At 33.8% G+C, this 64,265-nt stretch overlaps 7 protein-coding genes across 11 annotated transcripts; 3 read left to right on the top strand and 4 right to left on the bottom strand.

The window, feature by feature from the left end:
• Positions 1 to 10,431: 10,431 nt before the first annotated feature.
• On the bottom strand, positions 10,432 to 12,847 carry PAP28 (purple acid phosphatase 28). Of its 2 annotated transcripts, none has more exons than XM_088875249.1 (4): positions 12,540 to 12,843; positions 12,283 to 12,430; positions 11,434 to 11,861; positions 10,432 to 11,184 (listed from the first exon to the last, which is right to left on the bottom strand). In XM_088875249.1, exons 1-4 carry the CDS (start codon positions 12,729 to 12,731, stop codon positions 10,723 to 10,725), a joined length of 1,230 nt encoding a protein of 409 aa, XP_088731375.1. In that variant the 5' UTR covers positions 12,732 to 12,843; the 3' UTR covers positions 10,432 to 10,722. The 2 variants fall into 2 exon arrangements, with proteins under 2 accessions (XP_088731375.1, XP_088731376.1); XM_088875250.1 differs by having other exon boundaries at positions 11,043 to 11,199; positions 12,540 to 12,847.
• A 9,942-nt stretch (positions 12,848 to 22,789) lies between these two features.
• LOC105173903 (transcription factor bHLH35) lies at positions 22,790 to 25,188 on the top strand. 3 transcript variants are annotated; one of them, XM_011095810.3, is made up of 6 exons: positions 22,790 to 23,055; positions 23,142 to 23,355; positions 23,611 to 23,841; positions 23,970 to 24,140; positions 24,910 to 25,001; positions 25,090 to 25,188. In XM_011095810.3, exons 1-5 carry the CDS (start codon positions 22,898 to 22,900, stop codon positions 24,997 to 24,999), a joined length of 864 nt encoding a protein of 287 aa, XP_011094112.1. In that variant the 5' UTR covers positions 22,790 to 22,897; the 3' UTR covers positions 25,000 to 25,001; positions 25,090 to 25,188. The 3 variants fall into 3 exon arrangements, with proteins under 3 accessions (XP_011094112.1, XP_011094113.1, XP_011094111.1); XM_011095811.3 differs by having other exon boundaries at positions 22,791 to 23,055; positions 23,196 to 23,355; positions 24,910 to 25,188; XM_011095809.3 differs by having other exon boundaries at positions 22,793 to 23,055; positions 24,910 to 25,188.
• A 2,413-nt stretch (positions 25,189 to 27,601) lies between these two features.
• LOC105173901 (basic helix-loop-helix (bHLH) DNA-binding superfamily protein) lies at positions 27,602 to 30,532 on the top strand. Its single transcript, XM_011095808.3, has 5 exons — positions 27,602 to 27,780; positions 27,867 to 28,026; positions 28,381 to 28,611; positions 28,740 to 28,910; positions 30,220 to 30,532. The coding sequence occupies exons 1-5, from the start codon at positions 27,710 to 27,712 to the stop codon at positions 30,307 to 30,309; spliced, it is 723 nt and encodes a 240-aa protein (XP_011094110.1). The 5' UTR covers positions 27,602 to 27,709; the 3' UTR covers positions 30,310 to 30,532.
• A 735-nt stretch (positions 30,533 to 31,267) lies between these two features.
• On the bottom strand, positions 31,268 to 44,079 carry ATLIG4 (DNA ligase IV). Its single transcript, XM_020697744.2, has 27 exons — positions 43,470 to 44,079; positions 42,294 to 42,385; positions 41,911 to 41,996; positions 41,663 to 41,799; positions 40,607 to 40,681; positions 40,343 to 40,434; positions 39,744 to 39,815; positions 38,988 to 39,067; positions 38,862 to 38,899; positions 38,769 to 38,775; positions 38,489 to 38,644; positions 38,145 to 38,220; positions 37,821 to 37,945; positions 37,709 to 37,743; positions 37,568 to 37,626; positions 36,545 to 36,628; positions 36,135 to 36,230; positions 36,014 to 36,062; positions 35,635 to 35,722; positions 35,270 to 35,470; positions 34,789 to 34,914; positions 34,594 to 34,693; positions 34,406 to 34,511; positions 34,111 to 34,232; positions 33,840 to 34,004; positions 33,086 to 33,241; positions 31,268 to 32,352 (listed from the first exon to the last, which is right to left on the bottom strand). Exons 1-27 carry the CDS (start codon positions 43,806 to 43,808, stop codon positions 31,446 to 31,448), a joined length of 3,669 nt encoding a protein of 1,222 aa, XP_020553403.1. The 5' UTR covers positions 43,809 to 44,079; the 3' UTR covers positions 31,268 to 31,445.
• A 705-nt stretch (positions 44,080 to 44,784) lies between these two features.
• Positions 44,785 to 46,531, bottom strand: LOC105173900 (Tautomerase/MIF superfamily protein). Its single transcript, XM_011095807.3, has 3 exons — positions 46,231 to 46,531; positions 45,530 to 45,730; positions 44,785 to 45,115 (listed from the first exon to the last, which is right to left on the bottom strand). Exons 1-3 carry the CDS (start codon positions 46,339 to 46,341, stop codon positions 45,080 to 45,082), a joined length of 348 nt encoding a protein of 115 aa, XP_011094109.1. The 5' UTR covers positions 46,342 to 46,531; the 3' UTR covers positions 44,785 to 45,079.
• A 372-nt stretch (positions 46,532 to 46,903) lies between these two features.
• LOC105173898 (RNA-binding KH domain-containing protein PEPPER) lies at positions 46,904 to 51,740 on the bottom strand. Its single transcript, XM_011095803.3, has 6 exons — positions 51,236 to 51,740; positions 48,813 to 49,062; positions 48,236 to 48,384; positions 47,896 to 48,147; positions 47,598 to 47,792; positions 46,904 to 47,257 (listed from the first exon to the last, which is right to left on the bottom strand). Exons 1-6 carry the CDS (start codon positions 51,605 to 51,607, stop codon positions 47,075 to 47,077), a joined length of 1,401 nt encoding a protein of 466 aa, XP_011094105.1. The 5' UTR covers positions 51,608 to 51,740; the 3' UTR covers positions 46,904 to 47,074.
• A 3,242-nt stretch (positions 51,741 to 54,982) lies between these two features.
• On the top strand, positions 54,983 to 62,195 carry LOC105173897 (dihydrolipoyllysine-residue succinyltransferase component of 2-oxoglutarate dehydrogenase complex 2, mitochondrial). 2 transcript variants are annotated; one of them, XM_088875775.1, is made up of 15 exons: positions 54,983 to 55,141; positions 55,336 to 55,408; positions 55,542 to 55,616; positions 56,306 to 56,366; positions 56,452 to 56,479; positions 57,114 to 57,184; positions 57,882 to 57,959; positions 58,097 to 58,152; positions 58,417 to 58,461; positions 58,562 to 58,837; positions 58,934 to 59,028; positions 59,669 to 59,759; positions 59,840 to 59,950; positions 61,335 to 61,529; positions 61,629 to 62,195. In XM_088875775.1, exons 2-15 carry the CDS (start codon positions 55,358 to 55,360, stop codon positions 61,818 to 61,820), a joined length of 1,425 nt encoding a protein of 474 aa, XP_088731901.1. In that variant the 5' UTR covers positions 54,983 to 55,141; positions 55,336 to 55,357; the 3' UTR covers positions 61,821 to 62,195. The 2 variants fall into 2 exon arrangements, with proteins under 2 accessions (XP_088731901.1, XP_088731902.1); XM_088875776.1 differs by lacking the exon at positions 54,983 to 55,141 and adding an exon at positions 55,194 to 55,217.
• Positions 62,196 to 64,265: the final 2,070 nt, after the last annotated feature.

The raw sequence follows: 64,265 nt of genomic DNA, 5'->3' as shown, positions 1-64,265 counted from the left end.
ATAGTGTTCGGCTAATAATTATATTGTGAGAAAATTAATATTTTACATTTTGCAATTTAAGTGAAAAAAATATAGCAATAAATTTGATGTAGAGAATAATTGAAATTAAATTATGGGCAAAATAGATAAATAAATATATAAATAAGTTTTGTTATTGTAAACAATTCAATTACTATTAGTTCTTCCATAATTACTATTTGTGGGGTTTGATGCAAATTGGAATTCACAAAAACAGGAAAAAGTGCTCCTCAAAAAATACAATTTTGAGCCCACATTTATTTATTTCATCCTTATATATATATATATATATATATATATATAGAGAGAGAGAGAGAGAGAGAGAGAGAGAGAAATTCACAAAAAAAAAAAAAAAAAAGTGGTCTTCTTCTTAATATAAAGGGGAAAGAAAGGTGGCGAAAGGAAAAAGAAGCTGCAATGCAATGAGAGAGATAAAAGAGAAAGTCTTATATTTTTGCCTTTTTCATTATTCTTTTTCTTTTTTCTTTTTCCATACAAATGTTTGTGTGTATATATGTTTTTTCTATTTTCCTTTTTTGGGTAAAATTTTAGTAGCTGTGACACGCAATTTCTGTGTACATAAAATAAATAATTTTTCACATTTTACAGTATATTATAAATAAGATAAACCAATAAATCACATTTAAAAGAAAAAGAAAGAAATAAAAGAAAACTAACTAAAGATATTAGTCACACAATAAAAGAATTGGTGTTATAAAAAACATAATAATTAAAATAATTTTTAAAAATATCTAATTAGGGGTATAATTGTCTTATTTAAAAATTAGTGTGGTAGTATCATAATCATTGTTTATGAATGTGGAGAGCTTTTCTTTTTTTTTTTTTGGGGGGGGGGGAAGATAAGTTTCATAGATAGAAAAAAAAAAAAAAAAAAGAGAGATACAGTACAACAATGCTCGTATAATCCGTTATCCCTTGACAGGCCAAGGGATATGACATAATCTATAAAGTGCACTAATGCTAATAGAACTGGGAAGATTTTTGCTAAGAATCCGTAGTCTGACGTCCTCTATGATCAATCTAGCTAATATAGCCAGCGTCCTCAAAGTGTGCTCGAACTGAGAGCCTTTCTTTCTTACACTCACAACGGGTGGTTCACTGTAACAATTTTTAAGTACAACCGCTAATTATATAATTCTAAAAATTAATTGTAACAACTTTCTTCTTTTACAAGTGGCTCTTTGTTATTTTAACACCATCACACAAATTTATTATTGTGTAATACTTTAAGCTGGTTTTATTTTATTTATTTTTTAAAAGATGATTGATTAATTTATATATTTTATTTTTTGCTATAGAAAATTTATAGAGAGAGGATCGGAAAAAGAAAAGAAAAAAAGAGGGGAATGATGGTAGAGAGACAGCGTTTTATTCCTCAACTCCCCCAAAAGCAACTCTCTGTCTGCTCTCCCCATAATTATTTATTTGTTGCATCTCTCTTTCTCTCTCTCTCTCTCTCTGCGCTTTGCGTTAAACAAAACCTTTTTATTGTATTGGAATTATAATAATAATAATAATAATAATAATGTGATGACAGAATGAATGAAGATTATATATATAAAATAGTTAATTATGATATCGAAAAACCCACATATTAATATAACAACTTTTTGGTAAATCAAGACAAGATATTAGATATCTTCTCTTGAATTTCTGAATTGCATGCCTTCCCATCTTTTCTCATTCACGCTACCCCCCCCCCCTCTCTCTATATATATATTCCCCTCTTTTATCTAGGGATGATTATATTCCGTTCTCCCGAGATTTTATATAATTATATATAGAGTTAGTATGTATTTCTGAAGTTTGTTTTTGCATAACAAAAAGATTTTTTTATTAATTAAAATCCACTAAATTTGTTGATATTAGCAAGAAATCGAACGAAAGTTCATACTTACCCCCAATTGATTTATTATTCACTTGGTCCATGTTGAAGACATTGCACATGCTCTTTTCCTTAACAATTTTAACGAAAATAAGTAGTGGGACATAAATTGTATTTTTTTTTTTTTTAATTTGTGGCACTAAATTTGATGTATCGTAAAATAATAGGACCAAAACCACGAATGAACTAAGTTATGGGATGTAAATTATAATTTTTCCAATAACTACGCATGTTATCTATATGGTTGTTTGATATTAAATGTACGTAAAAAAGACAAGTATAATACACTCAATTTGAATTAGAATTTTTAAATATGTATTACTATATGAAAAAGTATTCATTAATATTCCTTTCTCAATTTATTTTATGAATAAATGTTGACATAACATCTTATCAAAATTATCATCTATAAATAGTAATTTTTGTTTTAAATGAATAGTTATAATTAGAAAAATAATTAGGTAGATGAATAATAGCAACTTTTTACAAAGGCGGGTAACGATAACTAATGGCTTTTATTTAGTCAAGTCATAGATAACGTCTACCTAATTAATATCCCAAGTCGTGTAAAGTTTTTGAGATTACATATAAATCGCCTTTTAATGACTATTATCATTTTACATTAACAGAATCAAACATTTCAGAAAGCTAAAAAACCATTCTCATCAATAAATGATTATTATTAATCCCTTTTATTTAATGATCCTCTTATTTTTTAAATTCTGGAAATAAATTGAATAGTTCCGATTCCGCTTACCTCCCACGTCACATGGGCCGTAGATCACTTGTGGGGTATTTACACATTCTCTACGTACCGATGCAGCTCCCATATTGATAGAAGAATACAATACATCAAGAATTTAAATCAACGAATACGTTTAAACAAGATAAAAACAAAAACAAAATTATTTGTTGTTTATTTTATAATTATTTTGGATGGAAATTAATCTAAAAATACTAAAAAATCTAAACAAATAAATTAATAAAAAGAAAAGGAGGGTGAATAAATGGGATTCAAATCATTGGAACATGATCCTTGATGAGTTCATAAAGTTGATGAAAGCAAATTAAAGGGATGAATTTTTGTTTGCTCTTCTTACAAGAAAAGTATCATCAATTGATCATGAATTGATTGAGACTATAATTATATGTATATATATATATATATATATATATATATTCTTGTTTGTGGTCTGAAAGGTGCAATCTTTGGAGAGTCCAATGATTTGGTTTGCATGTTCCAGGACAAATATTCCACAAAAGCATCACTGTAAAAATCATAAGCTCTCTCTTCAATCCTACATTTTTGGCCCACCTCCCCACAACACACTAAAACATTCTATTTCTACATTTAAATTAATACTATTGCAAATTATAACATTTTTCTTCTTTAACCACATTATGATGATTTTTCCCAGTTGTGTTTCTCATATAAAAACAACAAATTAAATTATTCAATATTCAACTTTCAATACAAATTTCAAAAATACTTCTTCTTTCTATAAGTTTTGAGTCTCGACTCAATAAGTAGTGAGACGATAAGTGAGATAATGATTAAATATTATATGAAACAATTAAGATGATTGAGTCGATGTACATTTGATTCAATTAAGTTTTATTAATAATCAAATATTTTTCAAGCGTGATATATATTTTCTACGTAAGAGATATTAATTAAAATAAATTTGAATAATAATATGCACAATAAGCTTTGATTCGATTTACATGCCTAGCGCTAATTAGCGAACAAAATTAGGATTTAAAGGGTAAACACAAAGATTATAATTAAGATCAAGAGTTGTATAATAAAGAGTTTGAATCTTTGATTTGTGCGTGGGATGTGGAGTCTTCAACCTTACTATATGTACTTTTTTGAAAAATAAAATAAAATGTCTAAAAACTTTGTTTAGGCCAATCAATTAAACATTGTTTTAAGAAGTAAACTTGAGGCATCAAGACTTTATTCGAAAATCGCATAATCATGGGTATTTGTCGGCCTCTACGGTATAATTATTGACATTGCATATGCAACAAATTAAAAATAATGTTATTATAAAATATTTGTCGTAATTAATCATAATATATATATATCTATGTTATATGATTAGTAAATTAAAGTTTTCAGTTAAAATTTGCAATCACACCGAGCCCTCGATTTTTATCTTTGAATCTTTGTCATATTTCCAGCTTTTGGGGTAATAAATTTTGTAGAAAGTTGGTGATGATGATGAAATGTACTATACATTGAGGACCATTTAAATTTTGATGTTGATGATGCATATAAATGAATGCCAAAGTCCCAAAGTCATACAATATATGTAGCAGCTAGTGGAAATTATGTATGGCAAAATGATATTTTTTATTTGTATGTAGTCATAGTACTGTATTTTTGGTCTTATAATTTACTTTATTTATATATTTAATTCTTTTTTGACGAATTCAGTCATGAACATCTCTTATTTAATTATTTTTTTGATAAATTTAGTCCCGTGTTGATAATTTTAATCTTAACGATCTATAGTAGGACAAAAGTAATATCTAATCCAGGGTGAATGGGACCAAAATTATCTATACATAACTGAATTTGTTAAAAATGGACAAAATGTGAGATATTCACAACTAAATTGGTCAAAAAAAAAATATTAAATTGTGTAAATAGAGTAAATTACAGGACAAAAAATACTAACGACCTATAGTTAGACGAAAAAAATAGAATTTTGCTGTTATATATATTCAGACAATTCTCATATTACAAAAGATAGCAACAAAAAGCTGATTAGGATGGATGAGTTCTGAGGACCATCAAAATGACTTTTACATTATTATATGTTATTATTAATAATTATTACTAATGAGACGAAATTGTTTTATTTACAAGCAATCCTAACTATAACAGTTGTCATTATACACAATTGGTGAAAAAACAAATATTATAGCGATAATTAAATCTGTTATCGCTATATTATTATTGTAAATATATCACTTATTATCTATACTCACAATTTTATATATAACTCTTTTGCCATGAACCGTTTAATTAAGTGACAAAATTGAATTTTTCGTTGTAACTTATATTTTATTTTATATATGCACATAAGCATACCATAAATATGTTATTTATTTGAATATAAAAAATATTTTATATCCATAATATGTATATATAAAAAGAAATAAACAAAAAAACATGAATTGCAATAGAAAATTGAAATGAAGCTCCAACTCCAACTCATGATATTGATGTGTGTGTGTGTGTGTGTGTTTGCATCAAAATACCAAAATCATCTTTTGCTTTTTCATTCCCCCTTTCCTTACTTTAATTTTCTCCATACGTACATTCCATTCCTCTGCCTCGGCCTTCGAGTTCCGGATTCATACTTCATAATAATAATAATTATTATTATTATTTATATTTTCTATATGACATTTCAATTATATTAATATAAATATGTGTGAATTGTGATTGATTGTTGCAATATATATATATACATATATATATAATTACAAATTCTCTTTTGTTGTTTGGGAAAATTATAAATACTTCTCTAATTTTAACGTTCGTCTAATAATATCCATAATTTTTTTGTGGTGAAGCGACCAAAATTTCCTTTTGGATTGTTGAATTATGTCTATAGTTTTTAAAAATATTTTGATGGACTAATATGCTTTAACGATTATTTTTACTTCACATCCTCAATTTTTTTTTATATTTTTTCAAATATTCTATTTTTTAATAGAATATTGAGCAAATATAAAGTAGTAATTTTCACCTCACCGTCTAGGAGCTACATAATTATTTTTAATTTGAGGAGAATATTTATAATTTTTGAAACATCGAAAAGATATCTAATCATGCCAAACCTGAAGGGTAGTTGTAATTTACCATCTATTTTTTGACATCGAATCCCATAATTTATATATTAATTTTGATAATGCCACCTCATCATATTATGTGAATTATGAAAAATGTAAGATAATAGAAAAAATAGAAATTAAGAAGGAAAAAAAGAAAAAAGAAAAAAGAGTGAGAAAAAGTGGAGAGGAGGGGAAGGCTTTTTTGGTACTGAAATCAAAGAGGTTGATTAAAGGTAGGGTCAGCAGTAAGCAAAGAAAGTCATGAGAGACAATCAGAAAAAGGATAAAAGTAACTTGTTTTCCCTTTTTCTTCTTTCTTTTCTTTTTTTTTTTGTTAGATTATAAATAAAATTTTTAAAATTTATCATAATTATAACTATTTTTTATTTATTTAAAAAATTATAAATATTTTTTAAAATTAAATAATTATCTAATAAATACTTCTCTTAACAACATATTATAAGGGATATTTATTAGACGATCGTTAATTTTAAAAGAGTATTTATAAATTTTTAAATAATAAAAAATATTTATAATTATAATAAATTTTATAATTTACCCTTTTTCCCTCTCTCTCCATTTTGCATGCAACCTTATGCCCTCATCATTACTCCCACCTTTATACTTTTATTTTTTTTAAAATGTTGGGATTTTATAAATACATCAGCACATGAGATGTTATTCATTTAATTAATTAATATTATCACAATCAAATAAAAATGGAACAGAATTAATTATGATATTATTATATTCTTAATTAGCAAAATTAACCATTAATAAATAAAAATGTTTCACATAAGTAGTATTTATTATCTACCAAACCGCTGTCAAAATTCTAGATTGAAAATAAATTAGGGATAATTATATTTACATCCCAGATGATTTATTTATATAAACCATCCATATCTTTTGAATAATTGTACATACACGCATCAGAAACCTCAATATTTTTTTTACAGAAATCATTCCTATTTTCTAAAAAATGTCAATATCATTAGACAAACTTCTTGACCGTTAGAGGTAATTTTTGTAATTACACAAAAAAACAAAAATATTTAGGGAGTATAAATATAATTATGAGCATAGATTATTGAAGTTGTCCGAATATAAAATAATAAAAATGAATTGTTAGAGGTAGAAATTTGGGTTGAATCAACTCATCTGCATATATACAAAGTCAGCAATAATTGTAGATTCTGATAAAGAATGAGGACAAATTGATTCTGAACCTTTATTCCTACAAGTGGTCGCCCACAAACATGCCATCCAAATAAAAATAATTAAAAATAATGAGGTGTAACTAATAATCATTTCTAATTTAATAAAAAATAAATAAAATTATGACTGAGATTGGTAACATCACTATTTTTGCTGCATGCCGGTCTTCCGAAAAGTTTAAGCGACTTATAAATTTTAAAGACCTTTACAAAATAAAATTGTAAGGATTCATATATACAAATTTAAAATGAACAATATTTCATGTAAAAAATCAAAATCCTAATCTATATATATATATAGAAACAAACACTTATACGTTTAAACATCACTTCTTGGCTCAAAGTGTTTGGGTGGAGACAAGAATTTAAGCTAATTCATTTTCATGAAAATTAATGATTCATAAATATAAAACCATGTTAAAAACTTTACCAGATTGAAACCTTTTAACCATTCTACTATGCGTCATGCTGTCTCCACAACACACACACACACACACACACTGCATGCAGACAAAACAACAAAACATACAAACAAGAATGTATATGAATACAAATGAAGGAATAGTAATTTGGTAGGTATGCACGTACGTAAGTAGCAGTATATATAAAGTGTGTGTGTGTGTGTGTGTGTGTGTCTCCTGAGATGGCAACACAGTACGAATGATTAGGGTATGTATAAGGGGTGTTGGTATGGGAATAGACTAGTCGTGAAGCTGCTGGGCATGTAAAAAACAGAGATGTATGGACAAAAGAGCAGATCGGAGGATGTCTTTAATTTGTTCCAAACTATTATTATGTTTCATCTGTCGGAGGGAGGATTATTAGCTTTCCCCCAATCTGGACATTTTTACTGCCTAAGTTCCTGTTCAAAACCCATCACACCATTACCTTTTACTGCACCTACCCCTTCACGTTTGGAGCTTGCACGGCTTTTATACTAGCACACTATCAATTTATAATAAAAGATACGAACTAAATAAGTGGTGGCTAAATTATCATCCAACAAACCATAAAATAATAATAATAATAAGGATAAATTACAATACGCTTTGTCATAATTATAAGAGATAATTACATTCTTCTTTTATGAGGTTTGGTATAATTATACATAAACTCCATGTGGGTTGGGTCGGGGGAAAATATTATTTAGCCGCATAAAACAAGGGTAGAATTTTTTTTTGTACCCACAATTATGATAGATGATACTTTTAGTCCATAAAACACAAAATCACGTCTTTTTAGTTCTAAAAAATGTGATTTTGGATTTTTTTAGTCTCAAAATTACAATGTCTTTTTAGTTATAAAACCACAAGATATGTGACTTTTGGGACAAATTAATACCGACGGTCACTGAAAAAAGTATTTGTTAGACATCCAATAATTTCAATATTTATAAAATTTTTAAATAATAAAATATATTTTTAATTATGACAGATTTCAAGAAAACGAGTTTATTTGACCTAAATAATAGTAACAATGCATCGTACAAATAGTTGTAATGATGTGTAGAAAAAATGAATGTGGTGTAGAGAGCAAAACAATAAATATTGATGCAGAGTGCAGAGAAGATGAAATGGAGGAGGTGCAGAATTTAGCAGGAAACTAAAGTAGGTTAATGATGAAGATGAGAGTAAGTTAGGATGGAAATGAGTGACATTCCAATTAGAGTGAAAAAGGCGTAATTAATGCAGCAGCAGCAGCAGCACTACTATACTGTTGGAGTCAAAAAGTTGTCATCAACTTTACATCTTTGTTGGATCTTTTTCAGTATGTCTGTCTCTCTCTATATATACACTTTACTACGTACGATAAATGTATGTATACGTAGTAGTGTAGTGTAGTGGAGTGGATGAAAAATCAGTGGGTTTCATGAGGTTGGAATCAAGAAAAGCTTTTCCCGTATCTACACATTTTCATGCTGAGTGGATCCTCCTGATCTCCTGCATGCTGCACATTTACATTTTACTAGCTACCTATACACATATATATGTTATGTTTGTGTGTCTGTCTCTCTCATCTCTCATCTCTCTCTCTCACTCATCCAAGAATTTCAATCAAGCAGATGACAAGTGAGATAAAGGCCGGGAGGTTCTTTTTATCTTGAATAGAGTGTTTATTCTCCCCATTTTTTCATGACACACACACCCTTTTGTTAGAATTATAATAATTATTAAAATGAAAGAAGCAGGGTTAGAGAGAGAGAGAGAGAGTGGGGGAAAATGACAAAAGGAAACAACCCCAATTACCTAAAATTCCATCTTGTCTGAATTTCTGATGCACAAATACCGTATCTAACATTCATTCAAGAAAACGCATGCCCTTTAATATCTATATATTCATTTCTGACATCCATCAAATTTCTCTCTCTGGGCATATGGGCTCACCTTTTCAGCAAGCATGGATTGATTCTCTTTGCTGTTAATCCATCACTTTTCTCAAGAGATAGTACTAGATTCTGCATCTCACTTTTCACTTATTTTAACATTATATATACATATTTACATCAACAAATTCCTATTACTAACATCACATGATTCTTACTGAAATTCATATACACTTCACATAAATAGAAACCCATTTATTCATATGTAATACTATTAGTAAAAAAGAAGGTCAAAATCAAGAAACATGGTGATGTGAGTGTCTCCAAATATGAGTTTTATGCTGTATATATACACTAATTTGCATGGGGTGGGGTGCGGGGTGGGTTGCAGCAGTGAGAGTCAGAAAGACTTTAATTGTGATGATTGGTGGGGTGAGGTGGGAAAATGGAATGTGGGAATATTTGTTGGCTTTTTAGCTTCTTAATTTGCTACTTTTTGGGGGTGGGTTTGAAAGAATGTTTCTTTGCTTCTCACTCTCAACTATTGTCTTTCTTCTTCTTTTTTCTGCCTTTTCCCCACTCCATTTTGCCTTTTTATTTACTACTAACATTTCTTTCTTTCCTTTTTTTTACCACCACCACTTCTCCTTGTGCCTATTTTTTTTTTTATGTTTTAAAATTAGTTTATATATAATTAACATTCCACTTTTAATAACATTGTTAACTACCATTAAACTCATGTTAAGTTGGATGTATATGTATGATTGTCGCACACCCTTTATTTTAAATAAACAAGTGAGATATGTGTCAATCATCTGACTATTCAGTACACAATATGAAAGGTAGCATACCTAAATTCAAATTTCATTAGCCCCATAAGATTTGCACTTCCATATTGGGACAAAAGGCCCAAAGAATTGTGTTAACCCAATTCCTGGGCAAATTTGGTGTCCACTGAGACAGTATTGATCATAACATGGTCTTGGTGTATGTACTAAAACACAACACACGCCGATTAAGAAACATAGCTGAAGCACAATATTAGTCGCACACGAAAAACGACAGACATCCAGCATTATGGGAAGAACTTCAACCATAAAGGCAGCACCAAGAGCTAGAAACACAAGCAAGAAATGCAGATATTTGCTTCCTCAAATGTCATAAGATTTGACTACAAATTCATACGTTTATGCGGAAAAAACTATTAAAACTTGTGACTTTCTGCAATTTCAGAATGACTTTACGCCTCCAACAGGTTAATTAGTTTTCCAAATTGCCCCTCTCTTCAAATGGAAGCATCTCTCTATAACCTAAAGATAGATCCATGTGAAACAAAGATTCAACAATACATGAAATTGTTATCCGTGGTACATTAGAGCTGCTATACATCATGGCATCATATCCTTCTAAGGCCTTCTCTCCCAAAGGATTTGTTCGTCAATTTTGCTCAGCTTCTCGTCATCAAGTCGTTTCCACGTCTTGATCCTTCCTACTCCACTCCATGACTTTTCCCCTTTCGCAAGTTCTGCCAAAATGACTCTGCTTCTTCTTGGCCATCCAGCCTTACCATAACCATGATACCCAAACCCTCCACCATAACAGAACCATAGGCCTCCAAGAGTCCCACAGAAGTCATTTTTGTGATCATGACCTATGAACACAGCTTTCACATCTCCCATAGAGACAAGTGTATTAAGAACTCCCGAGTTTACTAGGGAACATGCTACCCATTCTCGATATTTACCAACCACATTGTAGATAGGACCTTGTTTGATTTCAGGAATTGGAATGTGGAAGAATGCTAATGATGGGCTGATTGTTGAATGTGGAGAAACTATAGGTGATTCCTTGCTGTCCAGCTTTTGTTCCTGTTAGTGTGTTGCCTGCAACATGTTAATAATCTAAATCTGCAATACAGCCTCCTGAGAGTTGAATGAAATAAAAAAGATTGCAGGATGTATGCCTATAAACACAATAAAATTAAACCATAATATTCTAGAATTTAATGGATAATTATATATAATTTCATACAAACCGAAAATGTTTTCAGAAAATTATGCAAGTGTGCAGAATTACGCGACTGACTGAGAATTGTTTGAATCTAACAGATGCTTTACCTGAACTTTCTGAGAAACACGACGAAGCCAGTTAAGTTGGGATTCTTTAATCCAATCATAAGTCCAAATCCCATCAACGAAGGCTCTATCCCCACTGTCAAGAAAATAGAGATTGAGGACACTGCTATTGGCAAAACTGGAGCCTGGAGCACCCCATACTCTCAGATCAAAGTTTCCAAAGCCATCGATTTTTGGCACTGGATGCTGTTTGTTGTGATTGGAGGTCTCTTCAACTGACGGAAAGGTCTGTGATAGAGAAAAGTCCATAAGGGATATGAAAGACATAAGCTCTTCGCGAGTCATGGTGGATTCTTGATCGTGATTCCCTAAAACTGCTGCCCAAGGAATTCCAGATTTCATAACCGGGCCAAAAGCTTCAAGCAGAGATTCTGCAGCATCAGAAGCGCTACTCCCGAATATGTTATCTCCTGGATTGCACAACTCACATAAATCAGAAGAAAAACTAATTGCATTCACTTATACAGTTTCCTCACAAGGAGATTAAACTTAACTTTACTTCATCTGTGTCCTTTAAACCTTTGCATTGAGAATCAGCCCACATAGTCCTTCACTCTCAGCCCCAAACCATAAACACCTATAGTTACAAATTTTTAGCTAACATCATTTTTAACAAATTGTCAATCACCAAACAACCCAAGCAAGAAACACATTGCTTCATTACTCCTTTGTTAATTTAACGAGAATGTCTCTATAAATCCAAATACTGCATACAAGACACAACTACCAGAATCCTAGTTTTTCACACAACAACACAGAATTTGAATTGAATCTGACACGACACAAGCAAAATCCATGTATCTAGAAATAGTAACATTAAAATTCGAGTACCAGTAAAAGCGACAAAATCAGGGTTTTCAAGCTGAATCATCTTCTCAAGAAACCGAGTCGTATTCAAGTCCGAGCAGTACTCAAACTCACTCTCCAACACATCTCGGCAACGAGTCAACTTCCCATTCCCGAAATGCATATCCGCCACCTAATATCAAAAACCCATAATCATCACAAAAACAAATAAAATTCAGAAACAGACCCATAATTCATCAGCATTTCTAAAACCCAGAAGACTGAATCATCTTTAAAATCACCTGGAGGATTGTGAAAGTCCCATCAGCGCGAAATCGCAGGGGGAGGGGTGCGACTCTCTTGACTCTAGCATTCTGGTGGTCAAGGGCGAGCTTGGGAGAGATAAATATGGTGTTGAGAACATGTACGGAAGCAATTACGAGGCAGAGGTAAAGGAAAGAGTGGATCCATGACATGCTATTACCGGGATCCATCTTTTGCTCAAGATTTCCGTTTTAGAGATTTCTTGTCATTTCCGTTTGCTTTTCTGTTTCTTCCATCTTAACTGTGTTTTGATCAAATTCAGAGTTTTGATCAGAGTTGGGCCATACGTTATTGGACTTCATCTGGCTGTTGCTTTTGGACTTTTTTATGCATTACAATTTGGACATTTTAAGTGTTATGCAGGTGAAATGATGTATTTGTCCGAACGAAAAGGTGACTATTTAATTTGAAAAATCATAACCTTTTATAAGTATATATATATATATTCAATTTGTACATGTGCGTTCAATAATATTTTTCCAACTTTAATATATTTTTTATTTTATTTTATTAAGGGAGTTCAAATAGTATATGCACCATCATTTCTCAATATTTGTAATACTACAGACAGTTGGATCATTGTATTTTGGGAGACAATTGCCATCAAACTATAAGTACATGTGCAGACAATTGTAGTTTGAAGAAAAGAGTCCAATTCTTGACCCTGATTTGAGTTAACCCACAATTACGTACAGAGTTAATTACAATATTTTTGTTTTCATATAAGTACAAAATTATTACATGAGAATGTTAAATGAGATGTGACATACTGAAAATTTATGTAATTATTTTGCTAGTGTCGGCATTTCTCATCTAACCCTAACGAAAGGAGGTCGGATTAAAAAGTGAATTTTTAAAGAAAGTGTAAGTATACTTTAATTTTTTAATGATTTATGTTATTTGATCATACATTAAAGATAATATATAAAAAGAAACAAAAAATAATTATATGGGCTAGGGGTACCCCTACATCTAATATCATGTAAATTTTTGTCCAATTCATACCGATTATTACTGTCGGAAGACACACACTATTATGTGAAATCTGTTCAATTGATTTAATTATATAGTTCGATCGATTTTCGGAGGACCCTCATCAACAAAATTGTCCTAATTAGACAATTCATAATTAAACCATTATAATTTTTTTTTTCTTGAACATCATAATTTTTTTTATCTTATTAGCCTATTATTATATATAATTTAATAGTTTAATATTTCAATCAATTGATACAATTAATTAATTAAAAAATTACGAGGACCGATTCGAGTCCTCGCCTACTGGCTTTTTCATTATTTTAAACACAACGATAAGATTAATGATTGGCAGTAGCTGCCAATAATAGTTTATCTGATTACAAATTCAGAGTTCAATTCTGAAACTTCCATCATAATGTAGTCTTTCTGGTTCTGGAGTAATGACAGAGAAAGGCTAACCGACATCAATTTTTTCTTTTTTCTTTTTTGGGATTATAGAAATCTTTAATATATTGAGAAAAATAATCAAGAAGTGTGTTACCTAAATATCAGTCACATCCCAACGGGACATAATTTAGCTGGTAAAATCACGACCAAATGATTAAGGGTTCGGGTGTCATCAATGTGTTGGTGGTAGTCTACTTTAATAATAGTATTTGGTTTACTGTATACGAGTTATTTATTTGTTATATATATTCGATATTGATAATTAATATAAATTAATTTTTTATAGTTGAAATTCATGGTGTAATCAATTTACTAAAAAAAAAAACAATTAGATCAAAAATTCCTCCAACATAGATATGAAGTTATGTAGGCAAAACTACGTATTGTGCTAATAAGGTCTTAGGTTTAGACCCCATCAATATTTAGGATGTTATTCTATTTTAACAGAAGTTAACGTTCTACTTTAATAGTAGGTGTTGATTTGATATGATTATTTGATATTGATAATTTGTATATGATATGTCATAATTGTTGATAGTTGTTAATTATAGTTGTTAGTTGGCAAAACTGAGTCTGCGTGACGTTAGAGGTCATGGGTTTGAACCCTACTTTATGCGTGAGAAGTTGTTTTACTGAATAGTAGGTAGTATATTTGATACTACTATCATAGTACGACTGTTGTAACGGTTTTTTAAATATTGATATCCAACATGAAAAATTGTAGTCAAATTATTACAATTATTAATAATTCATTCACTCCAAGTAAGAATTTCATTTGGTTGAGGGATGAAGACAAGATTTGGTCCCTCTTGCAGGAGAAGACAAAATGATGATTAGGATGAGATTAATTTACCCAAATCCTTTGATTAAATGAGGAAATGTTTGATTAATTAATAAACATAATTAGGAGGAAAATCTTTCTAAAATCCAATATATATAATATAAAAAATGAGTTTAATTCTTGTTGGTTGCAACTTCCCAATTTTAGCAATATTTAAATTTTTCAATCTTTAACCCACCATTGAAAAACATCATTCTACACCTTAGATTAGAGGGAAACATAAATCACTTACACTATCATTACACATCACAACAACCACTGTAATAATTATGGATATACATTTTTTTTAATTAGTAATTACTAATTACTAATACTGTTTATAAATTATAATACTCAAACACAACGGGTTCTCCTAAAATTCATCATAATTACAATTATTTTCTCGTTATTTGAAAAATTACAAATATTCTTTGGAATTAACGGTCACCTAACAAATACTCCTCGTAATGGCCTATTGTAGGCGTATTTGTTAGACGTCTGATTCCAAATGAATATTTATAATTTTTCAAATAACGAAAAAATATTTGTAATTATGACAAATCTCAAGAAAAATATATATTTATAATTATAAATTGAGCCGGATACATATATATATATATATGTTTTCCTAATTGGAGGATTGTTGGATGAGAGGAGTATGGTAAAACCTACTAACTTGATGTGCTCTCAAACGATCACTACTGTATCGGCAATAAAACCTAGTTTAGCTAATCAAGTCTTGATAGTAGGTAGGAATCCATCTAAAATAATAAAAACTGTTGATTAGTAATGAATATTTAATTCTGATAATTAATAATATATATTAATTATCAAATTTTATAATATATATATATATATACCTAATTTGCTTGGAAAAAAAAATCGTGCTTTTTATTTTTAATTATTTCCAGACAAGCGGAGCCAATAACAATAGGGTGAATGAATAATTACTTGTATGATTTTGAATTCATGAATTTTTTCTTCTTCTTTTTTCTTTTTTATAGAAATGGTGATCGAATTTACATCAATGCCAATAAATTGAGAGATACATCGATTCAATCAATAAACTCACATTAAGTGACTAAAATACTCATTACAATAAATTATTTAAATAAAGTGAGGCAAATATGAGATTCAAATCTATAACCTCAATTTTATTCATAAAATTTCAATCTTAATCATTAAATTATGACATTATGAACAGTGAAGGCATGACTTTGAAATAGTAGACGTTCCTTGGTCGACATTTGTGTTTGTAATTATTTGTTAGTACAACAATTTTTAAAAAAAACATGCGACAGTCGTCAGCGTTCTATTATCATGTTAGACCATAATAATAACTGATAAATTATATTATTCTATTATCATTTAAAATCATCGACAAATTAAATTTGTCGATGAGGTATTGTCCGATTAATAAGATTGAGGTGTTACAAATAAAAAGTTATGATTAGGAGTTCAATTACAATGATTTACATAAATTGAGTTCACATAAAATGAGCTAAATATCCAGAGGAACTCCAATCCACGACCTCAAACCTGTTTAAGGTTGAGGTCCCATGAACAAATTTAAATTTATAGATTCGAGGCTCACTGAACGTGTGGGTATTTGTATGACTTTATGTGAGTGCTTGTAATTTATTTATTGTTGTTAGTCATATTAATATATTGATTAAATTTAGGTATTAATCAGTGTATCAAGATGGGTTATTGTAATTTGATTTATCGTTATTAGTCAAAAATAAAATAAAATAGGAGCTCGATGAATATGAGCATATGTCTACTTCTATATATAACAGTTTTGTGTTTCTTTGTCTCGTATGTATGTATTTATTAATTTAAAATTTTGAATGGTCGATATACTGAATTAAATTGAATGTATTGAATGATATAATGAATTGCATATTTTTTTAAAAAAAATATTCAAATCCGAATATGATTTTGATTAATGTTGAACTCTGTTGGACTAGTGACAAAATGATAAATATGCATAAAAAGTCCAACTTATATTGAATTGAATTATATTGAAGCTGAATTAAATTAATTTTCATTAAAAACTTTATATAAAGTGAATAAAAATCAGAATAGTGTGGAGTCGAGTGAGATAATTGATGCTAAACCAAGTGTACCAACCTTTACAGCACGTGGGTCAAGTCTTCGCGGTCCCGCACAATAATGCACATGACCGATGCCAAATTGGGCGCATGAAAATTGCCGCCTGCAATCCCACCTACGCGTTTCCACTGAGCGTCAATGGGATCGAGCGACGACCCACTCCTTGCGACTATAATTTTATACTGAGAATTAGTTTTATAAAAAAAATTATAAATTTAAATATAGTGAATGTTGAGAGTATTTAAAATTCAAATAAAAAATAAAAAAAGTATGATATTAGTTACCAACTGTTGAACTTGGTATAAATTTTGAAAGCCATGTTTGTGCTTTGAATTGCGCAGAGTTTTAGTTTTGGATGGTGTGTCCACAAATACAGTCAGGAATACAATGGGTGGGGAGTAAGTGAGCTCAAGCACAAAGTTTCAGGCACTAAAATGCAGTGTGAATCAGTATTTATTTGGAATTTGAGATTCACCAACAGCCTCACTTAGTCCAATCACATCAAAGTAACGTAATTAAAAAAAAAAAGTCATCGATTATGTAGACATTATGCGTCTTATTTTATAATAACATCAACGGGTCGATTATACAAAAATGTCATAATATTTTTTCCAAAAATTGTACAATATCTACCACGCCATTAGAATATAATAACAACTGAATCTAAATTTTGATAATTTAAATATTTTTTTAATTATATACTGAAATTGACATTTAAAATATTCTTGTATCACTCACTTACAATTGATAACTTTGAATATATAATAGGATAAATTACATTGATACCTTCAGAGGTTATGTCAAATTACAGCTACACCCTCTGAGGGGCGTTAAGGTAATATTTTTTGGGGAATATTTGTGTAAATTTTGCATTTGAATAGAGGGTGTGTTTGTAATTACAACTATAATTTCAGAAAGCATACCCATAAATTAGGAAAAAGAATAGGGAATATTTGTATATTATGATCTAATTTAAAATAGATAGAGACTTATTTAAATATGTAATGCCGTCCTTGGACATTACTCTCATGATGTTCGTGTTCTATACTGTTTTTGAAAGTCTAATGCGCGTTTTTCGTTTATAAATCATTTTTCAGCAGTTGAAATTATTGATTTTGCATTTCAATATTTATATATTTATAGATTTCACCAAAAAAGAAAAACAAAATCGGGACGACGTAATATTTGTCTCGAGGCGCACATGCCCCTGTACGATTAGAAGAAATATGACTTTTCAAACATAATTAATTATCATAATGATTAAAATAAAAAATTATGATGAATAATAATTAATCACACGTAGACAACAATTGTTAACAAATGTTGATTATTCGACATTGAACCCTTTACTCGGCCATGGTAATTCGTTGTTTTGTAGAAACGATATCCAAAAAATATACATAGGTCTTATCAATTAGGTAGGGTTTAGGTCTTACCTATTAAATTTTGTGGTCTATACATATATATGTATAATAATAATAATAGATTTTAAAACAAACAATTTCTCAAAATTTAAATTTACATCAAAATCAAACAATAAAATTTCATAAACCGAATGAAACAATTATTATGTGGTTTCTGCAATGATCTTACACAAAAATATGTTACTAAATTAACTTATTAATAGCATTTATGAGCAGCCGATTCGGTATATAAAAATTTAATTATTAAAAATTTTGAACATGTGAAAGTAAGTATCATTGAAATTTAAATAATAATCTCGACTTTGTGCAATCAATGAATTAATATTAATTAGTTACGAAATCGAGATATATTCAAACTAGTAACATTAATTATGAAGATAGATTTGATTTCAACACAACTTTTTTATTCATTTGAATTAACATTCAACCTTGACTTGATGATATTTTCACTATTTGAAGTCAAATTGATTTTATCTATTTCATATATTCAAAGAGTTTAGCTAATTTAAACTTTGTTTATAATTTTAAAATTTTTGAAACTATCAAGTCAAGTTTAATTAATTTCATCAAAAAGTTATGAAATAATCTAACAAAATGGTCAAAGTATTAATACATGAAAAAAATATAAATAAAATATATACTAAAATAATTACACAAAATCTAACAACTTTTAAATATTAAGTAAATACAATCGAATGATTATCAAAACTTTACAGATTCAATTATTTCACGAGTATTTTAGAATACCAAAATTTTATTGACCATACCAATTATTATTTCAGGGTATAAGATTCGATTCATGAATGTTCGTATAATTGGACACTTCAAATTCAAAATCAGGGTGAATTTCAGATGTAACGGGTCGAATTTCAAATCCAATCAAAAAAAAAATTAGGTGGGAATTAAATTCTTGGTAGACAGGATGGAATTGGAATATAATAAAACTAATTAGGTTGTGATTTGTAAGAAAGATAGATAGGTATGAAGTACGAGAATAGGACCATGTTTCATACACCTTGTGGGGTATTTCTTGATGCAATTAAATGACAATACTGACAGGTTCCTACCCTTCCCCAATTCCCTCCCTCCAAAGTAAATAATGAAATTGATTTGAATATGACATTTAACATTTGAAACTTTTAAGAAAATTTTATATTTTCTTTCCCATTTTATTCAACTTTTTTCCCCTTAAAAAGCTATTATCGAAAAAAAATCATAATTGATATGACTTGTGATTCGATCCGTACCCTATTTTCTTGACGTATTATCCGCTTTAGATTCACGTAAGCATCATGAATTTATCTTGAAAATGCGTCTCGCTAGAGAAACGGGGCCTTAGAGCTTATAAGCCGCTTAAGTTTCTTGCCAGCAACCAATGTTGAACGCTTGTCTACATCAACAACCCCTAAACGAGGGTTTTGGATGGATACATGGCTTTGTTCTAACATTAGTTAAAGACGAATAGCTTGAGCCATTTGGAAGCCTCAAAGTCTCCTCCCCTAGCGAGGTGTCTTTTTAGAGCAATACCATAAAACTCATTCGTATAAGATCACAACGAACAATATTTCATACAACGAAATACTAATCGAGTCGGAAACCACATTAATAATCATTAATAAATATACATATTTATCATTGTTTTTTATGTTATCCAAGTTTAGTATATGCATTTTTATATTGTAGATATATATATGTATATATGTGTGTATAATTACCTAGTCTAATCAAATTAGGGTTCATGTATCCCCACTAACAACTTAAAATTCTTTTTTAAAAAAATAATTACAAAGAATAAGTGAAACACACACGACCCAACATTTCCCACTTGTTTCGCTCTCACAAGAACCCTAAAGAAAACCCCCCACAGAAAGTGGTCCAGACACTCCTAATTCTTAGTGTCTTGAAAAAATTAATGTTCACATCACTACTAGTGCCACAAAATACTGGATTTAATTCTTTCAGTTCTTTACGGTACGAAATTTTAAAATTGGTCTCAAAATTTAAAAAAAAATTTGACATATTTAATTCTATACTTTATAAAATAATCCCAAAATTCGAAATACTTAATATATTTAATTTCGAGTTTCGGGAAGATTTTGAAAATTCAATAAAAGGTTGGGGTAAATGTTTCGAACTTTTTTTTTAATTTTGAGATCATTTTGAAAATCTGTAATAAGAGATGAAGAATTTTCATTCCCAAAAATAAAATCTTTTTCTTCTTTTGAGACATCATGTTGAGTAAATATCAATATATCAATTTTTATTGTCGATAAGTCTTCACTATACATTACGCTTCTCCTATCACTAACATTTCTCATGACTGCTGAGCTCGTAAAACTCATATTACTCGTGTCTAAAATTTACGATGAATTCAATAACGTGATGAATATAATTATGTTCTATTTATATATATATATATATATATATTTAGAGAGAGAGAAGGGGGGGGGGGGGGGGGGAGAATTCGGCTGGATGGACGGAAAAGACAGTGGTTATAGACCACGCTTTAAACTATGGTAATTCTTACATGCTTTTGAGATGCTATACCATATAATACACAAACGCTCTTTCTCTCTAAGTAAGACCATTTTTTGTAGTCGGTCTTCCCAACTAAAAGGTCAATTAAAACAACTGTCTTTTTTTTTTTTTTTTTTTTTTGTGGGTTCGTAAGACGTTGAAGTGTGTATTGAGGAACGGGATGAGTATTTTTTCTATTATATTTGGGAAAAAAAATTTGAATAATTGTGAGTGAGTTTCGGCACGGATTGGATCTCGTCAAACTTAAATTGATTACACGACAAGTATGATGTTATGTGATTGATGTATAACTTTTAGAAAGTATATTTATTATGTGATTGGTTCGATTTGATTAAGTCTAATACTGTGAGATGGGTGTGAAAAATTCCTACTCAAATCAACTTTGGCCGACAAAATAAATATAAACAACAAATATATTATACTTACAATATAATTTATTTAAAATAAACTAAATTCGATTTGTATTAGAAATTTTACGGGTGGGAAGGGGTACATAGCGTATGGACAGGTGGCGTGACAAAGATGATGGTATTGGTGTGGGGGTTTCCACTCAGTTTTGTTTTCCATGTGATCGCCCCTACACACGTGGCACATGCTGAAATGACATTGCGTCTGATTGCTGACTTCGCGCCCAACAAAAAAGGTCAAAGTTAAGTAAAAACTTTAGTGGTAATGCTGCTTTGTCCTTTTTTTTATTATTATTATTTTTCTTCCCTCTCAACATATGTAATTTTATCATGATTTTAAGATATTAATTAATATTTAATAAAATACATTGTTTCCATAATAATGTACAGAAATTTGCATAAAATAAAATAATAGTCATAGGTTTTAGTGAAACTCAATTATAGGGAAAAGTATTATTTTAGTCCGCTAAGTATGCCTAATTTTAATTTGTCCGATAACTATGTCCAATTTTGTTTAGGTCCAATAACTTACGAAATTGCTTACTTTTAGTCATCTGGCAGATTTTCGGACAATTTTACCCCTATGCAACTTTTGAAAGGCAGTTTTAGTTCATATGCACTCATAGGGGTAAAATTGTCCGAAAATCTGCCGGAGGACTAAAAGTAAGCAATTTCGTAAGTTACTGGACCTACAAACATAGTTATCAGATTAAAATTAAAATTAGGCATACTAAGCGGACTAAAATAATACTTTTTCCCTTAATGATATGATGATAAAAGATTAATGAGGAATGAAGGAAGTGAAGATGATGATAGTGTGTGAACTGTGAACCACTCACTTTATTTTCTTAGTGTGATTATAAAGCAGCTTCTTTAATTAAGACTTTTTATGAGGAAAAAGAAGAGCAACAGGTCCCTTGTGCTTAGAGAAGAGGCAATTTACTCATTCGGGCAGAATATGTGTAATGACTGTTTTGCCCTCATTTGTTAATATGGATTAGATTGCTATTTTGCAATTGGAAAGTCAATTTTCAAATATATAAGGGTAAGTTTGTGTTGAGTAAAGTGGTAAAAATTGTGGAGAGATGAGAAGACGAATAACCAAAACATAAAATTCCAAATCAAGAGACGAATGACCAAAACATAAAATTCCAAATCAAGAGCACATGATATATTATAAATTAATTTGAAATTTGTGTGGGAGCATTAAATAATCTTAGTAAGTGTAGAAATTAATATCTGAATGTAATTTGATAAAGATGTGGAAACATAATTAAATTCCAAATAATAAATCCACCCAACTTACTTAGTAGAGTTATTGTAATACAAGAAATCAATTTGAAATTTGTTTGGGAGAATTAAATAATCTTAGTAAGTATAGAAATATGTGAGTGTGTGAAGATGTGGAAACATATGAGGGACCAACCACCCTAATATTATCCTATGTTTTCACACACAAGATTCCATAACACACAATCTCATTCTACTATGATGCAACGCCGCCCCGTAGACCAACTTCTGTTGTCCGTTGACGCCCAGGATCATTCACAATACTCATTCCTTGCCACCTATTATTCATCATCTCCATTCTTTCTATAAATACATACATGTACATGATTCTCTCTACTCTCAAAACACAACCATCATCCCTCTCCCCTTTCATTTCTCATTTCTCTTCTCAACCCAAATTAACTATGGAAGATTTCGACGATTACAACAACTATTGGGAAACCGGGATGTTCTTGCAAACCGAAGAACTTGACAGGTACTCACAAAGGGTTCATCTTCTATTTTCTATTCAGCTTATGTTTAATTAAGCTGGATTGACGTGATCCGTTCTAACGGTTGCAGTTATTTCGACGAGCACATATCTGCATATTATGACTCGGGTTCTAACGGTTGCAGTTATTTCGACGAGCACATATCTGCATATTACGACTCGAGCTCACCCGATGGAGCACAGTCATCACTTGCCTCAAAGAACATAATCGCGGAGAAGAACAGGAGGAAGAAGCTGAATGAGAGGCTGTATGCACTAAGAGCAGTGGTTCCAAACATTTCTAAGGTATTTTATCAGCCCCATCATTCTAAGTGACATCTGCTGCATCATCATTGCCCCATGGCATCGGGGCACCAATCAAATTCATGATCCATCATACATGATTAAACATTATTTCAATTATTAGTGTCATCACATTCTGATCTGACAGTATAATGAATTAGTGCTGATATGAGCAGACGTATCGAAATTATTAAATATTAACCTTGAAAAAATTGAGAACAAAAAATGACGACGACGATGATGATGATGATGATATAGATGGACAAAATATCAATAGTCAGAGATGCAATAGACTACATCCAAGCACTGCATGATGAAGAGAGGAGAATTCAAGCAGAAATATCAGAGTTGGAGTCGGAGAGGGCAACAAACTTTGAGTATGAACAAGAGGCCACTACATTTTACTCAAAGCCAAAGAGGACAAGAATGGAGAATTACTATGACTATAGTGCCCCAAGATTAATGTCATCACCCATTGAAGTTCTTGAGGTACTGTACTGTACTGTACTAGTTATGGGGGGCTTTCCTTAACTGAAAAGAACAAAAGAAGGTGGGTGGGGAGTGGGGGGTGTTTTGGGTATAACCCTAATGAAAAAGTTGTGTTTAAATGTGTGCAGTTGAGGGTATCCAACATGGGGGAGAAGACAATAGTGGTTAGCTTGACATGTAGTAAAAGAACAGACACAATGGTGAAATTATGTGAGATCTTTGAATCTTTGAAGCTCAAAGTCATTACTGCCAATATCACTGCTTTCTCTGAAAGGCTTTTGAAGACTGTTTTCCTTGAGGTTATTTTCTCTCTCCTCTCTCTCTCTCTCTCTCTATATATATATATATATGTATGTATAATTTCTTTTTTCTTTGTTACATTTCTCAACACTGATTGAAAATTTTAGACAGATCAGATTCAGATCTAATAATTGCACAATAATTTGGTTTATAGTATTTTAATTAACATGTGGTGAAGTGATCACAATTTCAACGCACAATAGAGCTGGTAATGATAATATGGTAATAAATAATTGATGAGAATTGTTCCATCCTTTTTCTTTTTTCCAAAATTGGGGGCTCCATTGTATGATTTTGCCCCCTTTTGCCTTTTACTTTTTCTTCAGTCACTATATGACAACAAAAAAACATTAAAGTTAACAAATGATTCTTTGTTTTTTTTAAGAAAAAATTAAAAAAAAGAAAAGAAAATTAGAGCTATCCATATTTTAAAGAAAGTAATAATATATGCTTCATTATTGAAAGCAATAATAGTATATTTCTCAAGTAGTAAGCTCAGAATCTCATAATAAATGTATGTAATTAGTCTATTTAAATAAACAACTCTATTATTATTTGAAGTTTTTCAGATCTGAATGCATAACTTACTGTAACATTAAAGAAAACAACTAAACCACTTCATTGCTTGTTCTGAGAATTGTAAGTAAAGATAATCATTGTTGCCTCAACTAAAATACGGATTTGGTAGTTTGGTTGTCTTGATTCAACTTGTTTCTTTTTCTTTACCTATATTAGTAGCACTGATATGTTGTGTTTTTGTGTGTTTAGGCTGATGAGGAGGAGAAGGAAGATGTAAGGCTAAAGATAGAGGCTGCCATAGCTGCTCTAAATGATCCAGACAGCCCTATGAGCATCTAAATGTGTTCAGCTTTTTCACCCCATTGCACTGTATGGTGTTTTCCTTTTTCTTGGTAGTTTTTGGTTGATATCTCTCTCTTTTTTCTACAGTGGTAAGCTTGTATAATGTAGATGTAGCTTGTCTGAGCAAGAATTTCCCAACCACCATTTTATGCAATTAAGGAATCAAGAGAATGGGATGATGGTAAATTTACCAAGTCTATAAATGTCAAGGAAGATCAACTATCAAGACGCATCGCACTCTACAACTGCCATAATGGGATACAGAAAACCATGTTTGGAAATATTGATGTTTCACCCTTAACTTGAGAAACATCAGTCTGAATAAAGTGGGAAGGAACTACTGAAACATTCTTCTTCCCTCCTCTAGATGACTTGGCACGTTTTGGTTTGTCTTCCTGCATAACTGCATAATCCATCACCCTTTGTGTTGTGCCGTTGCTTGAATGTACCAATTCAACAAATGCTGCAACAGGTGAAAAGAAAATTACACATGGAAATCTATTTGACTAGAGACTTTGTAAAACTAATTAGAGTATATAGTGAACCCTAAAGAACATAAGAAACCTAGACGAGCTTGTTATAATCTATTGAAGACCATAAGGCAGTAAACTGATTTCATCCACTCACACTGCACATCAAGGCATTCATGTGCCAAGGTTTGTCGTATGTGACACGATCAATCCGTGGAAATCTCAAACTATATGGAGCAGCAAATACCTTGAATGATAGAAATTGTGGTGCCAAGACCAACTTAATTAAATCATTAGACATTACCAAGCATGGCAAAATACTAGCATGCTGTTGTGCAAAGTTGTAGGCGAGATAAGATATCAAGGAAACAAGGAACTTGGAGCCCAATAAAGCTGCAGAAGCGAGACAATAATAACTATAAAGGAAACAAGAAACTTGGAACCAATCAGGGTCTTAGCAGTTTAGTTTCAGTGGACATGCTCAGGGTTATATGCATTGCACCGGAAAAAGGAAGGAGTTCTACTCTGGACAATACCTCGGATCTGATTGTTCGAATATCACCGGTGATGGAAAATATAATTGATCTGCACATGCAAGACTTACGGGTAAGAACCACAGAAATAAGAGCCCCACCTCATCATGAAAACTTCTGCTCACTTTTCTGGGCTTTCAACCCAAACATCTGGTCTCTCCTTTGAGTTATTTGTAACTTGATAGAAGCTTGGAGGTGGCTTCTTTGGATATTCGTATTTCCTGAAATTGGAATTACCCATGTTTTAATTAAATATTAAATATAATAAAGAAATCCAAGTGGATAAAAAATCAATGAAAAGTTCAAGAATATAACTTGGGTTGTATGGCCACAGAAACACACATAGATTGCGACAGCAGAATTCTTTGATATCATAAGTTAAGAATTGAGTTCCACATTAAAATAACCAACTATAAATGTTAACTAATGCAATAACTTTGAGCTTAATACGAAGATAAATGTCTTCATGCAGGCATCATAATAATGCTGACAAAAGTTTTTTCACCACAATTCCCAACTCAGACATTATTGATCAAAAGCTACCTGAAATAAGGCTTCAATTTGGTGACAACAGCATTAAGCTCCTCATCAGCATTTGACGGGGATAAACATACACACGGAACTATGATTTGTTTCTCATTAGTTCACGACTAAAGTAAGTCAATTATAAAGACTCTAGCTGACACACATGGCACAGACACAATTCTTATTTGCTCGACTATTCAAGATGTTGTGCCAACTTGGAGTGCACGGCAGTTGACACTTGCCTTATTTTTAGCTCATCATTTTTTAAGTATTGCGCTATTCTCTCCTAGTGACAATGAATTCCAACCTACAGTAATGTCCTAAAAATTCTGGAGAGATGAGAAGACGAATAGCCAAAACATAAAATTCCAAATCAAGAGCACATCAGGCCTCTATATATTTGGAGAAATTCCAAATACTAAATCCACCCAACTTGTTTAGTAGAGTTCTTGTAAGGGTGAATAGCAATTTATCCCCTATGTTATTGAAAATGAACATATTACCTCTCTATAAAAAATATCGCAATTTACCCGCCTATACCTTTTAAAATGGAGCAATTTACCTCCTTATACAGGGAGGTAAATTACTTCATTTTGAAAAACATAGAAGGTAAATTTTTGTATTTTAAAAAATATAGGGAGGTAAATCGTTATTTGTTTTCTTCATAAGAGAGTAATTTGCTCATTTACGATATCACAAAGGGATTGTTTGCGCTTTTTTCCCGTTATTGTAATACAACAACTCAATTTGAAATTTGTGTCGGAGCATTAACTAATTTTAGTAAGTGTAGAAATATCTGAGTGTGTGAATTATAATTTGATAAAGAAGTGGAAACATAAGAGGGCGCAACCACCCTAATTTAATTTATACCAAGGAACAAAGATGTTTTCACACACAAGATTCCAAAACAGACAATGTCATTGTACTATGATGCGACGCGGCCCCGTAGACCAACTAGTGTTGTCCGATTGACGGCCAGGATCATTCGCAGAGCTCTCCAAAAACTCACCCCCACTATTATTCCTTGCACCTATTATTGATCATGTCTGTTCTTAGTATAAATACCCCACAAACATACATGTACATGATTAACCAAGCACCATATTCTCTCTACTCTCAAGAAAAGCATCAACACTCTCCCCTTTCATTTCTCAATTCTCATCTCAACCCAAATTAAATATGGAAGATTTCGACGATTACAAGAACTATTGGGAAACCGGGATGTTCTTGCAAACGGAAGAACTTGACAGGTACTCACATCTTCTATTTTCTATTTCGTGTTTGATGGTATCTGATGTTTAAGGTGGATTGATGTGATGGGTTCTGACGGCCGCAGTTATTTCGATGAGCACATATCTGCATATTATGACTCGAGCTCACCCGAAGGAACACAGTCATCACTTGCCTCAAAGAACATAGTCTCGGAGAGGAACAGAAGGAAGAAGCTGAATGAGAGGCTGTATGCACTAAGAGCAGTGGTCCCCAACATTACTAAGGTATTTTATCAGCCCCATCATTCAAACATTTCATTATTATCACTCCCACCAATTGTTCTTAAAATATAGCCATTCTAAGTGGCATCTGCTGCATCATCATTGCCCCATGGCATTGACTATCCTCAATGGAGTTTTCCATCCGATTCTACTTATCTGGGCACCAATCAAATTCATGATATCCAGCATACATTATTTCAATTAATAATGTCATTATATTCTGATCTAACAGTATTATGAATTAGTACCGCTATGAGCAGCTGGGAATCATCGTATCGAGAATTATTAAATATTAAACTTGAAAAATTTGAGAAAAAAGAATGATGACGACGATGATGATGATAATGATGATTATAGATGGACAAAGCATCAATAATCAGAGATGCAATAGAGTACATCCAAGCACTGCATGATGAAGAGAGGAGAATTCAAGCAGAAATATCAGAGTTGGAGTCAGGGAGAGCAACAAACTTTGAGTATGAACAAGAGATCACTACATTTTGCTCAAAGCCAAAGAGGACAAGAATGGAGAATGAGTATGACTACAGTGCCCCAAGATTAATGTCATCACCCATTGAAGTTCTTGAGGTACTGTACTGTACTGTACTAATTATGGGGGGATTTCCTTAACTGAAAAAAACAAAAGAAGGTGGGTGGGAACTGGGGGGTGTTTTGGGTATAACCCTAATGAAAAAGTTGTGTTTAAATGTGTGCAGTTGAGGGTATCCAACATGGGGGAGAAGACAATAGTGGTTAGCTTGACATGTAGTAAAAGAACAGACACAATGGTGAAGTTATGTGAGATCTTTGAATCTTTGAAGCTCAAAGTCATTACTGCCAATATCACTGCTTTCTCTGGAAGGCTTTTGAAGACTGTTTTCCTTGAGGTTATTTTCTCTCTCCTCTCTCTCTCTCTCTCTATATATATATATATATGTATGTATAATTTCTTTTTTCTTTGTTACATTTCTCAACACTGATTGAAAATTTTGGACAGATCAGATTCAGATCTAATAAATGATGATATCAGAGTAACTCAATGACATTGTTAGGAATAATCAATTTGTTGACTTCACATAGTTTTTTAAGAATTAAACCCACGTAAATAAGATAAATTATCCATAAATCTTAAACTAAGAAATATTTTTAATTTGTTTTAATAATTTAAATTTCGATTTACATCGTGGGCCCCAACCGTCTCCACGTGTCCCCGGAAGCTGGTTTTTCAATGACTCTGAAGATCTAAAGACTAAAAAAATACAACAGAAAAGATTTCCTGAAATGGACAAAATGGGAAAAGTTTTGCCTGAAAGAAAAATAATTATTGAAAAAGCAGTTTGTGGCAGACTAACTGCGTCAATTAAATATATATAAACTGGGTCTGGGCCAACAAAAATTATTTATAATAAAATATTTAAAAAAATGTATATAAGGTAACATATCTTGCACTACCGACCAAGTAAAATACAGTATTTAATGTACAACAGCGTAGATAATCTGATAATTGCACAATAATTTGGTTTATAGTATTTTAATTAACATGTGGTGAAGTGATCACAATTTCAACGCACAACAGTGCTGCTAATGATAATATGGTGATGAATAGTTGATGAGAATTGTTCCATCCTTTGTCTTTTTTTCAAAATTGGGGGCTCCATTGTATGATTTTGCCTTTTACTTTTTCTTCAATCACTATATGACAACAAAAAACATTAAAGTTAACAAATGATTCTTTGTCTTATTTCTTAAAATAAACAACTCTATCATTATTTGAAGTTTTCGTATTAACTACTAAAAATGATTTAACAATTAACACTTAGCAACTCAGATCTGAAAGTAAAGTTGGATGCATAACTTACTGTAACATTAAAGAAAACAAGTCAGATAATAATATTTATCAAAAACTGGTATGAAGTATGATGCAGAGCTGATTCATAAAATCCAATATATGGATTTCTGTGGTCCACTCAGGATTCCAACTTCCATAATTGTAGTGAAGATAATATATTCTAGAAAGATTTAATTTCACAGCTAACTGCAACCACTTCATTGCCTGTTCTGAGAATTGTAAGCAAAGATAATCATTGTTGCCTCAACTAAAATACGGATTTGGCAGTTTGGTTGTCTTTATTCAACTTGTTTCTTTTTCTTTAGCTATTTTAGTAGCAATGATATGTTGTGTTTTTGTGTGTTTAGGCTGATGAGGAGGAAAAGGAAGATTTAAGGCTAAAGATAGAGGCTGCCATAGCTGCTCTAAGTGATCCCGACAGCCCTATGAGCATCTAAATCAAAAACAACATAAGCAAAAATGAAAATTTTCTCCTGAAATTTCACCTTCCTGTGTTCAGTTTTCACCCTATTGCACTGTATGGTGTTTTCCTTTTTCTTGGTGGTTTTTGGGTGATTTATGTCTCTCTTTTCTACAGTGGTTAGCTTGTACAATGTAGAATGTAGCCTGTCTGAGGAAGAATTTCCCAAATAAAAGGAGTGGTGTTTAGAATTTCTCACATCTGCTTACTCTTCATTAATAATTAGGATTTACTATCAAAAGACTTATTATAATCGGGTGGTTGAGAGAGGCTTCTGCCTCAGGCAAAGCTGACTCATCACAGACGTACGTTTGAGTTGGGGTTGCTTTCACTCATCAATTTTGTGATTGTTATTCGACTAAGACAGACTTACGTCCATTTTCCATACTAAAATACAGCCACCATTCCTACAGTGTTCAGTTAATTATTACTGACCAAACAGGAAATTGGAATAAAAATTAAGCTCTATAGCTACAAGAAATCATTCAGAGGCCAACGTCATTCACCAAACTTATCATCAACATGTGATTGATTAATGCAGCTGTGATAGCAGTAGTCAAACGTAGATACCTCTGCCTTTTGAATTCCAAGATATCACTACTAAAATTCAATTGAGAAGATGCGCCACTGTTTGGGAACAGGAACGGAATCAATCCAGGCAAACGGACAAGTACTAATCCCTCCTGTACTTTAGTTCATCGATATTGCAACCGTTACAGCAGCGGAATGATTAAACATTACAAGAAGTAGTGGCATTCGAATGATCACAGTATCTTATAGAAGTTCTTACTCTAGCACATTCTTGGCCTTCATTAAGCAACAGACTCTGGATCTCAACGAGGTTATGAGTACGTGTCAGTAGTGGACTGGTAATAAGAGGAAAACCGATCAGCCCACCAATAATAAAGCAAAACAGAAACAAGAACGGGCATGGATGATCTTCTCAAGTCTCTGTGTTATATAAGACTGCAATATGAGAATTTAGAGCAACAAGGTCGATGTATCCAGCAGATAGTTATTTTGAAACCTTATGGGACATTGTGCGGCAAAAATATACAAACAATTTAATGGATATGATTGTATTAATTTACAGAGAACTTATTTATCGTGGTTTCACCAATCCTTGAGCAGTTCATTAGCGACATCCTTGTAGCTTACTTTTCTTTTCTTGACCGGTTTCGTTTCATCATCTAAAGGTATTTTCTCCTCTTCAGGGGCCGGATCAGGATGTCGCGTTTTAACTTCATCAGAAACGGGGATCGCACTTTCAACTTTCTTTGTAGCAAGAATGGGTACCATGTCGAGTAACATAGCTTGAACTGGATCAACAGTGTCTTCTAGTCGGTCATTGTAACAGGTGCTGCCACCGTATCCAGATCCAACTTCATTTGTTTCATCAACCCTTATTCCAGGTTTATAACGTTCCTCAACCCCCAGTTCAGCTTCTTTGCCTTTTTCTGATGTGGAGTCTTTTTCAGCCTCTTTCTTTTGAAATTCGGGAACATGTAAGTTTGCAGTGTCAGAAGGCCCATTATTTGCTCGCTTGACTTCAAAATCTTGTTCCATACTCTGCTCTTCAGAAGAGGGGTCTTTATCTGATTCATTTCCACCGATCTTCGCTGGCTTGTTTCTAATCTGAGCCCTTGCTGTTCTCTTGGGTTGATTAAAACTTGATCTTCCTTTACTTTTTAACATCTCAGAGCCCACATCACTTTTGCCGCCAACTTCAAGTTCTTCCTTGTCATCCGAAGAAGCACCATTATCTGATTCATTTTCATCGATCTTAGCAGGATTCTTTCCAGCTCGTGGCCTTGTTCTTCGGTTGACAACTGATTTTCCTTTTCTGGTGCTCATCCCACTGGGTCTTCCCCTTTTTCTTTTTCCATCCCTATTAGGCAAGCTGACAATTCTTGGCTTGTCTGATGTAGCATTGCTGTTTCTCACACCATAAGAAGATGATACATCCTTCGATCCTATTTCCAAGCTCCGATATTCTTCTCTAGTAAGATCATCTTCATTACTGAACAGCAGAGACACGTATTAAAGACATTTGTAGGTTGTGAAAGGAGAGATTGAGCGAAGCAGTTGATTTGGTGCGAGCAATTTCACACAAAGAGAATGTCTTTTAAGGAACAACACCCTCACTGGAGTTAGAAGGTGAGAAGCAATAATTACCCTGTCCAAATTCCAGATATTTTCAGCCTGTCTAAGATAGCCAAACCATGCTGTAAGAATCCTTAGTGCCAAAGGTGCAAGTAATAGTTATGAACATATTCACCCAACATGGACAAACTGTCTACAATTAATCACATGCTTAACCCACAGAACCTCTCTCTCATTTTCCATTACCCTCAGACCTAGCAACAATAAACCCACAAAAAGTGTATAAAAGATATTCTCTGAAAATGTCTGGTTCCACTTCTCAAGTGATAAGTCCATCTACTTGATGAACCTTATAAGTTTTAATATGGCATTATAAAAGGGGCTTGTACATGCTGCCGTGTTTTTTGTTAGAAATGCACTTCAATGACCATCCAGTAGAAGTGCAGGAAGGAAGAATTCACAAGTACCAAATAGTAACTTTGCAAACCAGACTTCTAAAGATTTATCTACCCAGGCCACCAACATATAACACTTTTATAAATGGACTTTCCCTTAGGTCCATTTGTGATGGGTTCCAAAAATCCTCTTGTTTCCACAGAATTCTTAACCACCACTTACTGAGATTCTAATTATGATACGAGAGCACTTACCTGTCTCCAGCTAAAGACTCCAGAAAACCCTGGGCTCTCAAACTATAACTCTCCTCTGACAACTTCTGGTCCTTGTCAAAACAGTCATCCAACCACCGGGACTCGACAATTTGCAATCTTGTACTCCGCAAGTGACGCTTCTCCTCTTTTGAGAAACTATGAAAGAAAAAAAAGTAACAATCTTATGTCAGCATAAAATATGATGGTTTAACAATCAACAGTAGTGTCAGAGTTGGGGATATAATCCAAGAAAAGTCTATAATGATTCCACTTTGAGTTGACGCGTGATAAAATCACCATGCTATAAAGAAATGATCTTGGAATACTTCTCTTTAAATGTGAATATTATCAGGTTCAAAGGAACTGTATACAAACACTATCAAGAACCAAAAATCTTAATCATCAATACAGTAAGGGGAAGAAAAAGCAGCAATATTCCACTTAACGAATCATAGCATACAGTTGCCAACATTTGATGATGTTCGAGAACTAGAATTTCCATTCCATGCAATCTAGACTGGATGTTAGGCATATTTTCCAGCTGGAAACTTACCTTATCAAAATCCTCTACATGCACGAACCAATAAATGCAATAAAATGTAAATATAAGGTCCATGCTGGAGGTGGCTAAAATAAAATGTAATTGCATGCGCAGGAAAATCTTCTTGAAATTAGATATGATATAAGTGCAGACCAGATTACACATACCAAAAAAAGAATGCAAACAACTATTGCCCGAGAAATTATTGCTCACCTATTCAATATCGTACCAAAGTCCATATCAGTCTGTGGACTAGAGACAATCACTAAATGAGTAGCATGAGAAAGAGTCTCTGCAACACTTCCACCACCATTGCAAATTCCAATCTTCATTCTTCTCATTGCAAGTTCCAGTGGAACTTCCCAGCTCGTATTTTTTCTAAATACAGATAAAAAGAAATATCAAATCTCAAAGTCTTAATGTCTCAAATCCTACCAAGAGGAACTTGGCCCCATACCAAATGAACAATCATCAGACACATTACCTTAGATGGAAGAAGTAAATGCAACAACCATGAAATCGAATCCATTCCTCCCTCGGACAGAATTTTTTCTTGTAATACTCTATTGCTTTCGAATCTTCAGCTTTACCAATGTTGCATAAGATCTGAAAACAAACAAACCCAGAAGAAATGAAAATAAAAAATTGGCATGATCAAGGCATATTCCGTGCACTGGATTTCTGCTTTCTGCCTTCCCTTAAAACTCAAGCAGTCAACAGCTAACCTTCTTATACAGGTTAATTTGGAGGGACTGTGACATGATCTTTAGTCACTTTACCTGTTTAAGGTCTGTCACATTCAGATCCAAATAGTAGGAGTCAGAGAATTCATCAATTTCTTCTTCTAGCTTGTTCTTTGACGCATTGGAGAGAAAAAGGAAGTGCCTTCAAGTAGGACAAAAGAATGGATTAGTAGAATTAATATATGAAGGTAGTCATCCAAGGGGGATGAAGTGCTATGACTGACTTTGGCTGTAAAGGAAGAAGCTTCTTCTGCGAGCAACAGTCGAAGAGCCAAGAGGAATGAATAACATCTCCTTGGTGCTTTGCAGCCTGAAACTTGATCCCTGTATAATTTCAAAACTCATTCCTTCTGCCATATGTACTTGTATTTAAGCTTTTGTTGCATGAGAGATACAGATAGAAACAAGAACTAACTGACCTTTACTCTCAGAGGCAATACAGTGAGTAACTGAATTGTTTAGATTCATAGAGAAAGTGCCACCATTCTCAACCACCATTTTATGCAAGGAATCAAGAGAATGGGATGATGGTAAATTTACAAAGTCTATGAATGTCAAGGAAGATCAACTAGCAAATAAGCACATTATGGAGACCAACATAAACCCAAAATCAAGCATAGCTGTTCATTTGTAACATTCAAGACATGATAATAAACAAACTCCACAAGATTGAGTCTTCCAATATATGAGTCTACCAAACAACCACAATAGTCAGTTCACTTCTTGGAATTAGAAAGGAAATAGTAGTGATTGTGTCATTGGCCTTATTTCCATCCAGAAACATCCTGAAAATATAGCATAAGAAGGTTCTTGATGCATCACTTTTGCTGTGATAAATGAAACCACATTGTATGCAATAATCAAGACGCATCGCACTCTAGAACTGCCATAATAGGATACAGAAAATCATGTTTGAAAATATTGATGTTTCACCCTTAACTTCAGAAACATCAGTCTGAATAAAGTGGGAAGGAACTACTGAAACATTCTTCTTCCCTCCTCTAGATGACTTTGCACGTTTTGGTTTATCTTCCAGCATAACTGCATTATCCATCACCCTCTGCGTTGTGCCGTTGCTTGAATGTACCAATTCAACAAATGCTGCAACAGGTAAAAAGAACATTACACATGGAAATCTATTTGACTAGAGACTTTGTAACACTAATTAGACTATATAGTGAACCCTAAAGAACATAAGAAACCTAAACGAGCTTCTTATAATCTATTGAAGACCATAAGGCAGTAAAATGATTTCATCCACTCACACTGTACATCAAGGCATTCATGCCAAGGTTTGTCGTATCTGACACGATCAATCCGTGGAAATCTCAAACTATATGGAGCAGCAAATACCTTGAATGATAGAAATTGTGGTGCCAAGACAAACTTAATTAAATCATTAGACATTACCAAGTATGGCAAAATACTAGCATACTGTTGTGCAAAGTTGTAGGCAAGATAAGATATCAAAGAAACAAGGAACTTGGAGCCCAATAAAGCTGCAGAAGCGAGAGAATAATAACTATAAAGGAAACAAGAGAAACTTGGAACCAATCAGGGTCTTAGCAGTTTAGTTTCAGTGGACATGCTCAGGGTTATATGCATTGCACCGGAAAAAGGAAGGAGTTCTACTCTGGACAATACCTCGGATCTGATTGTTCGAATATCACTGGTGATGGAAACTATAATTGATCTGCACATGCAAGAGTTAAGAGTAAGAAACACAGAAATAAGAGCCCCACTCATCATGAAAACTTCTGCTCACTTTTCTGGGCTTTCAACCCAAACATCTGGTCTCTCCTTTGAGTTATTTGTAACTTGATAGAAGCTTGGAGGTGGCTTCTTTGGATATTCGTATTTCCTGAAGTTGGAATTACCCAAGTTTTAATTAAATATTAAATATAATACAGAAATCCGAGTGGATAAAAAATCAATGAAAAGTTCAAGAACATAACTTGGTTGTATGCCACAGAAACACACATAGATTGCGACAGCTGAATTCATTGATATCATAAGAATTGAGTTCCACATTAAAATAACCAACTATTTTAAATGTTAACTAATGAGCTTAATACGAAGACGAAACCCAATTATCTTCGTGCAGGCATCATAACAATGCAGACAAAAGTTTTTTCACCACAATTCCCAACTCAGAAATTATTGATCAAAAGCTACCTGAAATAAGGCTTCAATTTGGTGACAACAGCATTAAGCTCCTCATCAGAGAGTCCTGTACCCACTCTGCAAAACGAAACAAATCTGCAATGCACAGACATCAGAATCTCAACAAAACCAAACATCTTAGAAACTGGAAAGTGCTTATGGAGTTGCAATAGCATAGGCATTAGGTCATTAAAATGCTTATACATTTGTGAGCGAACTCAGGGAAGGAAAGTCCATCCAAGGATCAGTATAAAATAAAAGCATGAACTGCCTAACCAAGCTAGAGCACATCCTTCCATACTAAAACAATATAGGAAGGGAAATATGAAAAAGTTACAATTGGCAGAGGCCTAGAGAAAAGCCAGCAGAAAGAGAGTACCCATTCTAATAAGAATTGCAGCAAGCGAAATAATATAGTCATCTTTGTCCAAAACCTCATCTTGCGGGCAGCCAAACTAGTTAGTCTGGTACTACTATATATCACGAGATTCAATTTTTAAGGGAGACAAAAAAAAATTGACAGGAAACCCCATGTAGAAGAGAAGGAAGAAAGAAAGGAAACATATAAGATCTGAAGTGCCTCAGAAAGAGCAAAACTTGACACCTTTTATAACTATAAGAAACATACATGGAAAGAAAATATTGATCAAGGGATTGAATGCAAAGGCAAATACTAACCAGGAAAGTCAAACTCTTCTTAATAGATGGAAAAATAACAACCAAGATGAAGAACCAAGTATTTCTAGGCCACGTGCAGTTCGTGGGATTATGCAGAATTGAATCCACTGTCATGCACAATTCCTTGTTCGGTTCATGCGATAGGAGCTCGTGAAAGGCAGGCATACCAAGCCATGGTATAGTGATTATTTTTCTAACCACAAAGTGGGATGCACTCATATCTTTCATAATCCCATCATCCGAATCAAACGGGTCCCAAAAGTATTTTATTGAAAAATTGTAACACATGTCTGGCACATCAGAACTTCAATTTGATACTTGAACATACTTCCAGACCAATGATTAAAGAAGACTAACCGTCTGGGATATGTGTTTGAGGCTGGACGCTCTGCAAGGCCCACAAGAAATTGTGCTACCTTCAAGCATGGAGGCAGGGAAAAAGGTTTCTTTAGCGAACAAGATGAAAGACGCAACCAAAAACTAAAGCAGTATCCTTACCTCACCTCCACGGCGTCCAGAACCGTAGTAGCCCCCTGCAAACAATAGTTAAATATAGGAATATGATGCAAAACTCTCTCTCTTAAAAAAGAAAAGAGGGGTAGTTTCAGACCTATGATTAGAACATCCAAATCTGAGCCTGCTCGAATGTACTCAGGCTTTAACTTTAGCCACTTTCCACTTCGATCACTAGGTTCCCATTTGGAGTTAAGATCTTTCAAAACAATTCCTTCATCTCTAACATATGTCAGAAAGCGATTTATGCATAAGAAACCATATGGAAAAGAGGAAGTTAAGTCAGATAACTATGTAGTGCATCAGTTCGTGAACAAACAAAATGTATGTGGATGTGTATAAATTCATGCATACACCACCAACAAAATAACTTAAAGAGGAGAACAAGACTGAACCATGAAACATGAGAAAAATTGCTGACCTGTTGTCAATGGTTTCTTTGAAAAATCTCTCAACACCATCAATATCGTGAACAATTAGCGACCAACATGGTTCCCCTGTGTGATAGTGCAATGAAACAGCAATATGCTACAGCATAACCAAAAAAGAAAAAAAAAAAGACAAGCAATCCTTTTACCAAACTACTAACGAAAACGTCAAGAAGTTTCTAACTCTAACCATGGTAAAGTTGACAATAGCATTTTCATGGTAATATTATTGTAAAACATAAAAAAGTTTTTCCTTCATGTTTCTTTCAGAAAAGTTAGTAACTGATACTTTAAACAAATTATATTAATCAAACAGCAAAAAAGTAGTTTCTTATACCAGCAGGACGATGTGCATTGAGACCACCATTAGGAACCAAAATCTCCAAACGACCTGCTACTGGTTTGACAACTTTTTGAAGAAGTTGATGCCTCTCCTTCAAGCTTCGGTGAATAACACTTGTATCTCCAGCATAAAGAATGTCAAATGCAACATCTGGCCACAGGTCTCATTAAGGAAAACTTAATTGAGATAGGAAACGAAGCCTGCAAACTGTATTCTCTCTGCTACTGCATGTAAAATATGGACCAAAATCTGCATTCTTAAACCGTAAGGATACAGCACAACTGCAAGAAGGAAGTTAAGGTTAAAATAAAGGAAAAGTATTTTCAGCTTTACAACAGTCATTTACATAAACCATAAACAAAGATACCTGTCGATCACTATCAAGCCCCTCCTTTGCGGCCTTGGCTATGTCAAGGGATATGAAACATGAAAACTCTAGACAACTACAATAAATGACAGCAAATAGCATGAAGTAAACAAAATTAGCCAGAACCTATTTCTTGATTTGAACCAAACTCTGCAAATCGATTTGCTGAAGCATCCCAAACCAACATTTCACCATCAAGAATACACCTGCAACAAAGATGGTCTATAGTCACACTGTCTAAAATTATCAATCAGCATGCAAAGGAAAGAAAGCATGTGCAGGAAGCACATGGCCCACTTTTAATAGCATCAAACTGATATTTTAAGTTTCAGATGAGGCTAATGGGACACACAGGATTGCATGTAAAAAGATTCCCGAGGAAGAGCACAGTGTATACTTAAGACTAGAGGGCAGGTGCGCAATGCTGAATCATGTACTGAAAAAGGGCAAAGAAAGTTCAGTAGTTTGTGGCCACATAAGATAAGACTCTGATTGGGTCATACAGTTCAACAGGCTTTCTCCCGTGTGGCACAAACAAAATTGATTGAGCAACTCAATTTAATTTATTATGCATTTTTCATCAAATTAATCGAAGAGAAACTTTGAACTGCTTTTCAGGATACGAAATGGTTTTTTAATAAATTTCATGTCCTTTTCAATCAAGAAAACAATAAATTATCCTGTAAATGCCACTGGGATTTTAAGAAATAGTTCTTTTACATCTCATTCACACTTCAATGTCTTTACCAAGACAATTACAAAAGTAGATAACTGATTCCTAGTCTGGACATAAACAAATGTAATATAGATAAGACAAGAGATGATAGCTAAACAATTGCATGAAATTATAGGATCTAAGTGCCAAGATCTTGAAATATTTACCTATCAATCAGGATATTCCTTCTTATAACATCTGACATGCCATGTTCATACTCTGGATGATCAAGAAAATTCCTGTCCATGTAAGAAAAACAGTAATCGAATTAAGGCATGCAACAGTGCTTCTAAACTTATCTAGGTGCAAATTGATATTTAGACTACCGAGTGCATATGTTGCCACACAACAGTTTGGAAAATGGAACTAGAGAAATTGTTGGATTGCGATTCTAAACCCTTTCCTTTTCCTACAAGCCCAGTCTCATCATGTATGTTTTTGCTTGTAACCCTCACCTTTTTACTTAACAATGCTTCTTTGTTGATCAAAGCAAGAGTAAGAGTGCCCCTGAACAATCAGGCTACTGGAACTTATTAGTTCACTAGTATCAAGTAGAAGAAAACAGTCTAGCACCAAATATAGACTGAACTGGATTGAAATACAAAACTCGACAATTTCCAAATTTGATACTAAGGTATAACGAAAAGGATTAGAATATCAGTTAAATAAAATTAGTCCATAGTTGCATAGAATGTATAAAGCAGATAAATTAGCAATTAATATTTAAGAGATAGGGAGGAAGAGGTGAGTCAAGGATAATAAATACCTCGAGAAAAAATTTATATCTGCTCCATTCTTATGGATTTGGATGCGATCACCATCAAATTTGCACTCAACAACGACTTCCTTTCCATGAAGCTGTTTGGTTTGGAAAAGAATATATAGAACAATTTACGCCAGGAAATTCAACAACAAGAGAAACTTAGAAACAAATGTGACAAAATTATATTCCTGTAAAGCTGCACTTGATGATACCAGTAACAAAAAATCATTTCCAAGAATTTCACTTAAATTCAAACTGCACATGGACCTTTTTCCATGCAGCAGCTGCATTGCTGACCCTCAAAGCTAGTTGCGGGCGAACAGGTCTGCCGACTTCAATGTCCTGCAGAATTAAACAGCATTATTTCTTACCACTCAAACTTATGCTGGAAATGAAAGGATTAGAAGTTCAGAAAAGCTATTGAGTTGAACCAAGGTTAGTAAATCATAAACATTGTGAATCCTCAATTAGAATATAGAGTGCGCCTTGATGGTTGCAGGAGGGAATCACGTGGTATTGAACGTTAACAATAAATCAGAAATTAATCAACAATTAACAAACTTTAGTTACCAAGAAATATCCGGCATGAGAACCTAAGTAATAGAAACTCCACCAGGCCCCCACTTTTCGAGTTACATTTGTTACCTATGCTTATGGAGGGTTGATTTCATATAAGATTAACCACAATCCTCTTTCATCAACTTCAATAAAAAGTAAAATAACATATTAAAATGCCTTTTTTATATTGATCGACCTATATAGATGAGGAATATCTACCCTGGCTCAATGGTTCAATTCAAAGTCAATAAGAATAGTCACCCAGATGCAACCCTACAATGATGCAAATACATCCGCACTTCACCACAAGAGTTCCAATTTACAGAGATGTGCAATTACTGTTTTGACTGATTAACCAAACACAGATTAACACTTTAACAAGGTCCTATGTTAGACAGTTGCATAATTTCAAATTGTAACAGATTTTCCGCATAGAAGAAACAAGAAACAAACGGGCAAACAAAATGACTATAAAGCACTTGACACCAGCCAACAAAGTTAGAGAACTTCTTATAAGACTCTAATGTCTAGCATAAGACCTTTGTGATATTTGGTAAAGTTATCCCAAGAAACAAGCAAGAATACATAATCAATCATGCACAGCCTAGAGAGAACAACAAAAAATCAGAAAGCCACGAACCTGGACAATATTAACTTATCTCATGAAGGCTTTTTCGTACCTCCATCACGAACATGAGTTTTATAGCTTATTGGTAAAATAAGTTCCACGAACTAAGGTGCTTAATCCAGAGATCTGAAGCAAACCTGGCGCTTATGCCGCTGACTACGATCTCGCAATTTTTCACAAACTAGTTTTAGATCACAGGTTACATTGAACAAGTCCTCAGCATCGGGGTGAAATTCATGAAATATGCTCCTTTCACTTATTCCCAACTTAAGATCTGAAGTTGAGAAGAGTTGCAGAAAACAGAAAATATTAAGTTACAAGATTTAAACAGGAAAGTAGATGGAGATGACAAATAAAGAAACTAAATGAGGTTATTGAACACCACCTTTGAGAATTATCATAATAATCCACTTCATTTCTTGAGCATTTGTTTTCCTGATGAGATCAGAAAGAATGGAAGTCTTGTCCGACCTGTATCAAGGACCCCGACTCCAGCTATTAATTCATAATGTAAAGATCTTTAAGTGAGACTATCCATTGAGCTATGTTATAGAAGTTGTCGACAGTAATTCATGAAAAAGAAGACTGAAATAGCTATGTTCATAAAAGCATAATGTTGTGTGGCAATGGAAAAAACAACGCAAGATACTAAAAGGAACACAAAAGCCCGACAAACACATAGAGAAAAAGGGGAAGTAGCTAATATTGCTCCTTCACAGAAAAATAAGGAAGATTAGAAAACTCTATTTGCTTAGCATGCCCTTTTACCTATTCTCACTGGAGGCCAACCGATCAAGCAATTCATTCAGTTCTTTTATAGTCAGGCCTCCTGAAGTCATGCCCTGCCTCTGTTGTAGAACCTGTTAATATATGCAAGAACTAAGAGATCATCTTATAATCCCATTAATAAATCAAAACTTAAATTGCCAACAACCAGTATATGGATGAACAAAGTCCATAAAAAATGTAAGTTACTCATCTTAATACCAAAATAATGAAAATAGTAAGGGAATATTAACAGAGTAGTGTAAAGAAGATTTAGGCTAGTGAAAAGTTTAGTCGTGAACCTATAAACATCATTTACTTGTCATCTCAATAAAACTACTATTGTGACCTCAAATTAAAAACCCTGACAACTTATCCAAAACATATATAGTCAAAGTAGTAAAAAAATAGCTGATTCAGCCCGTGTGAAATAGGAGGGTAACTTTTTTCCTTTTCTGAAAAAAGAAAAAGAAAGATGAAATATTAAAAATAATTAGCATCCTTGACAACTATAAAAATGTAGATGAAGATTTTACCCATCCCCTCAAATATACAGAAGTAAATAAGAGAGATATGGAGATGGAAATGCAAGGGCAAAGCTAAATTTCTCGTGGAAGAGAAAAGAATAACCAAAATAGAAGTTTATGTGCTTCAAATGAAGATTTAATTCAGGAACTTCAGAAACAACGAGAATAGAAACCAAATGGAAAGTAAACCCACACAATATTTTGTTAATAGTTCCTATACGAAGTTCTAGGTAAGGTTTGCATTCGATTAACTGAAAAATTAAGATTTTAACCATTAGCTGGAGCACATAGTAACAGTATTACCATGTAACACCCTTATATAGAACATTATGCTCAAAATCTGTACCTATTATATAAACTTGCCGACACAATGAAGACTAAATTAACGATCAAAAAGAGAGTCCAAGGCGTGAGTAATACACACTAATACAGCTACAACAGAATACCAAAAGAAAGTGAATCGTTGAGGCAAAGTACTAATAACTCAAATACAAAAATCCACTTCAATCCCGCAAAAATTTAAATGCTTTATAATTAGAGTTCATTCAAACTCGAGCAATTTTCTCGGACAAACACAGAAAAATACACAAAAACGCCTGCAATAAAAAAGAACAAAACAGGAAGAAAAAAATAATTGAAAAACAAAGACCACCTCTGCGGCGATGAGAGAGAAATTCCCGGCGAAAGCACCCGACCTAGGGCCGCCCTTGCGCCAGTTGAGAAGGCGCTGAGAGTCGGGGGAGTCACGAGACATGCCGATGGCGTCAATCAGGCACGTGGCCAGTACATGCTCGCGGAGTCCGTAGGATCCTCGCTCGCGGTCCAGGCCAGGCAGGATCAAGCGGATGGCGGAGAAGTAGTCTTCGCCGTTGTTGGGGCGGCAGAATGTGTCGAGAAACTTGCGGAATTTGGAGCGCTTAACGGAGGAGGACTTGCTCTTCTGCATCCAATTGAATAGGCTCACCATCACACTGAACTTTGTCTCAGACATCTTTAACCACTTCAGCGGCGGGCGGCGGTGGCGGACGATAAGTTCCGGAGGGCGCGGAGAGGGGTTTTTGCTGCTTGCAAAATTTAAACAATGAGTGGTTAAATATAGGTGAGAATACGGAAACTTGAAAGCTTGCTGAGGACGCCTTTTTCCGCGAATAAAAAATTATACTGGTGTTGATATGAGCAATTTATGGAGTAGATATGTAATGTTTATAGTTTAATAATCAAAGTAAAATTTGAAATACAGTTTGTGTATGGGACAATTATTTTGAAATTAAGAATTGACAAATTATTATCTGTAGTTTCTCAACTTTTAGAGTTGAATTTACAACTTGTTCTCATATAATTGAGGAAAAAGCCTCAATCCCACATTGATTTCACTCCAGTCAAAAAGTTGAGCCATTGAAACCCACAAATGAGAGCAGGAAAAAGAACACACAAAAATACAGTTAATAAGCTAGCTGTTAAGAACCTTAGACTACATTGCCAGAGATATCTTCAGGATTTGGAGCAGATGCATAGAAAGAGAGGGTCATAAGAGAATATACATAGTTTTGTAAACCATTGGCAACATTAGAGGACTATGTTTGATGCGAAAAAGCAACAAAAACCTTCATAATCAATTTAAAAACATGGATGAAAATTTGGCCTTCATAATCAATTTAAAAACATGGATGAAAATTTGCTGAAGGTCCTCGTTCTTCAATCCATACTTGTTGACGTTCTTTGAGCACAACCCTTCCTCAAATATGCTAATCAGTGAAACTGTATCCATCCAAAAAGAAGGAAAAAACAAGATCGGTGGGTCTTGAGCAGACTTCCCAGCCACAAACCAGACAACATGCAGTCCAGGCGCGCTGTGGATGATTATACATAGTGTTTCTTTCACAATATATAGTCATAACCAGTCTGCATATATATGAATAACTAAGAAGGACTCAAGACTTAATGCAATAAAAAAGCAACATCAAATATAAACTCAATCGCTGAGTAAATACTAAATGAGCAATCCAATTTAGTGCAATGGTTCTGTTCATCATTGAATAAAACAAAGTACAGAAAAGAACTCTAAGACATCAATTCTACAAGGTGCGGAACAAATAAAAAGTGAACTTGACACTTAAGATCGAACAAATATGACCAAATTTACTAGAGGAACATGTCTATCTCTGAGAGGGGATAGAAACTACAATCCAACTCGTCTTCTCCAATTAATGTATAAAGGTTCAATTCTCAAACCACCATAAGTGCCCAGTGAGTTCACTCCAGTCAAAAAGTTGAGCCGTTGAACCCAAAGAATGGGCGCTGGGCAAAGAAACAGAGTTAATAAACTTGCTGTTATGAACTTTAAACTGCATTGTCAGAGATACTGATCAGATTTCAAGCAGATATACAGAAGATAGAATCATAAGAGAAATGCACAGTTTTGTAAACCACAGTATAGTAACCCAACTGTATTCGATGCAAAAGTAATTCAGCAATTCATAATTAATATCAAAACCAAGCAACAGGTTCTACCTAGCTAAAGAATTCGAAGGTCCCTGAAAGGCATATAAATTATGCTATATGTTCGAAAAATTGTGTTTGAGAGAGCAGGTATCTCACACCATATTCCAAGTTCATGTCAGGAGCAAATGCTAAAATTTTCTCAGTGTCTCTCTTCTAGCCAAAACAAGAAGCAGGATAATATATTCCCGATGGTACAAAATAATAGTATACCTGAACATCATAAAACTTGATGTAGAACCGGGAGCTCTCAATAGACATCTTGGTTTGCAGAATCTCGGCAATGGTTGCACTAAGTTTGGCATTGACACTTGGACCAAGACCCCCAATGGAGATCAACTCACCATAAGCCGCTGGCTCTTCAGTCCCACCAAATGAAATTGGCACCCCTCCATTAACCAGTACCATTACATACTGCAGAAACAAGCAACAAATTGCATTAACACACACATGTTTAACAACGCAAGACACGTGATAAAAATGGAGATATTATTGAACTAAAACACCATATATTCTTGGTTTCGGTAACAAGTAAAGCCAGTTCATGGGCCAATGACCAAACATGACATATATAAAATTCAAGACCAAGAAAACTCAGGCCCAGAAAGATATTTGATGATGACTACATGAAACTTACAGAATAATAGAAAAGAAAACAAATAGAACAGCTCGATCAAACTCAAAGCAGATGTTTTTTATCATGGGAATATTATCAAACATAAATGCATACACCAACACACATGATCAGTTAAAGACCTCAAACCTGAAATCTAGTAATAATCATCAATCCAACACAAAGAAAAAAACAGTGATCCTATTTCAAGGTATAGAATATATATATATATATATACATACATCAACGCGAACAAAAATCATGCAGGTATAAGAAAACGGGGGTGCGAGGCGGTTGTTACCGATTCTGGTTTGCCGATTATTTTGGCGACGGCTTTGGTAGCATCTTTGAGAATATCAGAAGCAACCACGGCATCAACTGGGACATTTGTGAACAAATTCAGTGTGGGCATCTTCGGATGGCTTCAATTTCTTGGTTTATAATGAAATTTAGGAATGAGCAGTTGAGTATTGAGCTTCTATTGAATGAGCGGCTTCACAGCACTTCGCTCTTGATAAGGGAAAATAGTAGGTAGTATTTGGATTCTTCCAGGTGTGGTGGGGTGAAATTTTAAGCTGCAGTTTCGGCAGTACCCAGGGCCGGAGGTCAGTCAAAATACGAGTGTACCAAGATTATAATTGAATTGGGAGTCAAACACTTAAATAGTAGTCAAGTTGATGTCACGTGATTACGACATTATGAATTTAAATCTTGTTTATGTGTGGGATTTCATCTTTTTTAATATTAATTATTAATTATTGCTACGCTTGGTAATATTTTATGATGCGAGAATGAATACACTACAAGGACTATTGACATTTCAGTCAACTATAAATTTCCATTGGTAGAGTCTCTTTGTGGTAAATGCCCATGAAGCTCTAATTATACCCTTTTCTTGTTTTGGCAAAGAACCAACATCCAGCACTCCTAGGTAAAAATTTAAGCCATTTAACCAACCCAAAAAAGCCACAATGTGGTAGCTTAAGTAACTATGGCATTAGAGCAGCAACACAAAGATCAAATACAACTACAAATAAGTGTGCTTCTCCATGGTCAATTCGCCGATGCTTTACAGATTAGAATCTGATATGAGATGGAAAAAGAGATAGGCAAGTACTTTAAGAGAGAAATTCTGGCCTATCAAATTATAGCCTAAAGCTACTATATCCTCCAATGCCTGATGAGCTGTAGCCACCATAAGGTTGTCCTGAGAACGACGATGATGAGTAAGAACTGCTGCCTAACTGAGAGTAAGAAGGCCTCAGACTGGATTCCAGCTTCCCATAACTGCCTGGAAGTGGCTCTCTGTGACCACTACTGGTGAATTCCTGGATAAATATACAACGGTATAATATTAGTCTTGATTCGACGCTCTTTCGTACTGAAACAAAAAATATGCCTTAAAACTTAATGTATGTATTCTTTATATAATGCTACGGCAAACACATAATTCTCTTCCTCAATACAGCTCAAGCAGTTGGACCATCTTCAGAAAACAAAAGGAATGCCTGAATGATGCCAACATTATGAAATTTAAGTTTCTAGGCCCTAGTTAGGATTGAACTTGAAGGATGATGTCAAGAGGAGCTGAATATGGATCATCATGGTCCAGGTTCAAAGAAAGATGAAAGGAAGCAACAGCAGGAAAAGAGAATTAAATCTATTCACCTGAATAAGTTGCTGGGCGGCTTGAACTTGAGAAGAGGTGCCTTTAATTTCGACGGTGATTTCATCTGGTAGGCCTCTACTCTCTTGCACAGTAAGAATGGCACCACTAGTACGTCGAATATAATCAATATTTGCTCCTTGAACCCCAATAATATCCTCTGCATAAGCAAGAGGTATTTGCATAGTCTGTGACATCTGCACAAGGCAATAAATGTAATGTATTTGCAGGAAAGATTGGGGCATCATGTTCTACAACAAATAAAATACAGAAATTGCATGTAAGCATGACAAGAGTAACCTGAGTAACAACAGGTCCCCCAGAACGTCCTATTGTTGAGGAACGACTCCCAAGACTGTGATCTGGGACATACAGTGAATGTCTAGAAGACGCAATATGTGATTCTATCTGGCTTTCACGGTCAAGAAAGAGTGAATCCCTCTTTATTGAAACAGGATAATCAGCCCCTCGTGAGGTCTGTGGAGTAGCATGCAGCAACGTCTTGTCAGTCCAAGTGTCTACTTGTCTTTCCTGAGTGGTTGGCGCATTATACTGTAAACGGAGGAAAAAATGTTGATAAGTTCATAACCATAGCCTAATGATTTCATAGACTATTAAAATCAAACAGGAATTAACTTACACTCTTCTCAAATAAGGGAAGAACACTGTGATCCACCAAGAATTTTCTCAGATGACCCACCACAGCTTCCAAAGCTTTAAGAACCTTCAGGCCTTCCCCTTGTAACTCAACAATCCTTTCATCAGAACTGGCATAAACTGGCATATCATCTGTAATTTCAAATAAATGAATCATATAATTCATCCTAAAAGTGGAAACTGGCTCATTCAATTGCACAGAGGCTCCATAAAACCCATCCAAAAAAACAAGGCCAAAATACAATTTCTCTAAGTCGAGTTTGAGAGGAAGTCAATAGAAATATGACCAACTGTCCATTCTATCCTTGAAAACTGATAGCATTAATACGTCCACGTCATGCATTGTCAGACTAGAAGTGTTCTTGAGCCATTTAAGTCTCATATTATTCCAACCTTCCCAAATAAGGTATGAACAGAAATTCTCTTATGAAGAAACCAAACATGTAATTCCCAAGGTATGCCTAAGTATAACAGAACAAGTAATTGCTTTTCTGATAAGAAATAACATCACATACGAACTATGAATTAAGATCCTGTGAAATAGGAAGATGTATCAATACCATTTGAAAGCACCCGAACAGAAGCACCGGTGTTTTCCTGAATAGACTTTATCAAGGATCCTTGTTTTCCTATTAAACTTATGGCCTGAGTTGAGGCCACCAACAACCGAATTGAACAAAATGCAGCACCAGCAGTTTTGCCATCACCATCATTCTCAGGTAGCCCGTTAACACGTTTGAAGATTCTTATTATAGCATCCATTGCTGGAGACAAGGCTGCCCCTGGTTCTTCCTTCCCAGATACCAAAACCTAAAACATTTGGAAAAAGAAAGCTTTAGTTCCTGAGGTTGAAAAGAGGAAAATTTTAGCAACTATTGCAAAGCTTCCATCTCGTACAGACGAACTAAATAATATTCCATTCTAAAGCGTGATCAATGAGTTAATGCCAAACATGTCCATATGGCAATCAATAAATCGAGGTCAAAGGCATATAAAGTATGCATTTGGCACAAAATCACAACAATAACATCAAAATTTTCCACTTCAGGTGGCTCAGAACGAGCAACTAATAAGGACCGGTATAATTATTATCAAGTAGAGCCTCGGCAAAGCAAATGCTAATAAATCTATTGCATACCCTTACAGAAAAGCCTTTGCAGAACCAAAACTTTCCAAATCATCTTTTTCTAATCCCATTCCAGATAATGAACAACTTCTCTTGTGACTCATGTGGCTTCATTGGCAACTCAAATGCTATTTTATATAATACATAGCTGATCAACAATATTCCTCTTAACACATGTGGTGGAACTGTTAAAACAATTTTGTCCCACATCCCCAGTTCTGCGATAGGGTGAATTACTGAATGATAGAAGGAAGAAGAAAGAAACAGGTGAAGAATTTCCAAGAACAATTCAAACTACCAAAAATCATGAAACCAAATAGGAACACTTTTTTACTAAGAAGTGAAAGCACTCTCTCAATGAAACTAGTATTTCTAAAAGTTCCAACAACAATCAGTTACGACCTTGCAGTCAGAATGTAACAATCTCTAAACATGACTGTGAGGGGTCAACAGGATAGAAAGCCAACCAGTTCCAGTTCCAGTTCCAACAGTTGAAACGGAAGGTCTGTCAGGCTCCAGAACAATGCACATCTAGAAGTCTCAACAAAGTAAAGCAGCTCTAAGCAGCTGCATAGATAAAGCAGTTTCAAAGTGCAATTTTCCAATGTAACAAGTCAGGATAACCAACCCTCGGCCTGAAGAATAAATGAGGGAAATCTTTGAAGGATAATAATAGCAAAAGTAAATGAAGAAGGTGGTTTCTTGATTTTACACTATGTCACTGGAAGGAAGGGAACTTAATCAATCATTGCTCAAAATTTGTCGTCTTAGCATAAGGTTATAAATCCCATCCATCCCAATTCTAACCCAGCATATACCCACACACTTGGGTAAATACAGCACGTAAATAAGATATCAGGAATCTCGTTGGCCATAAATGTACTTCCTTTTTGTCTAGGCTGAGATGATACAAAATAATCTTGACACCAGGAACACGCATTAAAAGGTTAGCTCCTCCATAAATAACGACCTTATTCCAATAATTCTATCAAACATAGTAGTCCTGTTATCAAGATAAATCAATGTACAACCACTGTAAGTGTTCATTAGGTTTCGGCTATATATCTCATTCCCTATCTCTATCAGTCTACCTCACTACTACCTAGGCACTTAAAGATAATAAATACCACAAGCAAAAGTTTCAGCATGAATTGTTCCACGCACATAACTTGAAAATAAGCAGAATGAATAAGCTAGTCCTTTAGGGATCTTAACAAGTAATATAATAACCTAGTCCGAAAAACACCCCCACCATTACTTCATCATGACCCTGAATAATACGCAAAAGCCTAGTACCACAGTTTTGTCCCTTGGCAGCATACATGTTCGACCAGAGGAAAGTTTTAGTCTCAAAAGGTTAAATCATAAGAAGAAAACTATTAATGCAAAACCAAATCAAAACTGATAAAATCTCTGGCGCAGCAAAAAGGCGAAGTCTACTGCTAAAATCTAACATAGCTAAAGCTGAAAAATATGCAAACAAAAATAACACATAAAATCTAACATAGCTAAAGCTGAAAAATATGCAAACAAAAATAACACATATATAGGCCAAAAGGCAAAGGCGAGATAATTAAACCAAACATAATTAATCAACCCAAGTTCTATGTATAACCCCTACTTTTTGTTGAAAATTAAAAAGCACTAGAAACCTAATCATTTACAGCACCTAAAAACTCAAAGAGTGGAGTAAAAATTCGAAACCTATCATAATGGTACTAAAGTTCCAAGTTTAAAAATTTCTCGATAACATTAAAAAGGCCCAAATCGCAAATCAAGTAAAATTACCCAGCCAAACACATGCATATGAATGACTATCTATGTTACGTCGATAGAGAAACGCAAAGCGGGAATTACAATGCGATCCGGAGAGGTTATGGGGCCGTCAAGAACCCGAACCCTAGCGCGTGTCTCCTCAACGAGCTTCTTAATGAGATCCCCCTTCCGCCCAATTATGCCACCCACTTTCAACACCGGTACCACTATCCGAAACACCGAGTACCCCGGCCAACCGGGCCATTTGGCTTTAACCTCCGCCAATTCCTTCTCTTTTTCATCAGCCTCCGTTGTCTCAGTGGCCGCGGGAGCCTCCGTCGACGCAGCTTCAGCTTCCTCGCCATTGGTTTCTGCTGCCTCAGCTACTACTGATTGTTCGGCGGCCGTGGAGGTGGGAACGACGGGTTCAGCGGCGACAGCGCCGTTGTCTATGGCGGGTCGAGTGGAGGCCATTTAACGGATGGCTTCTTGCTCTTCTGGGCTTCGGCGCGTGAGGGTTTTTACAACTGGGGAGAAAAGGAGGAGAACGGGGAGGGTTTTAACTCTTGCGAGGTGAACTGCTGAACAAAGGAGAAAACCTGTGCTGAGGATCATATGCGCGATATTAAAGGGTTTGTAATAGTTTTTATTTTTTTTAGTTATACAAAAAATAATTATAAGATAAAAATTGGACTAATTATATTTTTCATCCTCATATATAATTACTAGTTCAATTTTGATTTCTAATTTTAATTCTTTCTTTTTCTTTTTGCACAATTGGTCCGACCGTACGTTTGTTCCTCTAAATTAACAACGGATATGAGACTAATTTAAGATGAAAATTTGGCCAATTTCAATTCACAAAATTGAGACTCTAATCTAACGAAATTTCTAATTCCAACCTGATTCGGTCGAATCTAAAATAATTATATGTTAAGTGTAATATACTTACTATGTAATTTGTGTAAAATTCAAGAAAAGTGACCATTCACATGGTAATATTAATACGCTTGCTATGTAATTAGTTTGATTTCTAATTCCAACCTGATTCAATCGAATTTAAAATAATTATATGACAAGTGTAGTATATTTACTGTGTAATTTGTATAAAATTCAAGAAAAATGACCAATCACATAGTAATAGTAATACACTTATTATGTAATTAGTTTGGTTCGACAGTTTGATCAAAATAAAAAAAATTCCTAATCTAATGAGGTGTTTCGATTGATTTCATTCACAAATTTCTTCATATTTTCATGCAAATAATGTTTAAATAGACCACTTACGATTTGATTAGAACAAAATAAATAGATCGCAAAAAATTATTTATTGTTCTCAACACATTTTCTATACTGAAAACATTGCAACACAGTTTATAGTCATAATTAATTTTAAGTTGTTACTTATTATTAAAATTTGATTAGCAAATATTATATGGTAAATTACAATGATCGTTCTTAAAGTTTAGCATAATTACTAATACTACTCGTTATTTTAAAAATTTATCAATACTCTTCTGATTTTAACAGTCATTTCATTAGTATCCATTAGGTTTTTATCCATTTGTCATATTCAATTAACCAAAATGCACTTGTGGACTAAAACTTATAATTTTATTTCTATTTTAAAATTTTCTAATTTTTTTTATTAACTAAGTGCATAATTTTTTTTATAATATTTCAAACTTTCACCCTCTCGTCTGTTTTTGTTTTTACAAATTTTTATTTAAAAAAAATTACAGTAAGGGCATATTTGATATTTTCATACCTCCATCAAATAATTACATAATTTCACCAAATATTAGGAGATATTTATAATTTTTTAAATAATGAGAAAATATTCGTAATTATGTCAAACTAGAGAAAGGTGATTGTAATTTACCCAATATTATAACTATTGATTGATATTGTGATGCAGTAGTAATGCATCTCATCCTCAAATTAGACATATATTGTACACTCTATAGACGGTAGGCAATGGAGCATTTACCAACTATATGGTAGTATAATACATTTTAAAAAATTTATAAGATATTGTGGAAACCTTGATAAATATTTTAGAATTTAGTTTATATATTCAAAAGACCAAAAAAGAGAAAAATAGTTTTATGAACTTTTTTTTGTATATTTTAAATTGGTAAACATAATGATTGAAATTGTAAGTTTAATCATCTAATGCTAATGATAGGATGGGGAAACCATTTATTCAAAAGAAGATTTTTTTATTAAGGTTAATGAAGGGTTTAAGTAATTATTTAATGACTATTGAAGCGTGCGATTTTAATATGGGTTCAAAGTTTTTGGATCTTAATATTGAATTTGGCTAATTGAGTGAAAACTCTTGAGAAAGAGAGCTTACAAAATAAAATATTAGCACTTTGATGCTTAAATTAGTCATAAATTTAAAAATAGATAAATGTAAAAATAAATTATGACGAAAAATTACGATAAAAGTGAGAATTTCGTATGCAAGCGTATAAATTAAAATAGCAGAGTAGCAATAAGAATGCTGGACGGAGGACTTGATCCGTTCCTTAAGCAGCAAGTCTTTGGATGGAGGACTCCTTCTTCGTGAAGAATCCTACCGAAAGGGGCGGAGGACTTGATCCGTTCCTTAAGCAGCAAGTCTTCGGATGGAGGACTCCATCTTCGTGAAGAATCCTACCGGAAGGGGAGTCCTCTTAGGCTAAATAGTTCAAACCCTTCGAGGACACATTCCTTCCTTCGGGCTGACTTTGAAGGGAGCAGTAGGTCTTTGGACTGGGCGTCCTTATTGGGCCAAGCTTGATGAGGTATGCTTCATCCTTGGATGAACTTTGGTGTGGGGGGTTCCCTCTTGGGCTGAGCATAGTGTGCCTCCCTTTTGGGCCGAACCATATTGCAGGATGCCCCTTTTGAGTTAAGCCTGGTGACCTGGGTGGGCTGACTCTTTCCTGGGCGGACGGTCTAGTGCTTGGGCTTAACATTTTTTCTTGGGTCAATCCCTTTTAGGCCATACCCATTAACTATGATAAATAATTAGATAAAAAAAATAACTATAATGGGATTGAGAGTTATAAATTATAATTTTTGTCAAAATGTGTTGTCGATAGAATGTAATTTCAAAAGTGACTAGGAAAAAATGGGTCAAATGTTATAAAAACTTATGTCTGCACTCGAAATGCAAGTTTGATCTGTTTAATTCCAAGGCCCAATGGGCATTAAATCTGATATGTATTAAAATCTATCACACACATGTGTGTGGGTAGATTAGATTGAGCTTCCTTCGCATAATTATAAATATTCTATCGTTATTTGAAAAATTATCAAGATCTCATTGATTTTAATGGTCGTCTAACAATTAGTCAAATTCGTTAGTTTCTGTTAGGTCTTTATCCATTTTTTAGATAAACTGATTAAAATGCACATGTGGATCATGAATTATAATTTATTATTTTTAATTTTTTTTATGAACTAAGTTTATATTATTTTACGATTTTCAAAATTTTCCATCAAATGTCTGCTTTTTTAAAATTTCTTATTTTAAGAAAAACATATAGCAAATGTAATTTGACAATTATAATTTTTCATTCAAGAATTACACAGTTTAATCGTACATAAAAAATATCAATAATTTTTTAAATAATGAGAAATATATATAATTATATAAAATATTATAAAAGCTGGTTGTAATTTATGTTATATGTTTTGTATATCATTTTCCAACTGCCTCTGTAATTAAACGACAAATTTCAATTATGCTGTTTTTCCTGAACGACAGAAAACCTCATTAGCGTAAAACTCTGAGCCCAAGAAGATCTGCAGCCAAGGCCCAAACCCAATACAGTATTCCTTCTTTTTTCTCATTTACATTTTCTTCTGACAAAATAGACCTTTTCTAGAGAGGTGAAGGTGTTTCTCCACTCCCTTAAAAGTCAATTATTCGCGAAGAGCTTACTAATAATTTTGGAATTGTACTATACTTCTTTCCTCATTCAGACTTTTCTTCTCGCTTCAATCAAAATCTAGGTCGGATTTGCTGATCTCTCCTCTCAATTCCTCGCTTTTCCCTATTTCATTTATGTAATGGTTTGGTTTGAGATCTGTAAGGATGGCGCGCACATCATGCGCTTGGATTGTTTCGTTGTTTAGTCGTTTGTTTGGTATCTTTTGTTTTGTTTGTGCTATTGTCAACTTTGACGGATTATTTGTTTCTTTTGCAGTGATAGGAGATCAAAAGGCGTGATGTTGGGTGTTTTAAGGCGTAAAGCCGCTTCTGGCGCCTCATCTGCTTCGGTAACTTTCTCAGTCATTCGCTTTTTTTTTGAAACTTCAGTGGCGTAAGTTTATGTGTGGATTTACTTATGCATATCCGCTATATTATGTGTCCGAAACATTTATGTAAAAACTTTGTGCCTTCTTGGATTAGGTGTACGGGAAATCACTGTATAAGCTCAAGCCTGCAGTGCCTACACCACGACCATGCTCTGCTGCGGCAGAAGAGGTAATATGGGTGTTTTGGTTTTGCTATATACAAATCTTAGCCAACATGTTTCCTGTTTTCTGCTTTTATGTAAATGCAGGCTGCATATGAGAACTTAACATAATTTAATTATTGCTGGCGGTGATTGAGATCTTAGATTCATTATAGTTCGTTTTGGACGAAGTCAGTTAAAGGAGTCCTGTTTACTGTGATTTACTTTTGTTTTGTGCTTGATTGAGGTATTTGATTAATAATCCGCCTCATGTCTAGTTTATGATTGAGTCAGCCTGTAATCATCTGCATGCAATTAAGTGTCCGTGGGTATGTGTTCATATACACATTTATGGAAATTGATATGTATACCTCTGAAGGCCTGAATATGCTTATTTATGTATTTATGGATATATGAATGTCTGAGGGATCAAGTTAGAAAGATGCTATAATTACTTAATAATCATCAGCATATGTATATAGAAAGAATACAGGGTTAGCTTATGCTAATTATGGACATGCTCTGCCTTGAATTTATGTTTATATTTTCTCTGTGAATCCTTTTTATAAGACGATTATTTTTAGTGTTTTCTATTAGAACAAGTATAGTTTGTAGGACCTGGGAAGACGCTTTGGTTGTTTGATCGAGAATCATTTTATGAAGCTTATCTGATTGTCTTGGTTATCATGTCATTGCTTATTTATAACATTGTGACCAGATGATACATTACACCAGGGGATTTGGTGGTGCTCGTACTTTCTGCCACCTCCCTTTTGCTGGTAGGGCTTCTTGATTTCTCCATACATAGCTGTGACTACTCTTTACACGGTTTATATCAATCATATTATCTATTTTTGTGTGCAGGACGCATGATAACTTTGATGCCAAAGAGGTTGGTGATTCATTGTGAATGTATTCACATAGATTCTTTTGAGTATTGAGATACTTATTATATTGTGTTCATGGTCTTCTCTCACTGATGGATATTGGATAGTAAACAACAAGATGAAAATGAGTCTGAGAAATTTGAAAGTAAGGCCAATTAAAGTGTTCTTAGATTAGGCTCTCGGTTAATTTAGGTTATTAGAACTTATGAATTCAGGTTGTCTTTAGTGGCGTAGCCTATGAATAAGATAATCTCTAGGTGGATCCATAAAAGGGAAGCTTCTAATTATACCAGGAACAACTTGGCTCGGTTGAATCCTGTTGGAGATGCGTTTAGTTGACTGGTGAAAGCATACCTGGATTGTTGAGATTTATTGACCAACTGTATATTGATCTCACTGTGGCAAGAAGATTTAGTAGGACCATAACCAAATTTGGTGTTCGCTTATGAAGAGTGTCCAATGACTCCAACTTGCAGTATTCCTCCTTGCTTGTGAATTGATTTCAAGCATCATGTCTGTTCCACTTTCGAAAAGAAATATAAAAGTATTAAAACTTCCTACTAGAAGATTGGGTGATGCAGGGCCTAACTGATTGGGAATTTCAAGCTGAGATGGATCTGATTCTTGTTTTATTTGCAGGGAAGTTGTAGGCATTCTTCAGCAAGATGTCAACATGCAAATTTGGAGCAGGTCATTCAGTTCTAGCACTGGTAAAATGTTCACTAGAGTGCCGGCTTTCATTGTAGCTTATGTGTATCAAAATTGTGTCAGTGGACGAAAACAGGCTTTCACATATTAGATGCTATATCATTTTCCTATTTATGGGTCAAATTTTTTATGGCCTTTTAATTTCTTTCGATTGGGAACTGTATTTCTTATTATTATCAGGACAAACCGTATGGCATGAGAGTCGATGAATGAAAGAATCGAATCCATGGAGTAGTCTCAAGTAAAATAAAAGGGGAAAATTTGCTACTTCTCTATTTGTTGCTCTCCTGGATGGACATTTTTCATGTGAATTCAAGAAGATATTGCTTGGTTTGACTATCACTTATTAGTATATGGGTTTTGTAAAACTTTGAAGTAAACCTAAGAGGCAGGGTTTAACAATGCATCACCAAAATGTTAGTGGTGATGGTGTTTCTGCATTTAGAACGGATGAATTCGATAAATGCAATGGTGCTGGCATGATATGCAATGCACTTTTGGCTTATGTGCTTTAGTCTTTGATTTTTCTGTTGTCAGTTAACTCTTTGTGATAAAGCATTCTAATTTCAGCTATTTGCTGATTGGGATAAGTTATCACTATAAATGGAAGGCTTGGAGATGTGTTTATGTGCATAGTGTTACTCTTTTCTATTTTTTGGTCTTGCTTGTAACTAATATCCTCCTATCAATGCTGAGCAGAAGGTGATGTTGTTGAAGCTGTTGTTCCTTTTATGGGCGAATCCATTAGTGATGGCACATTAGCCACATTCTTGAAAAGTATGTTCCCTATATTATGATCTAGTCCAGTATGTTCTCTATATTATGGCCTAGTCCCTTATTCACTTAAGTAATCATGATTCATGACTGATGGTTCATCCCTTCTTTTTGTTTTTTACTACTATTTGGTGTGGCAGAACCTGGGGATCGAGTAGAAGTTGATGAGCCAATTGCTCAGGTTGAAACAGACAAGGTACTCACTTTTAATAGCTGATGATTAAGAGTATATAGTTTACCAACTCTTTTTAGAAATAGAATTTTTGGGAACTGTTCCTAAAATTTGTAGAATAATATCTGCTATCACTTCCTGTAACTAATGAAAGGGGATATCTATGTGATGCTTGTTGTGCAACTTTAGATCCTGATCATAAAATAACATCATGAAGTAACTTTAGATATCGTATTCTTTTCTAGATTCTTTGCTAACAGTTGGCTCTTCTGTTGTTTGTTGTCCCAGGTCACTATTGATGTCAATAGTCCTGAAGCAGGAGTGATCCAGAAGGTACAATTATACATTAGACAAATATTTATGTTTGCTCTAACATTATATTTTAGTTACTTTTGGAGCTCATAATCTTTTGATTTTATGTGCATGAACGTAGTTTATAGCTAAGGAAGGAGATACTGTGGAACCTGGCACCAAGGTCGCTATCATATCAAGATCTGGTGAAGGTGCAACTCATGTTGCACCTTCTGATGAGAAAGCATCTGAGAAAGCTCCATCGCCACCACCATCTCCTGCTGAAGAGAAAAAGGAGAAACCAACTCCTAAAGTCGAAACTACTCCTGTCGTAGAAAAGGCTAAAGGAAGTCCTGCCCCTCCTCCCAAACCCTCAGCTGCAGAACCCCAGCTGCCCCCTAAAGATAGGGAAAGACGAGTAAGTCTGATGTTTTCATATATTGCTGGGATGCTGTTGAACAATTTTGTCATACTTGTGGTGTGTTTGTAACTGCAGTATTTGCATTGATGACAGGTGCCTATGACAAGGCTTAGGAAAAGAGTTGCCACAAGATTGAAGGATTCTCAGAACACATTTGCATTATTGACAACATTTAATGAAGTTGATATGTAAGTTCATACCTCCATATTTTGGTTTGCTTTAGCTTAAAGAGGATGATGTGGGTCTGTGCCCAATATTAAGGTTTCTGCCAGCATTTGTGGTATAGTTATTGATAATTGTGCCGAGTCAAGCAGTCGAGCTGCCATGACAGCTAAAACATCAACGTGAAATTTTCTGTGAAAGAAGTTTTCCATGGTGATGCTGCTATTGTTGGTTGGTTAATGGGGTTTTTGCTGCTGGGTCACGGGGTGGGCCCGGTGGGGCATCCTGAATTAAGTTTTGTTTTGTATTATATCATATCTATAGTCCATGCATGTCAATTTCCTTGGTTCAATTTGTAGTCTAGTTCTCTGTGCAAGGTTTATGCTTATTTTGATTTATGAGCTTCTGATTTCAGTAGATTCATTTGTTTTAAATTTTCATCTTAACCATTAAAATATGCCCACGATTTTGTTTCACCTGGGACTTGGTTTTTTATGGAGGCCCTTGGAATCTTGATCCAGTTGTACTAACTGCTAATGACATTTGTTATACTTGTCAACCAGTTGCTTGGTTGAGCAGTTTGAGAAATTTTAGGGTGTTTACCATACTTTATTTCTCTCTGCAGTTAAATTCTGACTGCTGCACATTCTGATTTGCTTATGACAGGACTAATTTGATGAAACTTCGATCTGATTACAAGGATGCATTTTTTGAAAAACACGGAGTGAAGCTGGGACTAATGTCTGGATTTGTGAAAGTATGCTGATATCAATGTTTCAGTGTTTTTTTTCTTATGCATGCTTCATAGGAACTGAACTTTGTTTTACTGAGTTGCAGGCAGCTATCAGTGCTTTGCAGAGGCAGCCAATAGTGAATGCTGTTATTGATGGCGATGACATTATTTACAGAGACTACGTCGATATTAGCATAGCTGTTGGTACCCCCAAGGTAACATCTTGACTCTTTTCTTGATATTCAAGAGATTGTGTCATAGATGGGCTTAAAGGTTTTAAGAGTTACCAGTACACCGTCTGTGAACTCTCTTGGCATCTCTAATTTAAGATGAACATGCTGGGTTGGACTAAAGGGTAATTTCTGTTTTGAATGAGCTGTCATCAGATGTTTTAGCTTTTAGAGTTAATTAAAATGACGTCACATGTAAGTCAGTGTAATTACTGATTGCACTCCTTGTTTAAAATTATAAGAACTTCTCAATCAAATCCCCGTCAATAAAAAATCCGTACTGCATATGTAAAAAGCCTGAATTATCTTCACTAAAAAAAATAAAAAAAATATAAATGGGTCAATTGCAAATACCTCTGTTGGAATTTATAATTTTTAGCTGCCACCAACTTCCAAGTTTATACTGTTTACACGCCTTTTCTTTAAATTTTCAGTTACATAGACATTTAGTTGTTCTGTATCTAATTCTAGAAGTTATGTCATTATAAACTTTTGGTTATATTTGGATGTTTATCATTTTTTTTTTTTTTTGAGAATTATTCGGTGTGATTTCTTTTGGAGGCTGTGTCTGAGGACTGTGTTAATGTTATGCGTCGACTTATTTTATTTGTTGAATGCCAACGTAAAATATATGTTTCTTCTTATAATATTTAACACATATGGAGTCGATGAAAGAGAATAATCCTATGGTTTAAAGGGAATGAAGCTTCACTTCGTGATTTTGTGTGAAAATAATTACAAATGAGGAATAGCATTTAAAGAGCTTATATTACAAGATTTAGTGCCGAAAAATTTAAGTTAGTCTAATTTCAACAACATTATCACTCTACTATTTTCATAGAGTTTTATTGCATTGCGTTATCAGGTTACATGTATTCATTATTTTCACATAAATATACATGTAAAAAGAGGAGATGAGAAAAAAACATAATGTAAGACTAAACGTGGCATCAAATGATATTACTTTATACTTGACATTAACCTCTTTGCAAATTTTAACTCATTAAACAAATACTCCTCCGAATTTAACAAAGTACTAAGAGTGAATAGGGAAAATCTATTAAATTACATCATTAATTTCTATTTAAAACCTTAGGTTTTGTAAATCTGGAGAGTTGGTTTCTGTAATTTCAAAAGGGAGATGGGTACAATTTGTAATTAAACTCACTTTAAGGGAAGGCTTCTGTAAGTAGTCCTAGCTTTTTATAAATAATGGGATTCAAACGAGGTGCACAAGGGAAAATAGTTTTTGGCCTGCAGCATTGTCTTGCAGTATGACGTAATTGTATCTCGTGTATTTTCTGGTAGCTGTCTAAAATAGAAGGGTTTGTCAGTCTCTTATTCTACTCTACCTTTCTATTTCCATTAGGGCCTTGTTGTCCCAGTTCTGCGCAATGCTGAACGTATGAATTTCGCTGAGGTTGAAAAGGAAATTAACACTCTTGCCAAGAAGGCCAATGACGGCACTATTTCAATTGATGAGATGGCTGGGGGAACGTTTACTATATCGAATGGTGGTGTATATGGAAGTCTTCTAAGTACTCCCATCATCAATCCTCCTCAGGTTTGTTCTTCTGGGGCTTTTCATTTGTTGGTTTCCCCATTCTATGTGCGTGTTTAATCCTTTGTGATTAATTTGTTTGTTATTTGCGTGAAATTGTAGTCTGCAATCTTGGGGATGCACTCAATAGTAAACCGTCCTATGGTTGTTGGAGGTGAAATACTTCCACGACCAATGATGTACATTGCGCTGACATATGACCATAGGCTGATTGACGGGAGAGAGGCAGTGTTTTTTCTGAGAAGAATCAAAGATGTGGTGGAAGATCCTCGTAGATTGCTGTTGGATGTATGAAAATGCTGCAGTTGGTGGTGCTTGCATTTGCATTGCTAATAATATACCTGAGTTGGTGGTCAGAACAGTTTTGTACTACTTAATTTTTGCTTCACCGTTGGACTCAAGTAGTCTTTCCTCGCGGCCTGCAATGTCCAAATTTGAGATGAGATCACATCTAAACACAAATACACATGCTTCTCCTTTTCATTTTACAGACCTGTTCATGTATTTTCACATGGCAACAGTTCTTGGTGTCACTGAGAAGTGCCTGAATTATTGTCGAGAGAAACGTTTAATTGTGTAGTTTCTAGTATCATGTTGCTTGTATGATTTTATCATATGATCCCAGGAAAGGGTTGTACAAATAAAATGTTCTGCATGGTGATTAAACCATTCTTGGTCTTCCGTACTAAATTATCATGGAGATTACTCGCATCTATTTCCAACCAGTATGGGTCCATGGAGGATGGCAAAGCAGACACTGTCAGAAATGATCTCTCTATTCGTATGTGCGTGTGATTCGTGTCTCCCAATTGTGTGCATCTGTTTTTACCTGCCTATATGGCCTAGAACCACTTCCCCAATCATCCTGGCTTATGGGCAATTTCTGGATTTCTGGTGGAATTACTTTCTTCTCATAAAAAAACTGCATGATATATGATTGAAGTCAGGATACGGAGCAGGATGAAGTGAGATGGATAAAGGATGCCGTGTATTATTCCCAGTTTGGCATTTTTTCATCCTGTCAGGAGAAGTGGAAACTATTTTCCATCACAAAGAGGCATCACAATAATTAAGGTGCCCTAATCTAAAGATGAAAAGAAGCAGCCTAACAAGGTCTCTCTCATTATCATTGATGATGCCCATAATCAGAATGGGGCATATGCAACGTACACATAAATGGTCCCAAATCTACCAGATGGGTAGTACAGAGAGAGGGAGAGATTAGCCAAAAAAATGCCCTCAAAGACGTGGGGCTGGCTGATGAAACCATCCTTGGGGCCATATCTGTCTCAAAAACTGGCCCTTAGGTTACCCCTGAAGACACCGTTGTCAACTATCCAAACCTCCCCTCGGTAAATATTTTTGTCCATTTTCTGCTTTTGGACTTTTCTATAGCATTGCAATGAAATTGACTTTTCTATCTTCACACATATGTATAGATTGTATTTCTTCTACAACTGTCCTTTATGCCAAATTATTTTTATTGAAGAAAATATATTTATTTTTCCCCTAAACTCATACTTAGCCAAATCTCTTCTAAACGTGATAAATATCTCCTGTGTTAAAAAGAAAAAAAAAAAAAAAACTCCCAAGGCTAGGAATACTTTAGGATACATTATATTGTCGCTCTTTTAAGTTAGGTTCCAAACACAGACATCTATCATTTTTTTTTTTACAGAATTACAATATTTCTCATTGAGGTTGTAGTTGTGATTTAACCCCTATTCAGAGTTAAGAGTTTATACAAACATCCCCTAAAGGAGTGTACTTGTAATTGTGCAAAAGGTATGGAGCGTTTGTGTACTTAGACATGTCTTCAAGGGGTATCAAAGTATTTTACCTATTTTTATCCTTTTTTTTTTTTTAATTGTATACGATTCATTACACCATTCAATACATTCAAATTCAAAATTTGATTCAATGTATCGATAATTCAAATCATCACATATGTTCAAATGCTACAATTAATAAAACAAGAATCTACTGTAGAAGTACACCTATGCCCAACTTGAATTCACAATATTTTATTTATGAAATCTCAACCTTATCAATCCAGTAAGACTTATGACGAATTATATTTTGTCCTTAGATATTCCCTTTTGGTCCTAATGGAAATCGAGCTCCAGATCACATACAGATAATGAAGATTCTTGTTTCTTGACAAAGAAACAGAGTCCCACTGAATTAGTCACTTCACACACATTACTAATATTCTTGTGTTAATTGCATGCATCCAGTTTAGTAGACATAATTTAGTTAATTATTTTACACTATTGCCATTAATCCAATGTTTCAAAAAATATTTCACGTGTAATTTGCATAAAAACGTGAATTTCGATCTTCTATTTCTAATTTTGTTGCATCTTTTTTTTTTATTTAATATATACACATCACGTGTACAAAATTAATATACATTTTTCCTCCAAAAATTTATTACTTAAATATTATATATATATATATATATTTTTATGAATAAGTCTGAAACTATGGATTCGAATCCCATCTATAAACAGATATTGTTAATATTATAAAGTGCATACATCAGGAATTAAATACTTCAGTTGGCATTATTATAGACAACCAAATTTGTATTACATGTCCAGCTGGACATTTAATTGTACACACAGAAAACTTAAACTTCATACTATAGTAATTTTATTGCACATGGAAACTTGGACATCCAAAATCTCATACTTTACAACCCAACCCCCCCTTCCCCAAATAAAAAATAAAATAAAA

Source organism: Sesamum indicum, linkage group LG11 (genome assembly GCF_026168435.1).
Source record: "Sesamum indicum cultivar Baizhima isolate 11 linkage group LG11, ASM2616843v1, whole genome shotgun sequence".
NCBI lineage: Eukaryota > Viridiplantae > Streptophyta > Magnoliopsida > Lamiales > Pedaliaceae > Sesamum > Sesamum indicum.
The sequence above is the reverse complement of the archived record's forward strand: the minus strand, read 5'-3'. Positions and strand labels throughout refer to the sequence as shown.

Bases quoted from the DNA above. Each gene is read 5' to 3' on its own strand.
- PAP28 (XM_088875249.1), bottom strand. From the start codon at position 12,731: ATGGATCCCGGTAATAGCATGTCATGGATCCACTCTTTCCTTTACCTC. The intron at 12,431-12,539 runs GTGATTTTAAAG...TTTTGATATTAG, and splicing joins GGACTTTCACAATCCTCCAG to GTGGCGGATATGCATTTCGG. The intron at 11,862-12,282 runs GTACTCGAATTT...TGTGCAATCCAG, and splicing joins TGATTTTGTCGCTTTTACTG to GAGATAACATATTCGGGAGT.
- LOC105173900 (XM_011095807.3), bottom strand. From the start codon at position 46,341: ATGCCCACACTGAATTTGTTCACAAATGTCCCAGTTGATGCCGTGGTT. The intron at 45,731-46,230 runs GTAACAACCGCC...TTGTTTCTGCAG, and splicing joins TAATCGGCAAACCAGAATCG to TATGTAATGGTACTGGTTAA. The intron at 45,116-45,529 runs GTATACTATTAT...TTCTTTGCCCAG, and splicing joins TCAAGTTTTATGATGTTCAG to CGCCCATTCTTTGGGTTCAA.
- LOC105173897 (XM_088875775.1), top strand. From the start codon at position 55,358: ATGTTGGGTGTTTTAAGGCGTAAAGCCGCTTCTGGCGCCTCATCTGCT. The intron at 55,617-56,305 runs GTAATATGGGTG...CATTGTGACCAG, and splicing joins GCTCTGCTGCGGCAGAAGAG to ATGATACATTACACCAGGGG. The intron at 61,530-61,628 runs GTTTGTTCTTCT...GTGAAATTGTAG, and splicing joins CCATCATCAATCCTCCTCAG to TCTGCAATCTTGGGGATGCA.
- ATLIG4 (XM_020697744.2), bottom strand. From the start codon at position 43,808: ATGTCTGAGACAAAGTTCAGTGTGATGGTGAGCCTATTCAATTGGATG. The intron at 42,386-43,469 runs GTGGTCTTTGTT...ATATATTAACAG, and splicing joins TCTCTCTCATCGCCGCAGAG to GTTCTACAACAGAGGCAGGG. The intron at 39,068-39,743 runs GTAAATATTTCA...TCTTTGTTGCAG, and splicing joins AGGAATATCCTGATTGATAG to GTGTATTCTTGATGGTGAAA.
- LOC105173901 (XM_011095808.3), top strand. From the start codon at position 27,710: ATGGAAGATTTCGACGATTACAAGAACTATTGGGAAACCGGGATGTTC. The intron at 27,781-27,866 runs GTACTCACATCT...TGACGGCCGCAG, and splicing joins CAAACGGAAGAACTTGACAG to TTATTTCGATGAGCACATAT. The intron at 28,612-28,739 runs GTACTGTACTGT...AAATGTGTGCAG, and splicing joins CACCCATTGAAGTTCTTGAG to TTGAGGGTATCCAACATGGG.
- LOC105173903 (XM_011095810.3), top strand. From the start codon at position 22,898: ATGTACATGATTCTCTCTACTCTCAAAACACAACCATCATCCCTCTCC. The intron at 23,056-23,141 runs GTACTCACAAAG...TAACGGTTGCAG, and splicing joins CAAACCGAAGAACTTGACAG to TTATTTCGACGAGCACATAT. The intron at 23,356-23,610 runs GTATTTTATCAG...ATGATGATATAG, and splicing joins TGGTTCCAAACATTTCTAAG to ATGGACAAAATATCAATAGT.
- LOC105173898 (XM_011095803.3), bottom strand. From the start codon at position 51,607: ATGGCCTCCACTCGACCCGCCATAGACAACGGCGCTGTCGCCGCTGAA. The intron at 49,063-51,235 runs GTAATTCCCGCT...CAAATGTTTTAG, and splicing joins TAACCTCTCCGGATCGCATT to GTTTTGGTATCTGGGAAGGA. The intron at 47,258-47,597 runs GTGAATAGATTT...ATATTTATCCAG, and splicing joins CCGCCCAGCAACTTATTCAG to GAATTCACCAGTAGTGGTCA.